Genomic DNA, 72,089 nt, shown 5'->3' on the forward strand with positions numbered 1-72,089 from the left:
AATATCTCTAAGCTGTTAGTATTTTAATCATTCTTTCTTAATTTTGTTTATCTGATTCCTGATATTTTTCCCTCCAATGAACATCTATTAATTCTATTATAAGAAAGCAAAATAGTGTAAAGGTTATTTGTTTGCAGATGGATTATATTACCTACTCTTCTATTCCTAGGCATCCCTCTAAGTCTCTCCCTCTCCACAATGAAGGCACTATAATACTGGTCACAACAACCCTGCAGCCAAATAGAAAGAATGTTCTCTGAGTCCACATTCCTGCCTCAGCAAAGAATGCGGAGAACCCAGAACATTCTCCTTTTCATACCAGCCAAAGCCCTGAAAGCCCAGCCAGCCAACCAGTTCCTCAGCAAAGAGCTCTCCACAGGAAACGTTTATTTAAAACTGTGTCCTCCAAATAGCGTGCCTTGTGCCCCGGTGCCACTCGACCGGAGTCTGGGGTGTTACAGCCTGATTACATTGTGTTCATGTCAAAAACATTTTTCTTTCTCCAGAATGCCAAAGGGAAGAGCACAGGTTTCCTAGAAATAGCTTTAAATTGTCTCCCTGTACCCAAGAACGCAAGCAACGTGAGCACAGATGTCGTCCAAAGGGAGGGGGAGAAGGGCAAGTCCATAGCACTGATGAGCTCCATTTGTTCCACAAAGACAGCCAACACGGGTTTCTGGGGAGGATTATTTGAAAAAATAAATCTACCCACACAGTCCCTCTCAGCCCTCCAGCTAAAGCAGTAGAACTCACCAAAAACATCTCAGCTTGCTTTATAACAGAGTAGCCAAGCTGGGCAAGGACACCACAACATGGAACCAACGATCAAATCTCCCTCTGACACAGCAGAACCCCTGAATGTAGGCTCCATCCAAGGCTTAGCATTTCATCTGCTCGATAAATATTTATTGAATGAGTGGATGCGTAATTATCAGCATTGTCGACCAGTACCGTATCGTCTCTCACTACCATCAACAGACTGGGAAGAGGGGATGAGGGAGAAGGAGGGAAGCCTGTGGAGAAAAGCTTGCTAAGTGCAGATTGTGGGCGCCTGCCTCCTGTCAGAGGCAGCTGTCATCCACAGGTTGGGTGAGTGTGGACAGCTGCAGTGTGCTCGGTGGGAAAATAAAGGTGGTCAGCTGATCTCTTAAGGTTCCTTGCGGCGTGAAGCCTTGTCCTCTTTTTCACAAGCACGTCCGCTGATCACTCAGCATAATTCAAGCACTGTACTAACCACTTTGCCCTTGTCATATCAGGCGATACCCAAGACAGCCCTTCGAGCTGCTAGGATTATCTCTACTTTACGTAAAGAAAGACCCAGGTCCCCAGGGCCACACAGTGGAAGAGGAGCTGAGGACTGAAGTCAGAAATGCAAGCTCTCCCACTTAAAACCAGGCAGCCTCTGCCGCTGGAGCGCATCTTGCCATGCTCGCTGTCCTCGCAGGCCACCGCTTCTTCGGAAGAGTTCACTATTCATGCAGCTGAATTCTTAGGCAATTGCTTTAAAAATGCCTTTGGCAGAAGGTAGCTCTGCCAGCGGGCCTCACTGGGAAGCCATCAGTTTCCTCCGAGTTCCAGAGAGGGCTTGAGGCCCAAAACTACTGTCAAATGTCAAAACATCTGAGAAAAGAGGTCAGAACAAAGTTAAGGGAGTTAAGCAACCCGTCCCAGGAGTGTCATCACTTGGGCCACCTTCAAAACACACTCAGAGAAGGCAAGAGAAAGAAAAGGAAAGATAAGTGTATTTTTTTTCAGACAACTCAGGAGAACTGTTAAGATTACGACCATATTTCTGATTCATCAGGTAGCTCTGCGATTTGTATCCCTATGTCATGAGTATACAGATGAAAGATTTTTCTTGCCTGTGACAAGAAGGTACATCTAGAAAGTCAGGGATACTTCAGACTTCACTATGGTCTGCAAGCACACAAAAGCTGGGCACGATCAATGACTCTGAAGATTTGGGACTGAAAACAAAAATATTTTAGATAATTATATCATTTCCCTCTTCCTTTTTCTCCCTTCAAACCTTCCCGGTTATCCCCCTTGCTCTCTTTCAAATGCGTGACCTCTCTTTTTTTTTCATTGTTGTGATATATATCCCTAAATACATAAATACAACCTGCTCAGTCTGTATAACGTTGCTAGGATGCATATGTTTTCAGAACCGGCAGTAGACACATTTTTCAAAGGAAACAGAAATATCAAATAAAGTTTCTTTAAAGCCATACCTGAATTGTTTTCAGGGTGCTAAAAATGAAATCAAATGCCGAACAATAACAAATGCACAGTCCCCCAGAGTTCCAGGTAATGAACACATGCACTGGAAGGAAAAGAGAAGGGAAACACGGCTCACATTTAGGAAGCAAAGATATTGAAGAGTTAGGCCTCAAGAGTCAGATAGCAGCCTGAAAGTGAAGAGCCTGTCTCCTACAGATGGCCTTAAACCCAAAATAGCAAGGAAAGGGGGGGGGGGAAGAGGGGGGAGTCCAAGAGAGAGTGGGTGAATATAGATTTTCTCAAGAGAAACCTGTAAGGGCAAATTTAATTCTATGGTTGTGTGTGCAAAGGTATATGATGTGTACATATGAGAAAGACAGAGGGAGAGACAGAGTGAGATAGAGAGACTTTTCCTTGGTGACAGATGAATAGCAATCAGTAACTCTAGGTGACTGCTGTTCTTGCCAGTGAGAGGAAGTCCTATTACCTCTGCTAACAAATGAGCTCAGCGAGCCTTCTTGTTAGTATTGGGCAAATGATCCTCTGGATATGCCTAATCCAAATCACACAAAGAAGTGAGGCCATAGGAAGGCAGTTTGCTTGAGGCAAAAATGACATTTTTCATGCTGAAATTACCTATTCCTCCTCGGCTACCATCCCCCACCTTCCACACCGAATCTTTGCAGCAGTGGGCATTATGAGAAAATAGGCAGGTAGTCAGGAGCGGGAGAAAGATCGATGCATCTACATTCCTCTGCGGTTCTGCCACCAGCTCCCTCCTGCTCCCCACTCCCTCTCTGAATGAGGCTCCCAGGAAATCCTGCCAACCTGCTCTGTCCAGAGCAGAACTGAAACATCTTCTTTTAAGACAGCCCCAGTCTAAATGAGGTCAACAAGAGCACTGGGTCTGCCTGGTGAAACAGAAGGCTCACTGAGTCCCTGCACCATGATGGGTCCAGGAGAGAGCCACAATAAGTGTAGACTTCCAGAGACTGGTGGTAAGGCCCTTTCCAGTTATTTCCTAGGCTGCTTCTAAAACAGCCACTTCCTACCTCCCCAACTCTGAAAAATCATATCCACCTAGACTACCAAAATGTAAATGGCCTGTAGTGGAAATATTAAAATTTAAAGCTCAACCGTGCGTATGGGTGGAAGATGGGGTTCGGGGAGGGGGGGTCTTGGATGTTTTCCTCGATCCAAAAATTACACCTTGGGATTTTTTTTTTAATCTATGAAGATGTTTAGCGCAAGAACAGAACCAGAGATGGAAAGAGAAGACAGTAAGGCAATGAGAGGAAAATAAAGGAAAAAGGAAGAGCAAAAGGAGAAAGGAAGGAGAGAAGCAGGCAGACACCTGTGAGGGTGATGTAGTTTCACAACTTGCCAGGCAACTCCCTCACGTTGAGCACAGTAACACTGCCACCTAGAGGCTGAGACTAGCTTGCCTTGAACTGAGCACCACCGTGTGAGACTTGAGTATAGTCCTTTAGGAGGCTTGGAAAAGGGGAGTAGGGTATCGCCAAGACTTTCATCGTCAAACCATTTCAAAGTGGATAGTATTTATTAAGTGCCTTCTGTGCACCAAGAACTGCAGAATATAAACATGGCTATGATTATACTTCCTCAAAGATCTCAGCCTAGAGAGAAGAGACAAACGCACACATAAGGCATGAAGAACGGAAATTACTTCCAGCGTAGAACGCATCATGAATATGATGAAGTGAAGGAGAGATTCATTCTGACCAGAGAAATTGGGAGAAGAGCATGATGTAGCCGGAACTCAAGAAAAAAAAAGAAATTGGAATCTGGGCATCAGGAGGAAATCTAGAGTGAAGAATACCAAATGGTGCATGCTGTCTAGAAAGGGCACCGTGAATGCTCACCATGACTGGGTTACAATCCAGATATTACCAATAGAAAAAGGAACAATGAAGATCAGAAGAAACAATTGGGCCAGGTTGTACTGGACCCTGAATGGGAGGCTAAAGAATTTTCAAGTGACTAAGAGCATGGTTTTGTACGTTTCATTCTGGGATGCCCAGGGTCTGGAGAAAAGGTTAGCAATTAGCAGATGCTCGGTTAACATGACAGGAAGTCTATTGTCTTACTTAGGGTTTCATTGCTATAAAAAGACACCACGACCACAGCAACTCTCGATAAAGAAAAACATTTAATTGGGCCTGGCTTACAATTTTAGAGGTTTAGTCCATTATCATCGTGGCAGGAAACATAGCAGGCAAACATGGTGCTGGAGGAGCTGAAAGTTCTACATCTTCATCGGCAAATAGCAAGAGACTGTGTTCTACACTGGACAGAGCTTGAGCATAGGGGACCTCAAAGCTGCTCCCACAGAGGCACACTTCTTCCAAGGTCACACCTCCTGATAGTGCCATTCCCCATGGGCCAAGCATTCATACACACGAGTCCATACCTATTCAAACCACCACACCCATGAAAGTTTTGGAGAAATAGTAACTTGGTAAGTTTTTTTTTTTAATAATATAAAAAAACAATCTGTAGAAACAAAAAAAAATAAAATGTTAGAAAGACATCGTTAAAAATTTACTGCCAAAGTCTAATTGAACAAGAGTCTAGCCCAAGGTACAGTAGGGAAAAAAAAAAATGGAAAGGCTTAGACGGCCATGCACAATGTTGACTAAGTTTAATCAGGGGTTGGGGTGCATGCACAAGTAAAACCAGAGATTGATATCAGGTGTCTTTCCCAATCATTCACCCACTCAGCTAGAGAAGCTGGCCCACAAACCATGGGGATTCTCAGCCCAGCTGTTACTGATGCTCTTCTTCAGTCTTTAGGTGAGTGCTCAAACTCAGGGATATATGCTTTTGCAGCAAGCACTTTCCTGACTGAACCAGCCCCAGCGGAGCCAAATCTAAAGACATTCAGCAGCAGGTGCATGGTTTGAGCTTGAGTGGTGGCATTGACTGAGATAAAAGAATGTGGAAAGAGAAGCAGTTTGGAATACAGGTTACTATGTTTTATTTGAGAAATGAAGCCTCTAGTTCTCAAGAATATAACCAAGTAGAGAACCTGGTAAATGGTTAGCCATGCTGTGTGGCTCAGGGCTCAGGGACCCTGACACACACAAACTCTGTGCACAAGGACATATGCATACTCGCATGAGCTCAAGGTTACTGATGTTTTCTCTCATCCTGGTGTTACAGTTAAGGTGATCCTGCAACATTCTTGAAATGAAACTTGTGTTCTATATTTCCACAACTGGGAAATGGGGATTTGCTGTAAGATTTAACTGAGCTAACCTATGGGATGTACCTAGCCCACACTCTGGCACAAAATAAATTCGTATGTGATAAATGTTAGAGTACCACCTAACTGTATGTTATGAGGTAGTGGAAAGAGTATGAGAGCCAAGTTCAAAACAAAGCTTATAATCTACATGACACTGACCAGGAGAACTGGCCTCTCTCAGTCTCATTGGACCAATAAGAATGGCACTACCTGCAACCTCTACCTCAGGGGATGAGAGAACATGCACTCGTTGGCCGAACGTCCGCTCCTAGGTAGACCAGATGGTTTGTTCAATGGAAGACTGTGGTGGGAAACCCTTTAAGTGACAATAGACTGTGGTTCTAAGTAAGCATGTATCTTCATGATGCCCCTTACCCCAAAGAAAGAGGATCTTCCCTGGTCCCACCGAAGAAATTCTTCTGTCGTCACTTTTCCACATTTCAGACATGCTTTCATCACAGCACATTTCCTTTATTCCGTCTTCAATTGTGATTTTAAAAGAAATCTTTGAAACTCCCCAGCTGGTAGAACCACTAGGGAATCAAAGGCCATTTGTTCTCTCCTCTACATATTCTCCCACATGGTCCACCAATCAAACTCACACTGTTAATCTGCATGGAAAGGAAATGGGTCATTATTTCAAGGAAACAAGGATAACCACAGTAAAGGAACAAGGAACAAATAAGGTTATTCAAACTTCTGACCCACGAAGAGTTCTTTTGTTTATTCTTGGCCCTGTCAAATCCCTGTAGACCACACCTATAATGAAAAGCCAAAAATGGACAGCTGCTGGTTTCTGCCCTGTGGCTATCACCCCCGCACTGCAACTGTATTTAGGTGGTAGAATGATCATAGGCTCATTGCACCGGAACTGAGGGAAACGGAATAGGATGAGACTTTTTTCAGCTCGGCTTACAGCACACCACAGGGACCAGCAAGCAGTTAGCTTCAGCCTAATCCCTTTCAAAGCCAGGTATCTACCATTGTGTGGGGGACTCAATAGACAGAGTAAGTCCTCAGAAGCCTCTTCTGGGCTTCACCTCCCTGGCATCCCTCCCTGCTCTCAGAGCTGCCCTCTGGTGTGACAAAGACTCCTTGTCCCCTCAGCCCTGTCTTCTCTCAAGCCACTACCCCTCTATTCCTCAAGATGCCCTCATATATATATATATACACATATATATTCTCCTGCCTGTACTCACTTCTAGAGAATAAAAAAACTATATCTACAAGACACATGTGAAATCTCATTGTTATCTGTAAACCCAGATGGCTCCTGTGGATTAACTCTCGCAGCCCCAGCTTCTCTACAGCTGGCACCGTATGTTCTTCGTGCTCCTGATCCCAGAGACACGGATGCACTCCAAAGGGTTTTCTGTTCACATATCCAGTAAGTTGCCACTTGCATTCATGCCCCGCCCTCACACCACCTCCTTTCTGCATCCTCTGATCTTCGAGGGACTGATTTCATATACCTGTGCTGGAGTCCTTGTTACATTCAGAACCATTTAATGGTTTCCATGTGGCCTGATTTAAAACACATGTACAAACTTAAACATCCTCCTCAATTTTCTCTCAGGTCTCTGTATCTGGTCTTTCTCATCCTGCCCACCACCACCCCCACCCCCACGAGGGTTGGCTGTCGGTCAGGGTTCTGTCAGAAAGCAGATAGCTCAGACACTAAGGGTCTAACAGCACAGAATCCACTCCTGGGACCATTAAGAGGGTGTGTGTGGAATCGGGGGGACTGCATCAAAGCTGTAGAAAGTGGCACCACAGAGATAAGAAACCAATTAGAAGCCCTGTCTGTCCTAGACCAGAAGGGCAAGGGGGAAAAAAAACAATGTTTAACCAGGTTCCCACCCCCTGGATCGAGAGGAAGAGGAGCCTCAGAGAAATATGACTAGACGGCTGTAGACTCTGCCAGGGCCTCGACCTGCTAGGAGTGGGAGTGTGATAGCAAGAGGACAGGGACTAAGTCATCCCACCAAACTTGCCCCAAAGAGATCTCAGGACCAGAAAGCCTATGCAATGCATCCATAGATGTCATACTCCTGGGCACAGAGAAGGGACAAGAAGAGATACAGTAGAAAGGTGGAGCTACATACTCCATCCTGGCACCCAGTCTTTAGTAAGTGCGACAGCCAACATTTCCTATCACCATTACCTGATCCTGTGTCCATCTTCACGCCCTCCCACTAGCGAGATTTGCCCACAGTATTTGAGAGACACTGAGAGCTGCACCTCCAGGATGTCTTGTGACTACTGATTTATCTGGTGGAATGACAAAGAACAAAGGTGCAAACACAAGGTTCATCCTGCAGAACGGTGTTCAAAAGAAACCCCGTAGGCCCAAAACATGCTCCGTTCATTCAGAAGGAGAAAAAGGGCTGGAAATAAAACGGTGGCCTGTGTGGGACTGAAATCTATCAAACACAGCATCCCTTCTGGTGCCTTAGAGGTCTGGATGACATCTGCCCCACATAGCACCTCCCTCAACACCTCCCAGGCCTCAGCCGGAGGCTAAGGTAAAGAACAGTGAAGAAACTGGGGCTTTAGAGCCGGGCTCTGTCAAGCAGAGCCTCTGCCCAGCTGCCAAGCCCTGTGAATTGATCAATGGAATAGTAAGACCAGCTCTGCACTGAACAATTCTTCTCAGCATAAAGGCTTTCCTCCCCACGCAGTTCTTTCCTTTTGTCAAGAAAAAGAAAAGAAGAATCAGCCCAGAGTGAATTCCTTGGAGCGGGAGGTTGGGAGGCAGCAGATGCAGGCATGTATATGGTGTATTTGTCTGAAGCCCATGCCCACTGCTCCAGGGCGGGAGGTTTTGGCGTCCAGGACCACCCTGGCCTGGGGCTTAGTTTCTTTCACAGAGAAGCCGTATCTCCATGAAGGTATGTGAGGTGACATGGGGGCATTGGGTATGCTAGTTGGGCTATACAGAGCCAGTAGCACCCCAGTTGCTGAGCAGGAGAATGTGCTCAGGGAGAAAAGTCAGGAAGGCTCAGGAATTATCTTCTCATCATATATTCATAACACATTTCTCATTAAGCTTTCAAAATAGTTAAGAGCATGGGTTCCAATCCTAGCTGCCCCATTAACTATTTTGGAAGAGCTTAAGCAATTTAGGTCATCTCTATGCTTCCCTGCTAGAAGACCTAACTAAGGAACTTAACCCAGGTCATACAATGTGCATAGTACCTGGCCCGGAGCAATAGCTCTCAGGAAAAATCAGCTGTTGAGATACATGTACAATGGTGATAGCCTCCACAGTGATAGACAAGACACGGATAGGCCATGCTCTTGGAAAACATAATTATGATAATAGTTGCTAACATTTGTTGGTCATTTACTAAACATTAGGCACTTTCATGGTGATGGTGTGTATTATTGTCGTTTCATCCTCTCAACAGTTGCATGTTCAGTAGCAGACATTGGGGTGAAAGTTGTTTTCGTAATTCGCCCAAGGTTATTCAGCTGTTGAGGGCCAGAGCTTAGAATCGAAGATCAGCAATAACAAACAAGCCAGAAGATACATTCATAATCACACTTGGTGAGAAAACAGTAGGAAGGAAATGAAAAATCTGCAGTAGCAGAGCATAGGGGAGGGCTCTGCTGGGAAGAGTGGTCAGGGCCTCCGAGCCAAGGTATAAAGCAAGAGACACCATCAATCATGCAACAAGCCAGGGCAAGAACTCCAGGCAGAGGAAATAGCGTAAGAGTTGGTACTGATGTGAGGGAGACACTGGAGCATTTAAGAAATTGTAATGGGCCCAAAATGGCTGGAATGGTGTAAGTGTGGGGGCAGAAGGGAGTGTTGGGAGTCTGAAGTCTGGGCAGAGTCAAACAGGAGCAGAAACTCCAATCTATATACAGCAGGAAGCTACTACAGGGCCTTAGTGAAAAGGGTCACCTGGCTGGTAGGTCCCATGGAGTGAGACTTTAGTGAAAGCAAGAGCCCTTAGGAAATGACTATAATAATGTAGAGTGACTTGTGCCAGAGAAGCATCACAACTGTCAAGGACAAGGAACGTACTTTGTGACCATTATGTGACCATTCATCTCCCAGACAAGATGAAACAAATGTAATTCTTTTTCGTTTTTCTATCATCACCATCATCATCACTGACATTGCTACCACTATCAGATCACAGGCCATGGTCAGAGACGTCCCAGGATTGTCATGACTCCACCCAGAATTCCAGATGAGGAGCCTGCCATCAAAGTGACAGCACCATACCTCAGCTACAATACTTACACGAACAACCAAAGCTATAGAAATACGAATAACCCTACACGAATAACCCTAGCTATAGAAATCTAGAAAAAGAGGCTTATAAGTAGCCCAAGCAGCATGCAGAAGGATGAAGACTTAAAGCAATCATGGGAATTGAATGTTAGATACAACTGACTATTTATCACACTTGTTTTGCCTATATTGCCCATAAGGGACAATTGGCATACACTGCCCTCTTCTTTCAAGGACTGAATCTTTGATACATCACTACATAATATTGAGCTACTTATTCATTCATGATACACACACAAAAATATTATTGAGTGAATCTACTATACCATGTTATTGAGCATTGGGGAAATACGAAGACAAATGAAATACCACCTCAAGGCTCCTGATTTCACAGTGAAGAGGACACTTATCATACAATACAACTGAAGCCAGCATAAAGGGGAGGAGAAGAAGCTGAGGAAGGCTCAAGATGGGCCTTTAACCCAGGGCCTGGGGCAGACTCTCAGGGAAGGAAAGAGGGGAAATAGGAAGGGGTGGAGCTTGTACCAGAACAGAGAACCCTTATGGAGCATTAGGAAGAATAAGGCATTCTGTGTGATTCAAGTTCCACATCAAGGAGGAAGTGAAGGGACGAGATACAGGCCCAGTCAGGAAAAGCCTCTAGGCTACACTTGGAAATTAAAACATTTCCCAGATTCCCTAGGGGACCATATTTTAAGACATGCATAATGGTCTTTTTTTTTTTCCATTTGCAGTCATTCTGTATGCAGAGAAATGTAGAGGAAATGGCAACTGAAGACAGCCTGGGCAAGATCCCTGTGGTGACTCAGAAAAGAAACAAAGAGAATGAGAGTCAAAGCAGATGCAGAGAAGAAGAGGAGGAGAGCTAACATCAGAGAAGACCCAGAGGATGCTGTGATCATTCATAGATTTTGTGGGAAGACAGAAAGAGAAGTGTTAAGTTTTCTACCCGTGGATGAGAAATTAGGTCATGTGAAAAGTGGTTCTGTGGGTAAGTTTATACTACACAATAAACAGTGAGAAGACACTAAATGCTTTTGACCAGGGGAGTCATGTGAACATGGGCTATGGTTTAAGGAAATACGCCCATAATGCATAGCACAATGATTGAAGAAGAGTCAGTGGTGGGACAAGGAACATTAGGATGTTCCTGTGCTAGGATGCTAGGTAGGAAGAATTACACATATGGCTACAGAAAACAAGGGAGTCCGAGACAAATGTAAGCCGGGATATTGGCTACTTCTCTGTTGCTATGATAAATGCCCCGAGCAAAGTAACTTAATTAAGGAAGGAGGGGCTTATTTTGCTCATAGCCCCAGATTCTAATCTATCGCAGTAGGGAGGTCACCGGGGCAGAATCTTGAGAGAGCTGGTCCATTGCTTAAAGCAATAAAAGCTTGTACTCAGCTCAGTGTCTCCATTTAATGTAAATTTTAAATTTCTCCTTTTTTTTTTTTTTTTTTTTTTTTTAACGCCTGGGTTTTAGGGGGGGGGGGGGTGTCGCCCGATTTTAATATGGTTCTTCCATCCCTCTCAGGCATGCCCAGAGGCTAAATAACCTCTCACCTATGGAGGCTTCTCTCCTAGCTGATGCCAGACCCTGTCAAGTTGACAAGTGACACTAAACCATCGCATAAGGTCTTGAAGAGCCTGACCAAGAGCAAAAGCAACACGTTAGCCTTGGTGAGCATGGAGTTTCCTCTGGAATGGGGCACTGCAAGATGGAAACACCAAGCATCACTACTAGAGGAAGAAGAACATGCATCCCAGGCTCGTAGCAACATTGCAGCCCTGGAGAGCCAGCCAGCAGTGAGTGGCATGCATGCATGTGATATGCCAAAGGCCAATCGCTAAGGACACAAAAATGCGCAGAAATTACTGATATGTTAAAAAAAAAAAGCAAACTGCAAAACAACACAGGTATTGTAATCCTGTTTGTTAGAAACGTGTCTGTGGTCTGCAAAATACCACACCTGAATGTTTACGGTTGCCGTCTCTGAAAAAAAAGAGAGAGAGAGAGAGAGACAGAGAGAGAGAATTGTAGGTGATTTTTATTTTCTTCTAGATGGTTTTTCTATTTTCTACCATGAACAAGCATGACTTTTGTAATCAGAAACCCAGCAGAGTTTAAAATATATTTGTTAAGCTTATATACCATGGCTGTCTTGCAGAATTGAAGAGAGACCTGTTTGCTAACTTTTTTTTTTCCAGTCCATTTATGATCTCTGAGATGCTGAGTGACTTAGATGTTACTGCAGGGGAAAGCCGAGGGAGATCTTAAACTGCACAGTAACCCATGTCACCAAGGAGACTCCTCACCACTCACCAGAGGGTCCTGTCTGACCCCTTCCCCAGTAGAGAGAGCACTAGCTTTAGGCGACCCCTTCTCAGACGCTCCATCTCTGAGCCCAGAGAGACCCAGCAGGCTCTGAGCCCTGGGTCGCCCCAGCCCTCAGCACATCTCCTTTCCTTCCTCCCAGAGGACAGCACTGTTTCTCTTTTCCTCTTCCCTAAGGCTCAACTATAAAAGCTCCATCTATCTAATCAGCTTGCCCTTCTCCTCTCCCTGCTTTCAAATGTTCTCGTTCCCAGATTGTTAAAATGCTATCCAGTCCCCAATCTTAGTGGGAGTGGGAGAGATAATAAAATAAACACACTTGAACGCCTTTGAAGTGGAAGGAGTGGGGCAAGAGAGAGGGGGGCTGCCAATCAGACACCGCGGGTCATATCATCCACACTAAGGCCCGCTGTGTTCACAGAAGCTTCTTAAATATTCCTTGTGACTACAAAGCTACAGACTCCAGTCTCAAGCAGCTGTTTGCAGAGGGTTTCCAAACACGTTTAAGGCTCAGGCCTTTTCAGCAAGATGAATTCTGCCTGTTCGGGGCGGAGGAGAGCCATGTGGAAGCAAACAGGATGAAAGGGGGGCTCCCCGCTTGAGGACGCCCCACGGTGAGGGGTTTCCCTAGTCACTCCTGGGCTCCAGAAATGGACAGGCCTGGGATTTCCCCACATCCTTGTGAATGACAAAGAGTTAACAAAAAGGTCCAGTGGCCTCATTCGGCACTCAGCCTCATTGCATGGCTAACAAGGGAGTATTCTCTTATAGCTGCTCCTTAAAAAATTAAAAATAAAAATAAAAATAAAAATAGACACTTCTTTCCTGCATCTCATCCAAAGAAAAAAATCCCACATTTTCTGAGTTGAAGGAGTAAGATATTATGGAAAGGTTAAGCAAGGTGCCTGAGACACCCACCTGTTCATTTTTACGATTACATTTACTAATCCATACTTTGATACATATTACCTCAGGCTCTGTCCAGGCGCTACTGTGTGCTGTCGGAGCAGAGCCCTGTGCTCAGATGTTTATGAGCGAGTTAAGACAGAGCCAGGACTCAAGCAGAGGGCATCCATGGCTGCAAGGCTGGTCTAGCCTATCTCCTCCTTGGACACATGTTTTCCCAGTGTGCTCTTCATTAGGAAAACTTTGTTTTAAAATTAGCAAAACCTGTCAAGCATGTCGCTGAACTTTTTTTTTTTTTTAGCTACAAAAGAACGATTATTGTTAAGTCGAAGCACACAGCATGAAAAAGCATAGCCCTAAATTTTCAGAGAACATTGCCCTGAGCTTCCAAAACTAAACAAGCTGCTTTCGTTTATATCATAGAAATCTTAAGATATTAGTCAGTAGGCTTTGGGCTTCTTGGAGAGTCTGTACGTATAATACATCACACGATATAGCTGAAACTTGTAACAAAAGGTCCGATGAGGGGAAAGGATGTAATATGAATCTTACGCTAGCTTTTTAAAATTTATTTATTTATTATTAATTACAGTTTATCTGCTTTGCATCCTAGCTGTAGCCCCCTCTTTCGGCCCCTCCCAACCCTACCTTCCCTCCCTCTTCTCCTCCCATGTCCCTCCCCCAGGCAACTGATAGGAGAGGACCTCCTCCCCTTCCATCTGACCCTAGCCTATCAGGTCTCATCAAGACTGGCTGCATTGTCTTCCTCTATGGCCTAGCAAGGCTGCTCCCTACTCAGGGGGAGTCTATCAAAGAGCCAGCCACTGAGTTCATGTCAGAGACAGCTCCTGTTCCCCTTACTAGGGTACCCACTTGGATACTGAGCTGCCATGGGCTACATCTGAGCAGGGTTTCTAGGTTATCCTCATGCATGATCCTTGGATGGAGTATCTGTCTCAGAAAAGACCCCTGGGCCCAGATTCTTTGGTTCTGTTGCTCTCCTTGTCGAGCTCCTGTACCCTCCAAGTCTTTCATCTTCGCCTTCTTTCATAAGATTCCCTGCACTCTGCCCAAAAGTTTGGCTATGAGTCTCAGCATCTGCTTTGATACACTGCTGGGTAGAGTCTTTCAGAGTCCCTCTGTGGTAGGCTCCTGTCCTGTTCCCTGTTTTCTCTCTCTTCTGATGTCCATCCCATTTGCCTTTCTGAATGAGGACTGATCATCTTACCCAGGGTCCTCTTTCAGGCTTAGCTTCTTTAGGTGTACAGATTTTAGTATGTTTATCCTATATTAAATGTCTAATATCCACTTATAAGTAAGTGTATATCATGTGTGTCTTTCTGCTTCTGGGATACCTCACTCAGGATGATCTTTTCTAGTTTTTACCATTTGCCTGCAAATTTCATGATTTCCTTATTTTTAATTGCTGAGTAGTATTCCATTGTGTAAATGTACCACAATTTCTGTATCCATTCCTCAGTTGAGGGACATCTGCGGTTCTGGCTATTATAAATAAAGCTGCTATGAACATGGTTGAACAGATGTCCTTGTTGTATACTTGAGCATATTTTGGATATATGCCTAAGAGTGCCTATATTTTTGGAAATACACCTAAGCTAACTATGACTTTGTCTTTAAAAATTAAAAAAAAGTGATATCAATCAGTAGCCTATGCACAAGTTACTTAGGTTTTTTTTGCCATTTTGGTTCTATAAACATACAGAAAAACTTCCCAAGACAAGTATTTATAGAATCAGAAAATTAATGGACAAAGGGATCATAGATGCCATTTAGAACAGGCCAATGCTTTTACAGATTAAAAAAAAAAAAAAAACTGATGTGATTCGGTAGAGTTGCCATCCCCAATTTCCATGTGGCTTTCCAGTATCACATGCACCATCAAAACTCAGCCTATACTCAGTCCCTGGAGAAAGCCTTGGAGTGACAACCAATAAAAGGAGGTTCCCTGGGTCTGTGATAAACTGAGCAGGGGGCTTAAGTTTAGCAGGTCAAAGGAACACAGTGATTTGAGAACTATATTCTACTAACGCCATCAAGATCAAAAGCTGAAAGGAGGTCCTCTTGACAAGGTTAGCAGCAGCCTAGCTGCAAGACCACCTCTGCCAATAGCAGCCCAGCCTTGGCTGAATGTGGTGAAGATAATGAGCAGAAACCCCAAGGAGTCCGGGCAGAGAGGCAAGCTTGTGCTCTCCAAGGAGCATGGAGTGAAGCAGCTAGAGAGCGTGAAAATGCAGTGCGAATGAAAGGAAGCCACTCACATGTTTTGATTTCCAGCTTTGTGTTTTTCTAGTTCAAGTCAGCTCAGAGCCACCTTTTTTTTTTTTTTACAAGCCCAGGGCTCCTCTCACATACATGCAGCATGGTGGCCTTAGCAAACAAAGCCTGACCTTGAACAGTGTCCTCCTGTCTCTAAAGTGAAGTGAAGAGCCTTTGGCCCAGGATCTGTCTTTGGGAACAAGCGGGCAGAGTCACCAGCCAAGAGGCTGTGTAGAGGCTGGCTGGAAAGGCGGGGCTCTTTGTGACCAACAAGCCCTGGAAGCTGGCAATTGACAAATTTATCCATGGTCACACCAGAAGAGGCAACCTGGCTTATTTAAATCTGTGGATATGATCAAAGATCCCATTGTAGCTAAAAGTAAACTTCGCTACCTTTTTTTCTTTAAAGCTGCTAATAAGGGAAGAAAAAAAAATGTGTGGTTCAATTTTTCTTTTCCCTTACACTTCCTTTCTGGTCAAAGTGCTAATAAGCATGAAAAGGCACAAAGTCCATAGGGAGAACAGAGATGGAAATGGCTTGGAGGGTATGAACTATATAGTCAACCTAAAAATACAGGACAGCTGATTCTAACACCAGTAGGTGACAGTCAGACATAGATAGTTCAAAGGGTTTCCTTCTAGATGGCCATAAAGATTACAAGGCAAGGGACAGAAACAGGGAATGACAAGAAGACCTGGCCTGAGAATCTGGGGACACTAGCTGTGGTTCTGACTCCTTGACAACTCAGCCTTTTCATTTCGTCAACTATAAAACAGTGGATTTCACATAACAATTTAAAACTCTAAAATTCACGCTGTAAGTCTACCACAGTCGATAACATTGTACTCTCTCTATATACAATGGTGACACTGCCACCCCTCTTTTCCAAGGTCACTGTAAAGATTGAATGGAAGCAGGGTACATAAGCTCAGGACGAGACAGCACAGCATTTAATATGCATTTGCTCGCTTATTTCTGTTAACCAGCCTGCCAGACAGAAGTTACCGGCATCCCCAGTTCACAGAGAAGAGTACTGAGGCTAGGAGGAATTAGTGGATGTCTCTAAAGTCACACATGATAATCACTGGAACCGAGACCCAACCAAATCATTTTAAGTTCAAAGCCCATGTCATTAAGCTCTGTATAGCACAGCCACTCTGATAATGCATCGATGTGCTGCCACATAATAGGTTATCAATAAACACCGCCACGCCTTCATGTTCACCCAGGATGATGAAGTATCTTAATATGCCTATTGAATGAATAAATAAATGAACATATGAGCAACGCATCACAAGAGGCTGTTCCACCATGAACCCATCCAATTCCATAACGCAGCCGATCTAATCACTGACAGGACTTCAGCACAATCACTTTTTCGAAGAGTCAGAAGCTTAAGGGAAGGGAGATGTGTCCCCAGAAATGGACTCATTGGGAGACTCGGAATGAAGCATAGAAGCCCAATATTGCACTGAGCATCTCAAGCACACTCAGGGATTAAGATTCTATCTTTAAATGAATTTTAAAATGAACAAACAGACCAGGAAAGAAAGTGCCTAATTTACTAACATGTCCTTGCTCACCTAATTTAATAAATAGACTTGGAATCCTGATGCTATGCTCCCCCCAAGTTTCCGCTGCTTCCCTGACAGTCTTCTGACTTTACACATGGTCCTACAAGAGAGTCTCCACAACAGCAGCGATGCGGACATTCGGTGCTAAGTGACTGAGCAAAACGTGTGCCTTCAGAGCGTGCAGAAGTAGTGTCTGAACAGAAGGTCCTTCCGAAACCGTGTCTATAAACTCTACACCCCACTCCTTAGGTAGCACAGGTTCCCTGGAGGGGCAGGCTAAGGGGTCAAAATAAAGAACAAATCAAGCTATCTTGGAAGTAAGCATTTTTGCAAATGGTTGCCTCCATTTTTTGGCAAGGTCAGTGGTCAGTGTCCATGGGTGGTCCTGCCTCAGCTCTCAGAACTCCCACAACCATACACACCAGCCAATTCCTCCAAGAAAAGTGAGTTCTCACTACTTCATCAGCAGAGCCTGCAAATGGTTTTAAGCACAGATGAGAGTGAGAGAGAGGAGAAAATAACATCAGAAGTATATAAATCACTGAAACACGAAGGGAACCTTCTCCAGACACACAGACAAACACGGGAGCCAGGGGAGGCAAGGGAAAGGGGAACAGTGTGAGCTGTCCTCCAGGGCTCATGGGGAACTGGTGCCCATAGAACGAGTTGTTCCAAATTGCTAATCAATGCTAGATACCAACACCAGCCACTGCTAATAACGAAGAAAGAATTACCTCACTTCCTCTGTAATTATTTCTGACACAGGTCTCCATGAGGAGTGTCAAGACTCAGGTTAGCAGCTCAGTGTGATAATAACCCAAGATTACCAGAAATTCGCAATGTCGGAGAGAAAGAGGGCTTGGAGAAAGGGAAATGGCAATTAGAAATACTTGTCATGGTAATTGCATTGTGAATAGCAGCCATCCACTTCTCAGCCCGTGTGAGTTTTCTTCTGCCTGACTTTAAAAAAAAAAAAATTCTTCTGGGCAGGTAGTGCAATAGGAGAATACATCACATTTAAAAAAAAAAAAAAAACAAGTGGAAAAAGTATTACTTCTCTCTAAATAATGGTTGCTAGATGATATTTTTTTTAAATCCTCTCGAAATTCATAAGACTGAGAGCTGTGCCACTTGACCAGCTAGTGAAGCTGCCTAAAGCCAAACAGCAACCATGTGATTTCACTCTAGCATGGACTTCGACCCACATCGACATATTGTCTTCTATTAAGCCTAAAACAGTTCTCAACTTGATTCTTTCACCATTCACTTTGTCCAAAACAGCTATGTTCACACACGGTGAGAACTGATTAGTGGAAGCCTCTCGGATCATATCCTGTGAGATGATGGAGCCCAGTACGGGACTCCGGTGTGGCCATCTCCTCTTCTGTGCTCTTTGCAAAGCTCTAAGGAGACACAGACACTCAGCTCTAATACTGAAAGATGCTGTTTCACTTTATTTTGAAGCTCAAGTAAGCAACCCCAAATGGCATGATCGTCCAGCATCTGGGCCTAAAATCCACTAATGGCCCCTGTTACCTCTAACTGACTGTTGTCTCCTTCAAATTAATGTCCTCAGCTAACTACAAGGTTCTCAGTGATCTTGCTTCTCTCCAGGGCTGACAAATCAGCCCTGCTCTCTGTTAATGACAGTTCTGCAGATAAACCTCAATCATAAAGCATCCTATTATTAATTTTATTTTTATTATTTTATTTATTGCCAAGGTTGTTCTTTCCAAGAATCCTGTTTATCTAATCAACGCTTACTATGTACGTGTTCTGGACTTAATTCTAGACTGAAAATCCTTCCCTATCCACCTCCTTCACCTGATGAGGAGATGCTCTTTCTGTAGAATCACATTGCATCTATAGCTTTTCTGTCCAAAATGATTCCATGTCACCTACCTGTCCATTCCTCCATAGACTGGGAGTGGCTTAAGGGCCAGAGTTTACCTTTCATGTCATTTTGTCTAAGCCAGCTATCACAAGGAACTTGTCAGGCTCAAGGTTGAATAGAATCCACACATGGAGGAAGAAAAGATGGAAGAATATAAAATTAGATGATAAAGAGAATGGACTTTGTACATTAAAAAGTAATTAAACCTCCATAATAGGCAATCGTTTTGCCGTCTCTAGCTATCAGGGGCTAAACTGCATGAGGTGCAATATCAGTTACAGCTAGGTATGTATATTTTTGTAATATTTGAAGAATTGTTTTTAATTTTAGGGAGTTATGGGGGTTAAAAAGAGGATTCGGTGAGAACCAAAGGTACTCTAGAGAGGCAGTGAATTCTGATGGCCCTGTGTTGGGCCTCCTCTCCATAAAATTGGCGACAAACCAGCAAAGGGCATGCTTGGACCTTTCTTTGAATACACTCGACAGTTCTCCCTTTACAGCTTGGTTGGGGCTAGAATAAAGATAAGCATGTTTTGGTTGCTTGCTTGCTTGCTTGCTTGCTTGGTGGTGGTGGTGGTGGTGGTTGGTTGGTTCGTTGGTTGGTGGTTGGTTGGTTTGGTTTAATTTAGTTTGGCATGCTGAGACAGGGTTTCTCATTGTAATTGCCCTGGCTGTCCTGGAACTCGTTCTGTAGACCAGGCGGGCTTCGAACTCATGGAGATCTGCCTGACTCTGCCTCCTTAGTGCTATGATTAAAGGCATGCAGCACCATTACCCAGCCATGAAGCCAACATTTTTTTTGTTTTTTATTTTAATTATTAGTCACATTTTATTAACTCTGTATTCCAGCTGTATCTTGCTCCCTCATTCCCTCCCAATCCCACCTTCACTCCCTCATCTCCTCCCTGCCCCTTTCCAAGTCCACTGATTGGGGAGGACCTCCTTCCCTTTCATCTGACCTTGTTTTATCAGGTCTCTTCAGGCTGCAAAGTCCTCCTCTCACCTAGCAGGACTCCTCCTCCCTTAGGGGGTGGGGAGGTCAAAGAGCCTGCCATTGTTTTAAGACCTGATTTCAGTTTCTGAGGAAGCTACTCCTTCAGCATTGCAAAAAAATTTGGCTGTGCTCCTGTTACCTCACAGACCCAAGCCTCATCCTGAGTTCAATGCCTGGTTCTTCTGACTAGCATAAGCCTAGCAAGGCTAAGTATTCCTCTGGGCAAAGGTGACTGTAAAGATGGGTTAGTGAGGCTTTTCCTGACCCCATTCAAACTTATTTGGAACACATTTGCAAAAGGAAGCATCATCTTCTGCATAACACTGATAAACAGCCCCAGAGCAAGGCAATTTGAGACTTGACATGAGTTTAATTATTTGAGGCTGAGTAGGCCCGTCCAGCCTGTGTGGGACCTGTGACATTCACACCTCATATCTGCCAGATACTTAATTACACGGGAGATGATTTGCAAGCATATCCCAAAGTGGCTAACTGGAAGAGTGTTGAGGAGCTAGCCATAGAGTAAGCCTTAGGAAATAGGGGGATCTTAGGCCTAAGATTCTCCAGCTGACCTTTGTGTATTTAAAGCAGAAGCACAAAAATAAGGAAAGAGACTTTTTCATGGGGTTATTTTTGGTACTCCAGGCATAACAATTCTGCACGAGGACACAGGACACACTGCAGCCTAGCACACTGTATCAGCGTGGTGATGTCGGGAGAGTTTGCCAGTCTAAGAATCAGAAGGTAGCATCCATTACATTTGTGTCAGCGGCCTAGGTCCAGTCCGTGCATACTCTGGTTGGTGCTTCAGTCTCTGGAAGCCCCCATGGGCCTAGTTTAGTTGAGTCTATTGGTCGTCTTGTGGAGTTCTTGTCCCCTCCAGGTCCTTACATACTTCCCCTCACTCTTCCACAAGACTCCCTGCATTCTGCCTAATGTTGGCCTGTGGGTCTCTGTATCCATTTTGATCCACTGCTGGGTGGAGTCTCTCTGAGGACAGTTATGCTAGGCTCCTGTCCACAAGGATAGCAGAGTAGCATTAATGGTGTCAAAGGCTGGCTCTCTCCTATGCGATGGGTCTCAGGTTGGGCCAGTCACAGGTTGGTCATTCCCTCAATCACTCCTCCATCTTTATCTTTGCACATCTTGCAGACAGGATAAATTTGGGGTCTAAGGTTTTGTGGGTCATGTGGGTCCCTAGCAAATGGAGCAAGAGCTGTCTCTGACATGGACTTGGTTGCCTGCTTTTGGATCACTTTCCCCTGTTGGGCTGCCTTATCTGGCCTCAGGAAGAGGATGTGGTTAGTCCTGATTCAATTTGTTACGCCTGGGTTGGGGGGTCTCCCTTTTTCTGAGGAGAAGGGGAGGAAGGAGAAAAAGGTAAGAAGGTAATTCTGGGAGGAGAGGAAGGAGGGGCTGCAATAGGAATGTAAAGTGAGTGAATAAATTGAAGAAGAAGAGGAGGGGGAGGAAGGAGAGGGTAGCATCTACTTAGGAAAATAGGAGCCACATAGCCTCCCTCAAGGGGCCTGTAGGACATCATTAGGATGCTGTTACTGGAGCATACATTTGAAAGGACCATTCCTGTCATTGGTTAGACAGCCCCTGTAAATACCCAGCAATATCAGTGTGATAGGGTGGTACAAGCAAGACTTAAGAGATAATTTTATTGGGGGTTGGCGGTGGGGGACCGGTGAGCCTGAGAGAAATGGGACATGAGTGCAATCAGGGTGCATTGTGTGAAATTCCCAAATAATAAAAATATTATTTTGAGGGAGAAAAAGAGAGACACAAGCTGCAGTTCTATTATCTATCGCAGCTGTGTTGGGTGGAGGGGCCTTTAAAAGGTAGTGGGATTTTTTTAAGAGGGAATAATCCATGCCTTCCTCCAGGAAAGTAATCCTAATTCTCACAGGTGGTTACAGGTCCCTTCTCCTGCCTCCTCCTTTTTCCAGGTATCCACTTGCCTCCTTGTTCTGCACTCAGTGGAAGCATGGAACCCACACCATGTTTTTAGAACTTTTAACCATGGGATTTGGAGACTTCGCTTTGTATTAATTATCCAGCCCCAGGTATTTTGTTACAGTCAAGAATGCCCTTCCTGTGCAAAAATTATCAAAAGCCCATAAACCTGTTTCTGGCACAAAGCAGGTACTCAAAAATCATTAAGTCTGAAGTTGCAGAAACACAATGGGTGATACCAGGTCTGCTATTCAGCCCATCCACACTAGAACGATTATACCAAGCACTGCCACCAGTGTCCCCACTGCACATGGTCTGTGCTTTTTTGTGGTAGTCTTTTGAATACTGCCCCTAGATGAGACAGTAGGAAATCTAAGATTACTCTGCCTACCCCTCTGGGGACTGTCAAAGCTTTTTCTGAAACGGTTCAACGCCTGCAGGTTCAGAAAGCTCCCCCGAAAGAAAAGCCTGAAAGCACACTTGCAGATCCCTCAGTGCTTGCCTCTCCCCGCCTACATTCACCTCCCCATCCACAGCACACTGCATCCACAGCCTAGTGCTCCAAGATTTTGTGTCAGGGGAGGAGCCCATATCTGTAGCTCGGGAATAACGCCGCTCATCTTTTGCAGCGTTTTGTAAGTTTTGCCCTTAACGTGGGTGCCAGCACGTCTGACAGTTGTTTTGTGAAGAGCAAGGAAGGGTGTTTTACAGCTCGGCTGCTGGGAAGCACAGATGTTACAGGCTGTGTCGTGGCGAGATGGTAAAGGCTGTGCGGAAGGTGCCGAGCCTTAATTATCTTCCTGCAGCTGTTCATTAGCCTTGCCTTGCCTTCTCCGAGACTGACAACCACACGGTTGCACGCACAACAAACCAGGAGAGTTGAAGGAAGAAGAGAGGAGCTATCTGAAGGTGAAAATGAAGAGCGCTGTGCAGAACAGCTGGAGATGCCCTCTGTGGGCTGCCTAGAGAGCAAGCTGATCGTGGGCGCTCTAGAGAGAGCCCTGGGGCTCAGCCTCCAGTAGGCACAGCAAGAGGTCGGGTGGGATTCTCCAAGAGGACTCCAGACAAGGCTCCTATGTGCATGCAGGAAAGGCTGCTTACGGGTGTCAGGAACAGAAGAAAGCCTTCTCCTTTTTAGACGTTCAGCTGACTTTGAAACGCGTGGATTCCACAGTGCTGTAAACTCAAGTGTTGAGTCACTTCAGCTTGAGTGGATGGGTACTTGCCATCACCGTCCCAGGCATTTCAGGCCGCAGTACATTTAGTCTGCTGAGCTCTCACTCATTTTATTTTGCTCCACACAGGGAAACTAGAAGTCATAGCCTCAGATACTGACGGAGCAAAGTGCAAACCAGCCCCTGTGAACTTTGGTCCACGTACTTAGTTCAAGCACAGTGAGCTAGGGGAGCTAAGTACTCTGGTCTCCATGCATGGGACTCCCTTTGGTCTAGGTCCAAGCTTTCATATATCCCTAAGTCGCAGCAGAAAGACAAACGTCTTTCATTATTCCAACCTGGGCATACAATCCTGTTCATTGTGTGTCATTCATGAACAACACGCAGAAGAACTGTGCGTACGGTAGTCCCCACTAGAGCGAGCATGTGAAAGGGTCCCTGCCAGGCTTGCAGGCCATTTCAGCAAGTGGGGAGGGCTCATCCATGATAAAAGAGCAAATGCCACCCTTCAATAGCAGCTCATGAGGGGGGTGGATAGGATAGGACAGACACATTCTTATCCTGCTTCCCGGTGTCAGAGACTGTCTTATCCTTACTCACGAGTGCTTCAGACTCACTGATGGACCATGACCGGGGACTAGCTCACCCCGATGGCTCTCCCCCACCGAGCCCATCGTACTATCCCCCCATCCCAAGTGTGGTCGCAGCACAGTTTATCACATGACTATTTGCTTGCCAGATCCTGCCCTTGGTTCATCACTCACAGGCAGCCCTTTGCAGCTGTTTCCATAACGACCTTCTTTGTGGTCTTAGTGTAAGTCCTCCCTGCGCTCCAGGAATGACACAAGACACAAACAGCTCTTATCCTCTCCCTCCCACCACCCTAAATCCGGCCCAAGCCAGTTGAGGAAATGGATGTTCATTTTAGGCAATAGTTAGGCAAACACGTTCACACTTTTCTGCATCATGAAGTTAGACCTTCACAGAAACAATCCTTTCATATGTATAACCTGAACCTGAGGTTGAACCTTTGGGGGTGTTTCTCCCAGTGCTATTCCCAATTGTGTACATTCTCTATCTCTATTTAAGAGTTAATGACCTAAGATACATAGAAGCAATATCAGTTAAAGGCCACTTTCAAATAATAATAATAATAGTAACATGAAGGTCGAGGTATTAAAAAGCCATCTCCATCCAGGGCCTGTCATTTGGTTCTGTCTCCTGTCCCAAACTTCTCATCAGAGATTATCTGTGCTCTGTCAACCAGAGAGTCTGTTCTCCCCTCCCCTCCCACTTCCGCAGTGATAACACAGCGCTATTCATTTTTAAGTGGTTTTCTTCATTCTCAGTAGTTCCACTTTGGGCATTTTGCTATTTTTATATTATTTATATGGGTGTGATTCTTTTGTGATGATTATCTGTGATTAATCCTTGCAGCTACGGGGGGAAAAAAATCAGTGTAACGGCTTGTACCACATCTAACAAGAGTTGATGTCTGTGTAGCTTTTCTGTGTTAAGCAGCTTTGCAAGTTCACTTTAATTGACAAGAGGAAAAGAGGATAGGCAATTAAAAAGGTGTTTATTATTTATTTTTTAATTTATAATTTATGGGAATTATGTATCTAGTAGACAGATAATAAGGCACGCTTTCCGCGTGATTTAATGAAACCAGGTGGCCCATTAGCAGGGTCCTAGAGCCCTACAGAGACTGCCTTTGTGTCCTTCCTCCATGGGGAGACTCTATGCTGTCATCAGCCAGAAGTCACCCTCAGCCAAATCAGAGGCAGGAGAAAGGAGGTTGAGATGCCAATCCCGGGAAAAGAGAGACAGCGTGGATCTCCAACAACCATTATCCAGAACAGGAGCTACAGCTGAACCATCCCTGTCCACGCTCACACAGTAGGATAGCAACAAGCCAAGTAAGCAGGGAGTGGTCATCTCCCTGAGACCCCGGCATTCTTAGCTTGCCTTTGTGTATAAATGGTTAAAGGGGAGATTTTTTTTCAGAACCGTATTTCTATCTCTGAAACACCAGGCAGCTCATATGTACACATTTCTCTCCACTAAGACCTAATTTTCTACCATTTTCCTTGATTTGTGGCTCTCTTTTCCCCATTTCCTTGATTTAATGCCCAATTATTTTTTGTCCCATTGCCAGTAAAACAAAATATTTCATAACTGCTTCTGTGAGGTTTTTGGATACTACTTTAAATACATAACTTACACTCCTTCTATCGCAGAATTGAGAGGAATCTAGTGAACACCTGCACATAGATTCTTCATTTTTCTCAACAAGCTGACCCCCCACTCCACAGTTTAGAGCACCAGGCCAAACATGAACAAATTTCCAGCATCTTCCTTCAGGCTCTACCCAGCATCCTCATCACCATCACCTCGAGAGCATAAAGAGTGAGACCTCATTTCACCCTATCCCTACCTCCCCCAACAGACAGTGAGAACCAAGTGACAGTGATGGTACATCAGCTGACTGCTTCCATAGCCGCCTGGCCCCCCATCTGCCACCGGTGACCACGCAGACCCCTCTGGCTCACTGTGCTGGTGTGTCTGTCCCTAGTAGCCCAGCACAAAAAAAGTGGACATTTTAGATCAGCTCTCTTCTAATTTTTCTTAACAGTTATGAAACTCTGGTTTCGTTCTGTGTCCTAGAAACAGAAATTAAACCCCAAACCAATGGGTCTGACTTTAGAATGTGAAGACAGAGACTCTAAGACATCAAGAGGCATGCCTTTTGACTGTTAAAACCCTTTTGCCAATCTAAGCCTCTTTTGGCCTAATTTTTGCACGCAGCATATACAAGGACAGTAGCACAGAAAAGAACCTTACAGAATCTGTCTCCATTTTGTTTGACAATCTCACTTTTTCTGCTCATCCTGTTTTATGGTTTATCACTCTGTCCTTAAAATAAAAGTGAAATTGATTTTATTTTGAGAAGTATGTATGAACTTCAAAAAAGTGTACAGAAATTCTGGAAACACCCCGAGGTATTCAGAGGTCACCAAACCTCTTCTGGAAATATAGTCATGGGAAGCCACCTATTAAACCCAGACCAGCAACTACAAGTGGAATACTGATTCTTCGTGCACAGGTCCCCCCCAAGTCAGCTTCCAATTCTGTTACACTGGATATTGAAACCGATGTTTGAATTTTGCCATCTAGAAGAGACAGCTGACCTCAGACTAAGTCTCCAAACAAATAAGCAGAGCTGAGATTCAGATCTATGGAGGATATAGGAGATCTACAGAAACAATGAGACATAAACCAAGCCCAATTACTAGAGAAAAGGCAAGTAAAGAAAACCACAGTACTAGTTATAGAAAGTTCAAATGAAGATTAGTTAGGGTTGGGTAAGAAGCAAGCTTCAAGGCCACCAAAATAAGAAATCAGTCTAAGATACCAGTGTGTGGTTAAAATAGGGCTACGCTGTACTGGGTCCCAGCTCAGATCAGGCCTGGCTAAAAGACTGAAAGAGGGTGGTGTCACCGGCATATGGCATCCTGGCACTTGGAAGAAGCATCTGGGACTCTATGGGGAAAACTGGTAGAACCTTTTGTTCTGTGTGTCTATGGGAGCCAGAGGCTTGGCTGTAAAATCTGTAAATAGAATCAGGAAACCACAATGCAGCTTGATGTTCATGGACATCACTCCTCCCATACAAACATCACAGCCGGGGAACAGAGGTCAGAGCCCACCCTGAATGGTGGTCTTGTCCTCCCTGCCCTAGCCACAAAGACAACTGAGCTGAAGGTTGCCTCTTCCTGAAATCAGAAGAGCCCACAGAGACCAGGAAGAAAAGCAGGCCATCCCAGAGTTCAGCTACAGCGTTGGCCCTCAAATCCTTCCTCGTTTCTGCAAACGAGCACGCTGAAGATTATCACCAAACACAGCCCAGGGAGGAGACAAAGACAGAGAGCAAGGATCACATAAGAAGATGTGTTCATTTTGAACAACATGTTCCCACCCCTTGCAAGCTTAAAACTAAGGAGAGGGCTTGGGAAAGGTATTCCCCTGTGAAATGCTTACTGAGCAGACATGACAACCTGAGTTCAATCCCCAGAACCCACAGAAAAACCAGGTGCAGTGGTGTCTTCCTGCAATCCCAGCTGTGGGAAGGCGGGGGCCAGAGGGTCCATAGAATGTAGGCAGACAGTCCAAATATCAGTGAGATCAGTGAGTGTTCTCTCTCTCTCTCTCTCTCTCTCTCTCTCACACACACACACACACACACACACACACACACACACACAGGAAATCTACGGAGAATTAAAAACTGATTCCAGAAAAACATCACACTCCTCTGCAACAGGCAGGCAGAGTTGCTCACAGTTTATTCTACAAGCTGGAGTGGGACCTGTTACCTTTCCTCCTATATTTAATAGAGGAATTTTTAAAGTTAATTAGGTAAAGGGATAGGACCAAAGAGGATCTCCTCTCTTGTGACTCCTTACTTTTTACTATATCAGGCTTAGCTATAAAGCAAGGAAGTTGGTTTCATATAAAGGCAAGAGAAATGAACATAGTTGATGGAGTTTTAGAGTGCTAATAAATAATACCTTTTTCTGCTTCACATGGAGATTAAAACAAAAGCAGAGAGATACCTGGAAGTCATATAGACAAAAATGAAAATATCACCAATATTACTGATCATGAGGTTTTAAATCTGTGGACAAGGAAGCTTGCTAATACTTAATCACCCAGTTTGTCAGACTCATCCACACAAACCTTCCCAAGGTTCAGGCCAAGAGATTTGCAAGCCAGAAAAATCTTAGAGTAGAGCCTGGGGAGCTGAGACTCTCACTACTGCTGCCCGGTCCTTTCCAGGATTTAATTATTCTTGGCCTCTGATATGAAGGAGAGGATAAAAGATGGGCAGCAGTGTTATTTTAAAGGGCAGGGCTCCAAACAGCTATCTACGGCCAAGGGAAGTGTCACCTGACCCAACCTAATAACATCTCCTTCAGGTGGACACCTTGGGACATAGCCTATTTTAGCAGTGTGTCCATTAGTCAGAATGCTTGGGAGCTCTTGGGGAATCCTGTCTAGAACCTGCAGTTAGTTCTTTAGATAGCTTTGGTCATAGCATAGCTTTATCTCTAAGTGTTAGATAACCAAGAATTCTTAGACTATAGCAAGTAGATACCATTTAAGGTCAAGATGAGTATGACAATTGAAAGATGAATAATGTTCTTGTGTGAGCTAAAAGCTGACGCTGACATTTGACTGGTGTTTATCTCACAGCAACATCCTGGGAATAAAGATTTTGTCACTGGGATGAGACCTTCCAATACCAAAAATGGGGGCCAGTGAGATGACAATACCTTTTAAATTTTCTTTCTTTCTTTCTTTCTTTCTTTCTTTCTTTCTTTCTTTCTTTCTTTCTTTCTTTCTTCTCTTCTTCTTCTTCTTCTTCTTCTTCTTCTTCTTCTTCTTCTTCTTCTTCTTCTCCTTCTTCTTTTTGGATGACTTCTTAAAGCCACATCCAAGTATAAGAAAGTTAACTCACAGATATAGTTAAAATGTTAAAATATTGGTCCTTCTGTTATATTTGTTTGTGAGCAGGAATATATGGAGTCTTTGTATAGAATCCTACTTTGCATCACCCAAACATATAACCAGCATGGGCAAATTTCATGATTTCCTTGTTTTTAATTGCTGAGTAGTATTCCATTGTGTAAATGTACCACAATTTCTGTATCCATTCTTCCGCTGGGGGACATCTGGGTTGTTTCCAGATTCTGCCTAGTATGAATAAAGCTGCTATGAACATAGTTGAGCAAATGTCCTTATTGTATAGCTGAGCATATTTTGGATATATGCCTAGAAGTGGTATAGTTAGATCTTGAGTTAGTACTATATCTAATTGTCTGAGAAAGCGCGATTGATTTCCAAAGTGGTTGTACAAGTTTACATTCCCACCAGCAGTGGAGGAGGGTTCCCCTTTCTCCACATCCTCTCCAGCATGTATTGTCACTTGAGTTTTTGATCATAGCCATTCTGATGGGTGTAAGGTGAAATCTCAGGGTCATTTTGATTTGCATTTTCCTGATGACTAAAGATGTTGAGCATTTCTTTAAGTGTTTCTCTGCCATTCAATATTCCTCTACAGAGAATTCTCTATTTAGCGCCATACTCCATTTTTTTAAATGATATATTTCATTTGTTGCTTTTTAACCTTTTTAATTCTTTATATATTCTGGATATTAGACCTCTGTCAGATATTGGGTTGTTAGTCTATATCTTTTTATTGTAGAGTTGAGTCCATTGATGTCGATAGATAATAGTTACCAATGAATGTTAGTTCCTTTTATTGTGGAGTTGGTGGTGATAGTGTGTTTGTGTGCTTGTTTACTTTTGATTTTTTGTTGTGAGGTTATCTATATCCTGTGTTTTCTTGGCTACAGTTGATTTCATTAGATTGGAGTTTTCTTTCTAGTATCTTCTGTAGGGCTGGACTGCTGTGTAGACACCTTTTAAGTTTAGTTTTGTCATGGAATATTTTTTTTCTCCATCTATGTTGACTGAAACTTTTGCTGGTTATAGTAGTCTGGGTTGGCATCTGTGTTCTCTTAGAGTCTGCATGACACCTTTCCAGGCCCTTCTGGCTTTCATGTTTCTGTTGAGAAGTCTGGTGTGATTCTGATAGGTCTACCTTTGTACGTTACTTGGTCTTTTTTCCCTTACTGATTTTAATATTTTTTCTTTGTTCTGTAGGTTTAGTGTTTTGACTATTATGTGATGGGAGAAGTTTCTTTTCTGGTCTAGTCTATTTGGTGTTATGTAAGCCTCTTGTATGCTTAAGGACATCTCTTTCTTTTAGTTGGGAATATTTTCTTCTATGATTTTCTTGAAAATATTTTCTGGACCTTGGAGAAATATTTTCTGGAATTTTCTTTGTCACCTATTCCTATTATTCTTAGATTTTATCTTTTCATAGTGTCCTTGGTTTCTTGGATGCTTTGTGTTTGGAACTTTCCCAATTTTATTTTTTCTTTGAGAGATGTATCAATTTTTGCAATTGTATCTTCAGCATCTGAGATTTTCTCTTCTATCTCTTGTATTCTGTAGGTGATGCTTACCTTTGTGGTTCCTGGATTTTTCTCTAAGTTCTCCAGCTCCAGGGTTTTCTCTGTTTATGTTTTCTTTATTGATTCTATTTCTGTTTTCATGTCTTGCACCATTTCCTTCATCCGTTTGAATGTGGATTCCTGTCTTTTTATGATGGCCTCTATTTTTTTTATTCATTTTCTCTTTATTTGCCTCTATTTGTGTGGCTATATTTGCCTGTTTTTCTTTGAGAGCTTTGTTCATTTCCTCTTTATGTGCTTCTTTTTGTGTGGCTATTTCTTTGAGAGTTTCATTCATTTCCTCTTTATGTGCCTTTAATAACTTGACAAGCATAGCTTTAAAATCATTTTCCTGTGTTTCCAATGAACTAAATATCCATTGATTTGCGGGGTTGCTTGTGAAGGCATGAAGTCTTGGTTTTTGTTGCCTGTATTCTTATGCCTGCCTCTAGCCATCTGATATCAGTAGCCTTTGCTGTTTGTTCCTGGAGCCTGTACTGCAGACTGGGTCCTTCTGTCTCTGGAGTCTAGAGTATTCTTCAGGAAGATGTGAGAGGTCCACCAGTTCGAGAGTGGGTGTTGGTGTTTCAGGTGCAAGTGCGCAAACACAGGAGTGTGTGTGGAGGTGTGCCTGCCCGGAAGGGTGGAGTGTGAGGGAGAAGCACAAGCACAAGTTGTGGTGTGGCATGGTTTGCGCAGGCGCAGTGGCCCACAGGTCTGTCTTGGTATTGTGCTCCAAGTGCTCAAATCTGCCTGAGCTGCAACATCTTGGCTCCAGGAATCGTTTCTAGGAATTGTTCACCTGGACTCCACTGGGAGACCCACAGAACAGGGCCTTCAATGTTGAGAATGCTGTCCCAGAGATCCCTATGTTGCCCACAGTGGAGGTGTGGGTGAGAGGGACCTGAGGTCTGGCTGCTAGCATAGAGGGACACCCCCCCCCATTCTGGAGCTCTGTAAGCACTCTCTCACAGAAACGCTCACTCCCAGGTGTGTATGCAAAACACAGAGGGCCCAGGAACTCATTCGCAGACAAAAGTGATAAGCTCAGAGAGCCTACAGTTTTCTATTAATATCAGATTTGGGTCCCCTGTTTGGCCTTTAAGAGTAAGGAGGCACCCCATACGTGGGGTTAGGCGCTCCCTGCCACTGTTCTCCCTGCAGCAATGCGAAGGTACAGCAGATAGTTTGCCACTCTCAGGCTCTGGAGACATCCACAGGGGGTGGGGGTTCTGGATTCAATCTGTCCCAGCTCATGGGTTGTCCCCTCTAGCCTGGGAAGCCTCAAAGTCTATGCTCTGGCTTCAGCCACCCATCCACTCGCCAGTTTTGGTGTTTCAGATCTTCTGCCCTTCAGAAATGGTGTGCTCTGGTTGCTGCCATCTTAGAGAGTCTACTTATTTTTTTATTACAATTAATTCACTTTGTATCCCAGCTGTAGCCTCCTCCCTTGTCCCCTCCCAATCCACGAGACAGCCATTTTTAACCATGTCTTAGTTTCAAAAGCAAGATTCATTATATTTTCAGCATTTTCCAGTGATGCTGAACTCTGTGAAACCATCTGCCAGAGGTTGCAGATTGGTGATAGAATTTGAAGGGTGGGCAAGAAGAGAGGACAAGGCATTGAAATGTGATGAGAAGCTAGAAACTCAAGAGCCAAAAGCGGGCTCTGAAGCCACAGCTTTAAGACCCAGGTGGTGGAGCTGTGGAGGCAGCTCAGTGGGTCAGGGAACTAACTTGCTACACAAGCATGAGGGCCTGAGTTCAAACCTCCAAAACCCCCGTAAACAGCAGGGTGTGGGGGCTGGAGTCACGGTTCAGGGTGTTAAGAGCACTTGTTGCTTAGGCAGAGAGCCTGGTTGAAACTCACATGACAGTTCCCAAGACTAACATGATGACTATAGACCCTCTAACTCCAGTTCCAAAGGATCTGGCGTACCCTTCTGGCCTCTGCAGGCACTGAATACATACAGCACAGACATGCAGGCAAAACACATAAAATAAAAATAAGAAAATCTTTTCTTTAAGACTGTGCCATAGGTGCCTTTAACCGTGGTGTTGGACGAGAAGGGGGTAAAGACAAAAGGGTACCTCAGTCTCTAGGACTCGTTGGCCACCAACCAAACTCTATGTTCAGTGAGAGACCCTGTCTTAAAGGAATAAGGTGGAGAATGAAAGTAGAGCATTCACCTCTAGCCTCAGCATGCAGAACTGTACTGCACACATAAACAAGCACACATACACACAGAGAGACGCACACAATCACACATACAAATACACACATACGCACAGAGACATACCCTACACACACACACACAAACACACACAGAGGCATACCCTATACACACACATACACAAACACATGCACACACAGAGACACATACACAAACACACTCACTACAGGACATATACCAGACCTAGTCACATAAAAATTGATTAATTAAAAATAATATCCTAGTTTTAGAACGATCTTGTCTCTTCCAGTAGAGACTAGGCGCCCTGCATCAGGAATCCAGGGCTGGAGAATAAGGCAGTGGGAAGCAAGAATAAATGACACTCCTGTGCTATAGACCTGAAAACATCTTAAGAGAGAGGATAGCAGGTATGATGACTCATGCCTGTAATGCTAGCACTCTAGAAGCTGAGGCAGGAGGATTGCTTAAAGTTCCAGGTCAGACTGGGCTACAATAGCGAATTCCGGGTCAGTCTTAGCTATGGTGTAAGGGTCTGTCTCAAAAACCAAGGGGGCGGTTCTTACTCTTATCGAAGAAGAGTGACATTTAGGACATAGCCCCTGACATAATGGAGCTTAGTGGTTCCCATCTGTGTCATGCAGGCGGGGAACACAGGGGTCCCCAGAGCCATATTAGCAAAATACACTGCTCTTCTATGACCTCCTGGAGGAGTCCCATTAGAACTTCAGACTGTTCACCCCTCTGTTCAGAAGATATTTTGACTGCTGTCCGGAAGACAGGAACAGCTGGGCTGTTAAAGTCAACAGGCTCCCACTTCCACACAGACCAGACTGTGTCATAATTGCAAATGTGAAATATGCTTTCCACTACTCAGCTTTTGGGGCTGAGGAAGCTTACTTTTTTTTTCTCCCCGAATTGAAGAAAAAGACCAGTGCCAGGCTAAAGTAGATGTCCCAGTTTTGTGTGCTCCCCGCCAGCGCACCCCAAAATTCCATGGACTCAACAGTTCTGTTTGGGAAAGAGGGACATAAACAAGGCGGGAGGATGCAGGGAGGCTGGAACACTGAAATGGACCCTGTCAATTCCTGTGTCAGCATCACACAGGAAACAGCCTCGCCTATCCCCTTCACCTGGCAGAGAGAGGCTTCAGGAGCTTCAGAGTGCTGCTTGGATGCCACGGGTTCTGTGAGACCTTCCCGGGGATCTCACAAAGGCCTCTCTTCTCTAAGGCTAAGGACCCAGAACGCCAGCACTTGCACAGAAACATTTCCGAAAGCCAGACAGCTTTTCTGTGGACTACGCTCTTTCCAGAAGCTTCCTTCCCCCTTTTCCTTCAGCCCTCATCTCCTTTCATTTCTCCTCAGTCTCCCACTGCTCCACACACTGTTAAAGAACCTGCCATTCCTTTCTCTAACTCTGCTAGGGCATCATATGACTGGCTCACACGCTACCATCTTGCCATGTTGACCTTGGAAGGTGGGCCTACTCCGCTGCCACCGCACACTCCCACACTCCTAACCCCCATCCCTCTTCCTGATTCAGTTTCTGCTGCTTATATGTCTGGGATCTGAGAGTCCAGCGCATGAGAGAGACTTTAGGTTCTCTTGCCCCCGATAGCTAAACAAATCAGGTACATCTCAAACAGCCAGGATTACCCTTCCACCCGAATCCATCACCAGAGGTACTAAAGAGAGAAAGATTTCTCCTGTTGCTGTAACTATGAACTGATTACCAAAAGCCTTTGTTCCTTGCAGCCTTCTGGAAGGGTAAAAAGATACCATATCCAATGGTCCTGCCCAATGTCTCCCTGCTTATTTGGGGGTAGAATGAAGGATTAGTAAGAGAATGACTTCACTACACACATAATAAATAGAGATAGACAGATAGATGATAGATAGATAGATAGATAGATAGATAGATAGATAGATAGATATAATAAATAAACAAATAAGTATTTTCCTCCCCAACAAGAATGCCAGCTGCTTTTTCTATCCATCAGGCGCTAACTCAAGGATCAGCCCACATCCTCTGGTCTCCAAGGTTCTCTGCAGAGTACAAGTCAAAACCAGCAAAGATTCCTCGCCTCTCTTTTCTACAGTCATTTAGCAAATTCCCAGACCCTTAAGCAAAGAAGCAGGTTCCTTAGTCATTTAACATCTGTGGCAATGCTACTGACAGCTCTGTCCTAACCCTTGCCAAGGCACTGGACCTCCAGCCAAGACTCAGACTGTGACCAGAAAGACATTGTATGGGGCCAGTCATGGAGCCTCCTCGATAATTATTTGGCTGAGATAAAGACAGGCAGCATTAATAATTTCTGTTCATCTTTACTGACAAAACTCTTGCCCTGAAGCCAACACACCTGGCCAGGGCTCCATACCAAGGCCGGCTCGGCCTCTGGATGAACAGGTGGGTGTTTTCAAGCATGGGATAGCATCGTGATCTGTCTTGTTTTGTTTCTGTGAATTTTTATGCAGAATCCCAGTAGAGAAAAACAGTGAATGTGATGGAAGTGGCCAACGAGTCTTAGAGTCAGCTCACCCTGATCTCCACCTCAGTCCTTCTGCCAATGTGTTGCTCCCCATCTCCCATCTCCTATCCCCTCATCTCCCTCATTCTCCCACTCCTGGGCCCTGATGAGAAGTCCTGAAAACAACTGTCCCAGAGCAAGAGAGAGCAAGCAGGCAAGTTGAAGAGTGAATCTGTTCCATGTGAGGTTACCTGACGAGAGCTACTTTCTCTTTCAGAGTGTAAATAATGGGCTGAGGGATCAGAATGAAGGCTGACAAGGAACCTGTCAGCATTTCTAACACTCACGGTCTTTAAATATTCAAACACCATGATGTTAAAGGATCTTTGACTTTTCTCTTCATTTTTTTCTCCAAATGTCAACAAATACTTTATTTGCTGAATGAAGTGTGTGGCTCTGCCTTCCATTGTAAAAGAAAAGAAAACCAATATGAGAGAGAAGATAAAAATAAAAAATAAAAAAGGAAGAAAGCTAAGGATGCAATAAGGCTGCCCTGAAGGAAAGACCAGAAAAGTTAGGAAAGAAGGCAGAAGCTGGGGGAGGGCCTTGCAGAGCTGCAGTCCCTGGGTTAAATCACATTTCCACCCTGTGCTTCATTTTACAGAGAAGTAAATTAAAGCCAAAGGAGTAAAGAGCTTTAGGTAGGACCACAAAGACAAATTTAGAAAATAAATAAAACTAGTTCAATTTCTCATGCTTGGATCAAATCTCTTTTTGCCATGATCTCCTTAAAGAAAAAGAGGGGAAAAAAAATATGGTTCTCCTATGCCCCATAGGAGAAGAGGGAGGGAGAATGGGATTGGGAGGGGATAGGAGAGGGGGATACAGCTGGGATACAAATAAACTATGAATAAACTGTAATTAATAAAAATAACATATTTTAAAAATATGTTCTCAGAGTTTGACACAAATACAATCTGTAAGCTGAGAACCTCTGCTATCATGGTTAATCTACACCGTCAACCTGACTGGCTTCAGAATCACCATATAAACGCACTTTGGATTGTGGCTGTGAGGTTGTTCCCAAAAAGGTTTAGCTGAAGAGCAAAGACCCACATTGAGTGTGGCTAGCTCCCTCCCACAAGCTAAAGTCCTCTGCTGAAAAAGGGGAGAGGAAATGGGAGACACAGAAGCTGGAACTTAGCACCAGCCTGCACTGCTCTGCCTCCTGAAGGCACGTGCCCTACAGCCAGCCTCCTCAAGTGCTTGCAGCCATACCGTGCTGGACTGTGTCCCTCTGTGAGTCAAAATAAAGCCTTTCTCCATTAAGTTACCTCTGTCGGGTACTTTGTCACAGCAGTAAGAAAAGTAACCAATATACTGTAACTATAAGTGTCTATATATAACTATAAACTGTAACTATAATTCTATAAATAACTATGTGTCTATATATAACTATAATTATAACTATAACTATATATAACTATGTGTCTATATATAACTATAACTATATATAACTATGTTTCTATATATAACTATATGTGTCTTTCACAGCCCTGCATGTTGAGAAAGAAAAACAAATAAGAGATGGTCTCTAGTCTCAAGAAGTTCTCAGACAGAAAACTAGTCCCTACACACCACCACCATGCTGCCATGTATGTTATTGCCATGAGGCGTTTGCAGGACCAGATATATAATTTATGGATCCCATTGAGAAAAAAAAATAAAGATGCATGTCTTTTTGTTCTACAACAACAAAACATGAAACCAAATGTAGAGTTCTTCTGAGCCCATGGCAACTGTTGAGGTCATATGTCCATGAACTCTGACACCCTGGGCACTGGATACCACTTTGTAGAGAAGATACTTCTATAATAGACGTCCAGAAAGTGAAGTCATCAGTACCTACAAGAGGGATTATATCCAGGGAAAGATTTGTCTAAAGATACAGAGATGGAAGTACACGGCATATTCAGTATAGTCAAGAAAATGAAACAAGTTCAGTGTAGACAGGGAATGAGCTATGAGGAGGAGAAAAATAAGAAAGAAAGCTCTCAAAGGAGACACCCTTCATCAAGGTTCTTTTAAACTCTATGAGAAGCAGTTATAGTGTAGCTATTGGTGAGCTGTTGACATGACCCAGAGATACGATCCAACAGGTAATTTTGAAAAGAAATCTAGCAGTGTGGATGGGAAGAGAATGGGCCTTGGAAGTGGTTGGGATGTCAGTGTGGTGATCCAGCTGGACCAAAAAGAAATATCCAGAGGGTGTCAAATATTTAGGAAAGAGTTCCTGGTTAGTGATAGAAACTTGAGGTTCACCCACAAACCATGATGGATGAAGTGTCAATGTGCTTCCCTCAAGTGAGAAGGAGAGTGGGCTTCAAGAGTAAAGATGCAGGTGGAGGAGAGAAGCTTCGAAAGCTGGTGCTTAAGAAAGAGACCACTGAGGGGCCAAGAGAGCAGTAAGAAGGACAAGAGTCAAGATAAGGGCTATGGCGTCTAAGGTAACCAAAGGAAGTAACGGAGGTTGTACTGTCCAAAACTCAGACATGGTCAGTGATGGTTTTTCAAGCAATGGCAGCACAGAACACAAAGATAATAGAAGGCTATGTCCCTACCCACCCTGTGGCTGATCCCCAGGGCTTACTTACAGGAGCATGAGTGACTCAAAGGCAGCCCTTTTCTTACTTAGTAAAACCCACTTCTCCTATGGTGAGACAAATTACACACATGACGCACTCTATACCCGGAAATGCTAGCCAACAAGCTGCACCAGCTCTGGCTTATTTTCGGATGCTGTGCTTTTAATTGGACCTTTTTCTGTAATGGCTAGTAGATGCCCATGTCCTAAATGTTGGTTAAATATTTATATCTGCCCTTGGTTCTGGAGAAAATGAGGCTGAATATGCGAGTAGACACCCACCTACTAAACGGCAAACCCAGGATTCATAGCCAGCTGCAGCTCCACAACCCAATGTCCCAGTGCCAGCATTCTGTGCACCGTGAGTCTTCCGCAGCACCCTCACGCTTTTCTATGCCGATATCTACTAGTCTACTCACAGGCACTGGATGTCCATGATGGAAATGCAAAGTCGACCCCTTTGGACTGTCACAATGAATCATGAGGAAGTAACACCGGGAAAAGCAAATCCTTGACCCCAGTTTTGTGCATCTCAGAGATCTCAGATACACCTTCTGCTATGGTGGAGGATGCAAGGCTGTTATTTTTGTTTGTTTGTTTGTTTCGATTTGGTTTGGTTTGATGGTTTGTTTTATTCTCCGAACTGGGCTCCTGGTTCCTAGGAAGCGACATAAATAAGCATGCTCTCCAATTCCAGGCTTTACTTATAATATTGAACAGCTGGTGGCCCTCATGAACGTGGGACAACAGACCAGCCTAAACACTGCGCACATGAAGGAAAAGTCTGAACTGATAGATGTACAAATAACCAATGATCTGTTCTTCTGGAAAATAGTACCCAGCAAGCAATAAACAACCAAAGACATGCCAGCAGCCTTGCCCTGCAGCAGCCATAAGGCCGGGGATGGAAACGGTGGAAACTGGCTGAGCACAGTGCCTGCCTTTTGCCTCACCAAGGCTCTGAACTCAACATGTGGCCTGTGCTGGCAGCTGCAATAGCAGCTGTCAAAATGTATGGGGTGTGGATGGCACAGTCATGACCCAGAACTGCTGTGCCATGGCAGGTTGGGGATTGGCAGCATGGGGGTTGGGGGGAGGATGACTATTAGCATGTACAAGTTGTACATTCTATGGGGATCAATGAATCCACCTCATGGCAAGCTCTCCAGTTGATTCTGTTCAGCACCAAAAGTGAAGAGCTTCTTCACCCAAACTTTTAAAACACTCAAAATTGGGCAAATCTGTCTTTTTGACTAAGGGAAATCAGGAACCTTATGCCATTCAAGAGAAGTAAGTGAGAATAGAAGGCGAGAAAACTATCAATTTCAGAACCAAAAGTGAAATTCTATCCCAGCTCAGCCCCTTAACGGATCTTGGCTGAGTCATTTACCATTTCCAAGAGTCAGCTTCGTAATTTGCAGAGTAGGAGTCATCAGACCTGACACAGCGCTCAATGTAGAAAACCTTAACTAAAAAGTAACTTTGTGATAGTGCCTTTTGTCAGCTAGCAACTGGCCGGAACGAACACTCATGAACCACTGAGTGCCTTTCTCTTACACAGATGAGAGGCAACTAAACCAGGGGTAGCGTTGTTGGCTGTGTGTGTTCTTGATGACAACAAGACTGTCTCAAGCCAATCATGGGCACAGTTGGAGAGCAACAGATACAGACATCAGAGCCGAATCTTCAGGGACAGAGTGTCACCAAGGAAGACAGCCTTGCTCCCGCCTAGCAATGTCCTCCTAAGAAGCTTCCCTTTGAGAGACAGCAAGTGCTAGAATGACATGTCATGTAAAACGAATCAAGACTTCTAAGTGTGTGCCTCCTGTCATCACAGAGCAGAGGGGGTCTCTGAAAGATGAGCCAAAGGATGCCCAAGTCTCCTCACAAAAGGATGGAGGAAGAGAAAAGGCCGAGCGCCAAGGGCAGAGTGGATACAAGGCCCAGGGATGAGCAGAGATGGCATGTGTGATGTGTGACTTACAACAGAGTTTCACACTCCCACAGTGTGTGTGTGTGTGTGTGTGTGTGAGAGAGAGAGAGAGAGGGAGAGAGGAAGGGAGGGAGGGAGAAACAGAGAGAGAGGCTGTGACTAACACGCAGATTCTGATCTATAAGCTCCTGGGAGAGGCCAACACTGCACATTAATGGCACGTTAAGACAATATAATAATGTTTACCATGAGGCTGGAAGCCTGGCTCTAGGCCTAGTGAAGATATAACAGCGGGGGGCTTGGGGAAGGTTACTTACCCTGTCTAACCTTGTTTTCTGATCTGGACTATAAGAAAGCTGTGCCCCTTTCAGCAAAATCTTAAGATTTGTGCATGGACTAAGGACTGGTACTTAGCAGAATGACAGGCACCTCAAGGGGGCACTTTCAGTAAACACCATGCATAACAGAGAAACACAAAGGCAAGAAGAGCTGCAGGCTCTTTAGCAGGACTCCAAAAGAGGCCAATGGTGACTTGATTCTGCTTGTCAAGGTATGCTGCTCCCTCCCAGTAGCTTCTTTGGTTCCTCTGAAGTTTTTTTGAGTGTCCCCAGGGTGTCTTTGGCCCTCTGTCATGTTCTCTCCTCTCCCACCCCTCCCATTCACAGCACCAATTCTCATTTCCAAGGAGATGAGACCTATAGCTCTACCCATCCCTCCTCCCCAGTCCTGATGCTGAACACTTGTCTTCTTGTTGTTACTTGAAACCCCACTGTCAGCTTTCTTAGACTAGTCACAAAACCAATGCCCATCCTCCTTCCTTACCTGTGCTCCCACCTTTCCAGTTTACACCCCCTACTCCAGGAAGCTAACAGGACAGGCAGGTAGGCAGGCTCAGACGTCTTTCAAGTGCCCTGGCATTGGGCACTTGTCCCTGCTATAGCACTCACCGTGCAATGCTGTAGTTGCATGCTTACCCGTTTCCACTTGTCCCTTTGTTATGGAAGGGAAGTGTCCTTTTTGAGCATTGGGTCCACTGTCTTCATCATCTTTGACCAAAGCTCTTGAAATGTGATGGAATAGATTCTAGTCTACTAGTTTTTTATTATCATTTCAGGAGCCATGTGTGTTATGGAATAAGGACCCAACAGGACAATAGCTTTTGCTGGACTGGAGCTCAATCTCTCCAAGAGGAGAGCCCAGGAAGCTTTCAAGCCGGGCATGAAAGTTGGGTGTGGAGTCTAAGTAGAGGCTCTTGAGCCTCTAATCAGACTCCAGACTTTGGGGGTCTTATCAGTTCTGGTTAGTTCATGAGAGAAAGAAACATAAACCCTATAAATGATCCCTGAGAAAAGGGGGAAAGGACAAGAGAAAGGCAGAGAAGAGGAGGGGAATAAGTAAGGAGGAGGAGAAGAAGGTGTAGGCATACTTTCCTTCTAAATTCTTGCTGTCTTTCTCAGCCTTTCATGTTATGTATTAGCTCAGCCTCTCTCAATGAAGAATCCGAGGCTGGGGAGACAGTTCATATGTAAAGCTGTTGTCATGGAAGCATGTGGATGTGAATTGGATTGCCTAGAACCCAGGTAAAAAGCCAGACATGGTGCTATGTTCTTGTAATCATAGCTCTAAGAAGGCAGAGACAGGCGAACCCCTGGGCCTCACTGGGCCAGTCAGCATAAGCCAAATCAGTAACTTCCAGACCACTCAAAAATCCTTTTTATTAGAAAATAGAAATTGATAAATACTTTCAAATTACTAAATGCTATCCCTTGGCAAAGGAATATGTTTTAGGTTATGTCACAAACACTGGAATTATCCAGTAAAATGAAAGATAAACTGTAAAAATATTATATCTAAATTAATTAAAATGGAATATACCGCCATCTTGATCCCTGATAACTCTGTAACCTGCTTGCACTCCTGCCCACCACTGTCAGTCCAAGCTTTGACATTCAAGTTTAATTTCTAAAATTCACAGGAAAAAGAGTAATCTAGAACACCTTGGCTTTTCTTAGGCAGGCACCAGGCACTTGAGAAAATAAGAGTCTTTCTGAGCTCTAGGGAATGGGTGGCACACTTAAACGGAAGGGAGAGGGTTCTGCTGCTACTGCGGGGGGAGGGGGGCACAAAAGGCACATTGCAGAGGGGAAGGGTGAGAGGACCCAACTTACTCCATTCTCAGCACTGTCTGCACAGTTGCCTTGCAGGATGCCAAGTGGGGAAAAAAGGGACCGTCTCTCTCCAGAGAAGCCCTAATTCCACTGAAGGAGGTGAGCTGTCCAGCTGCATACTTTAAACAGTGTCTCTACTGAGTCAGGACACATCGTAGTTTAATGTGGAGTATCTCTGGCTGCTGGTCCTGTTTTTGGGAGATGGGACCTCACTATCTAATCTGTGCTTCCTGACTGGGAAGGCAATCTGACTCCTGCCCCAAGCCTTCCCCAGTGGACCACATTCCTCCTGAAACCGGAAGAGAAAATAAACCCTTTCTCCCTTGAGCTGCTTCCCGCTCAGTATTTGGTCACAGAAATGAGAATGGTGAATAACAGATGGCACAGGTGCTTAAAAGAACTTAAACCAGGCCAGGTGTGGTGGCACACACCTTTAATCCGAGCATTCTGGAGGCAGAGGCAGGCGGATCTCTGTGAGTTCGAGGCCAGCCTGGTCTACAAAGCAATTCTGGGACAACCAGGGCTGCACAGAGAAACCCTTTCTTGAAAAACCAAAAAGAGAGAGGGGAAAAAAAAGAATTGAAGGCAGTGTTTAAAGTGGCCAGGCACTTGGCAGGGTCACATGAGGTGACCCAAGAGATCAGGTCATAAACCACAGGAGCCACTGAGACATGGCAACCAATGCACTAACAACTGAGAATTGTGACCCAGGAAGCCACTACTGTTCACCAGGGCCCAGCCAGGACCAAAACCAGTGAAGAACTAAGTGGAGCTCCCCTCCCTGGCCTTGCTACTACGGTCCCATAGAGAAGCTTCTTTATTTACAGAGTGACTTAGATCGGGTATAAAAAGGCAGGAGAGTACGTGAGAAAGGAGGTCCTGAGAAAAAGTATGAATTTTAAGATGACTGAACTTTAATTGACTAATACCGAAGTAACTAGAAATTAAGCCAGAATTTTACTAAACTACCTTTGAATGGGACTAGTGATGAGTATTAATAAAATTTAAAAAAAAAATGTTTAAGTCCTATCACATGTCCATACACCTGAACTGGAACTGTAAAGACAAAACACATGATGGGAAAGCCAGTGGTAACACCATTACAGAGCAGAGCTGGGCTCTCCACAGAGGAAACCCCCTAAAATCATAACCGTGGTTGTCTCGTCTGGCGTGGTATTACCAGGTAAGCTACTGATGCCAGCTTTGCATCATACTTTCCCTGCTAGTTCCTGGAATTCAGAGAGGCAGTAGTAAGACAACCAGCTTTGGCCACCCGGGGCCAGGCTGGAGTTACTGTCCACAGTAGAGAGCTGTGGAACTAGCCATAGGGTTAGGGAACCTGCTAGGCCCGAGAGTCTGTTGGATCCTGCCAAGACCCACTGAATGAGAATCTCTGACGGTGTATTTTAAGAAATTTCCAGGCAGTTTGGATACACATGCGGGCCTGAGGAGCACAGAGAAGTTTGAAGTTATGCACAGTGTGTAAGCTCGCAGCTGGAAAGAATTACCCAGAGTTGATTTGCTGCTGACGGTGTAGTCTCCAGCAAGTCCCCATTCTCCAGAGTGAGTGAGAGCTCTGACACGAGACCACCCAAGATAGAAAAGGGCAACAGGAAAGCATCAGAAGGCATTATCATGACCTCTGCCTTTGTAACAGAGCCCATTCCAGAGAAAATACCCGATCCTTGTTTTCTCTGAAAATGTTGAAAATCTTCTACCAGTCTAGGGAGAATGAGAAAATGATGATTCAGAATTCTGCTTGCATTTCCTTGAGAAAGCAAGCCATAGCAACTCTGACAGCTAAAACCACTACAACACTGTGTGTCACAAGATTCCTCACTGCAGTGCCTAACAGCTCTTCCCTCTGCTTCCTGCGGTGCACAGTCAGCCCCATGTTTGGGTGAAGGGAAAGCATTCTGCTGATACAGCGCGGCTCTTAGGTACCTGGGAGCTCAGCAAAGGCTGCTGGATAGAAGCTACAGGGTCAGGTTTCACGTCCAAACATAAAAAGACCCTTGCAGCTTTCAGAAATGCTCAACCATGACGTCACTTTCCCACGGTGGTGAAGAGTGAAGCCCCTGATGCCAGATTTTGGCCATGAACCACTGGCGTTGGCTGGTCTATTTTAGAATCCCCCTCCCACTCAACTCTTCTGCTGACAGTCCCTTCAAAACACCCCAGTTTCCCTCCGAGAATTCAATCAATACTTGTTCTTCATTAGCCATGCCAGCACTGTGCTAGCCACTTGGAATGAAGGAATCACTTGGAAGGAAGATGCTCTGATGGGAAGTGTATGAACAGGCCAAGCCTCGATGGCAAGAGATAGTTTAGCATGCGACCTGAAAGGAGTACTACGCTGGGACAACATGATTCTTGTGGGCCTCCTGGTCTTAGCCAACCTAAATGAGTAGCCTCAGGGTGAACACAGTCTGCAGTTCCCTCCAGACCAGACTGGCCTTTGATTACCAGGGTGTGAGCAGATATCTCTGAGAGAAGCTAGCCTGTTCACTGCCTTGATCTCCAGATAAAATATTGATTAGGGAATTTGAAATTTTGAAATGATTTAGGAGCCCCAAGATGGGACATAATGTGCTGTGCCCAGCTGCATTTTGAGTCATCTATCTCCTGTCAGCAAGCTGAAAGAAACTGACAGAATCAATACAAACGTGTCTGAAGACATTTAAACTCATTTCCTCCCCCCCCCAAGGCTATGGGTGCAATGGGTGAGCCCTAGAAGTTGACTATTGAGACCAAGGCTGTGCTCTGCAGCTGCCTGGCACTGGATGAAACAGACTGCTGAGACAATGGCTGCCCTCCTGCATCATTAGCTGGTTCAGGTCTCTCTGCTAATATGTCTCGAACTTTCATTCTCTTCCTTCCCTTCCAAAGGGTCTAATCAGATCTAGCCTCTGATCTAAATGGGAAATAACAATAATACCTGCGACAGATGTAACAAGTGATGTGCGTCAGAAGTCTTGAAGGAATCACCATTACTTAACTTCCCAGAGCCTCAGATTCCTTACATTTCTGTGACAGAAGGTAATTAAGCCCTCTTCATTTAAGTCAATGGAATACTGATCCAGATACAGGATGGTTGCAATTAATGACGCTGAATTGAACACTTTAAAAAGGTTATATTTCATGGTTTTGGGTGGTTGGAATGAGAATGCCCCCTATAGGTTCATATATTTTAATACATCGTGGCCAGAAAGTGGAACTGTTTGACAAGGATTAGAAGGATTGGGAGGTATGGCCTTATAGAAGGAAGTGTGTCACTGGGGGTAAGCTTTGGGATATCTAAAGCTCATGTCATTCCCAGCCTTTCTCACTCCACCTGATGCCTGAGAATCAGGATATAAAGCTCTCATCTACTGCTCCAGCACCAAGCCTGTCAACTTCCTAACATGGTAATAACAGACTAACCCTCCAAAACTCTAAGCAAGAGACAGCATGACCATGGAAACTCTCATAAAGAAAACCCTTTAATTGGGGCTGGCTTACAGTTAAGAAGCTTATTAATTCATTATCATCATCATGGCAGGAAGCATGACAGCATTCGGGCAAACATGGTGCTGGAGAGGTAGCTGAGAGCTCCACATCTGAATCTGCAGGCAACAGGAAGATAAAGAGCCATTGGCTTTGGCTTGAGTTTCTGAACCCTCAAAGCCCACCCCCAGTGTCACACTTCTTCAATAAGGCCACACCTACTCCAACAAGGCCACATATCCTAACCATTTCAAATAATGCCACTCCCTATGAGCCTGTGGGGGCCATTTTCATTCGTACCACCAGGTTTCCATCTAAATGGTTTTTTTTTATAAGAGTTGTCTTGATCACGGTGTCCCTTCACAACAATAGAACAGAAACCAAGAATATATAAATTATATATATCATATATTATATTCATAATTTATTCTTTAAATTTGTATTTTATATAAAGAATATATAATATACTAAATATATACACACACATATATATATATATAATGAAAATAAATAACACAGTTAAATCAGATAAGGCGCAATGCACAGAACTGAAAAGTCCTCCGTGAATGGCACTGAGGAAAATGAGGATGCAAAGCTTGAGTAACGAGTAGCATGTCTCAGGTAATCAAGCTGCTGCATGACAGAATCAAGCATCTGAACCCAGGTCTGCCAGATGCTGACATCAAAGCATTGTCTTCTGAGCAACACTGTGTCACAGAAGAAAGGGGGGTGTACCTGTTTGCCATGTCTTCTTGCTGCTGCTTGCCCAGTTCTCACCAGCATCCCAGGTGCAAGGCTCACATTATTCAGTGAGGTTAATAAACATGTCATTCCCAGGGGATGGCTTCACTCCTTCCCAACTGGGATACAGGTCTATGTGCCTGAAGCATTTATTAACCATGCTGAGAGGCTTGAATGGGAATTTAATTTTTCTAACTAAACAGTGATACAAAACAGCAGGCAAAAAGAATTACTTGTTTAATCTTACCATTGCATACCTGCCTGGCTGAAAGCAAGATGGCTAACCCCAAGGACATAGTGACATCTGTAAGGCCTGTTTACTATGTCAAGAAGTCCATACGTAGGTCCTTTTAACTCAGACATTTTATGATGGGTATCTCTTCCTAAATACATTTTTTAAAAAATTCTTTTTTTTTTTTGCCCAAGAATATGTCAACTCCCTCATGATACAAGAAGTGGGAATTCTCTCTATTATCTTGATCCGAATCTCAGATCCTCAAATCTCAGGGTGGACTTCACTTAATCATAAACTATATTTTATTCAACCCTTTCCTATAGCCTAACATCCTTTTCTCTATTGTATATTAATTCAGACAAAAAGTTGTGTTGAGCGTCTCCTACTTGACTCTGTGATCCATCTGGAGAAATAATTCAGGAAATATTTGATCTTATCTAGCAGAAAAGACCAGAAATAAAGCAAAAAAAAAAAAAAAAAAACAAACAAAACAGCAATACAGAGGTCAAAGCAGTGTGGTGCCAATAGAAGGAGAAGAAAAATGTCAAAGGAGTCTAAGTGTGACTTTTAAAATACAACTTTATTCTCCACAGAGGACCCCAGTGACTGAATATTGAAAAGCATTACAGGTATAAACACAGCTGAGCTGAGGAATGGAAAAACTGATTGGAGAACTGAATGTAGTTTGACAAAGCTATAGCGCAGGGTGCAGACAGCAATAAAGAGGTGATGCTGGTGGCCAATATGGCTGATGAAATTGCCAAGCAGCAACGAGATCTGGAGAGCTAAGTAGGTCTTGATGCTTAATTTCACTAAGAGGATGTATCTCAGGGTGGACTTCACTTAATATATTCACTGCCACTTATTGAGATACTTTTAGGCAGTGTGTGTGTGTGTGTGTGTGTGTGTGTGTGTGTGTGTGTGTGTATGTGTGTGTGTGTGTCTGTATGTCTGTGTTATGCTCAAGTCCATCCCTACAAAGAAGATATTATGAAGCAATTAAATTTTTAACTCAAAAAGGTAAAGAATGAAGGATAATGTTTACAGAATGGTAAGAGGATTTAATTGATGCTTTAGAAAGATGCCTCAAGTGGAGAATATGTTATCGGGGTATAAATATAGAGACAGAGAGCCCAACTAGGGAACTAGTGGAGTAATTCAGGTGCAAGGCATTGATGATCTCAAATAAAGTAACAGAAGAAAGAGCTTGGGGGAAGGGGTCATGAGTGTAGCCTGCAGTGCCTAGCCATTTCCGCAAATGTTTTTGTCTAGAATTCTTTGGCAAAGCATCATCTACACTTGTTCTCTTAGCTCAGAAACACAACCGAGGGAGGCTCCACAGAGAAGACTGTTGGAGAGGAGGAGGAAAACGTGTATGAGTGACCTCTTAGTCACTGTTAGTCTCTCCTACGAGATGTCGGGGGTGAGAAAATCATTCCAGTGTAGATGTTTGCTTCTGTTGGGTAGAGCTTTGTTCTTTCATTTTCCTTAATCTATGACAGGAAAACAAAACAATTCTGATGCTAAGATATGACCCAGACTGCCTTAGCAGATCATAGGCATATTTTTACATTTGTAAAATGAAGGAGGATCATCTTTCCTCCTCAGATATCACAAAGTAAAATGGAGTGTGTAAGGAAAGCTTTCTTACTCAATTTTGCAAATAGTGTGAGAGATCATGCTAATTCTCAACTTTTCACACTCTTCTGCTGCAAGAGAAAGAGGCACCAGGGCAGGGTCTTTACAGAAGCCCCACGAGAAGAGCCGAGACTCTACTCCATGGATCCTGTCGGCCTGAGTGGGACTTGCTCTGTCCGACTGAACGTGAACCAAAGCGACACCTGCCACATTCTAAGTGTGCAACAGCCATTGTATGTTTCAACCACACCCCATGAGAGCAGTGACCACAGATATTTTCCGTTTCTTCCACCCTAACTTATTTGAGGGGTTACTGAAACATTACCTGTCACTGAACTGGGAGCCTGGATGATTCTGCCAGATTGGCTGCCATCCAGCTTCAGGAATTCACTGTCTCCACCTCCCCAGGAGCACATATGTATGCTGTTCCTATCTGATGTTCCATGTGAGTCCTAGAGATACAAACTCAGGTCCTCATGCTCGTATGACAAGCACTTTACTAGCGGAGCCATCTCCCCAGTTTATTATAGTCTAGGTTTATTCTCAGAGTAAGACCAGTAACATTGTAACCTATGGCCATTCTGAAACGGAACCAAGACACATTTTTTTTTTTACAAACTTTTGGGATTTGGGGATCACTTGTGATTGCAACATATTTTTTATAGAACTAACACCAAAACCATTAGGAAGCTAGCCACACAAAATTCCAAGACATAGGCATATGGAACTTTAACGTTTAAGACTTTGCCAACCAAAATGGAAGTTGCAGAAAAATGACTAGAGGAACAGAACATTCATTTTTCCAAAGTCATGGACCATTTAGAGTAATGAAACAGTTTCCTAGCTTGCACACATTGTGATATCTCTCTCAGCTTTCTAGTGTTTAGACTCTTTGAATATAATCTTTCTGTTAGGAAAGAGACACTGGTAGGTCTTCCAAGTTCCCTTGATTGAAATTACTCAATTGGAGTCTAATACTGAATAACTCTAAGAAATCTGATTGAGCTAGCGAATTTTTTTCATTTGCAAACTTGACCATTTCTATTTGTAAAACACCAAGGCAATCGACCATCTGCCATTGAAGTTTCTGCAGAAACCTTAAAGCAGATGATGCTTATTGCCTGAGGAAAGTTATCCTTCTTCTAACGGCTTATCCAAGAGAGACAAAGAGAAAACCTTTAGCACTATCCAGAAGACGTTGCTAAACAGTCTTTTATGTTTTACTGGCACTTCCTATTTAGAATGAGGAAATTAAAGATGGACTATGACGTAGGACTTGCCATACAGTAGGTGCCCAATAAAATAACTGTTCACTAAACAAAGGAACTGAAAACTGAATGAACGAAACCTCACCAACACTGCAGGTAACAGGACTATTCCTAATTAGACCCTGAATTCCACATCAAATGTACTTTATGATAGGTGAAGTGAGTTTTTGGGGGAGGGAGGTTGTGTGTTTGGTGTGTGTGTGTGTGTGTGTGTGTGTGTACGCACCTGTGGAGCTTTCAGAGCTGTTCATCAGGCACTGTATAACATGTTTATTGAGACATGGTCTCTCATTGGTCTGGAGCACCCAAGTAGATGTGGCTGAATAGCCAGTGAGCCCTAAGGATCCACCTACCAACACCCTCGCAGAAATGGGATTAAAGTTGTGTGCCACCATGCCTGGCCTTTTTTTTTTTTTTTTTTTTTGTAAAACCTAAGTTCTGAGGAAAGGACCTTCATTGACTAAGCTAATGTTCTAGTGCATAATTGCATTTTCATCATTCATTCACCAGTTTTTAATACTCAAATTTTATTAAATTGTTGCCACATAGTAAACACAAAACTGGGAGTCGAGGCTTCCTTAGGCAGATAATAGTCTAATGGGATTCTCTCTCTACCCTACCACACTGTATTTCCTGCTCCTACATCCATTGATATCCAGCAGTTAAGTGATAATGGCCTTTTTATTTTCTTAAGAACTTACTTAAAAACATTGTGTGAAGCTGTGAAACGGAAACCTAGACCACACTGTACATCCCAGAATGTTAAAGATGCCAGAACAACAGGACATTTGCCAAGGAGACCTTCACGCAGGGAAGAGAAGCAGCCTAAGAGCAAGAGGTGTATAACAGTGAAGACGAAAGGGAAGAAGCCCTTTGACGTCAGGCATTGTGCTACAGGACTCAGAATTCTCCCTGCTCTGTGTTGATCTTTCTTTAGTCTAATATATCCTCCTTATGATCTGATCCTTCCCTTTGGGAATAATATATATACCGCACCATTGTACATTAGAAGTACATAGTTTGCTTTTTTGGTTTTACTAGGGAATACGATTAGACTGCCTTGAGTCTCTGACGGGACTTTGAACTTGGAACTTTAAAAGTGGTGAGATTGTGAAAAAATGGGGACCTTAGAAGTTTAACTAAATGCATTTTGTGTGATGACATGGCCATGAGCCCATGGGAGTCAGGGAGGAGAACATGGTGGTTTGAATGAGAACGGCCCCCACAGGCTCATATGTTTGAATACTTGGTCCCAGCTCCTGAAACTTCTAGGAGGTGTGGCCTCATTGGAGGAGGTGTGTCACTGAGGGGGGACTTAGGTGTTGGAGATGCCAGAGTTGTGGGATACCTACCCAAAAGAGCTGCTAACTGGGTGTGGAGTCATCACAGGAAGTGACGTATATTGCCATCAACAAAGCTGAAAGTAGTTGGAGATGTGAGGAGCATTTTGGCATCAGACATGGAGAGATACAGAATTTGGAGTTTGACCAGCTGGTTTTGGGTCTTTCTTTGGCCCAATATTTCCTCACTATCTTCCTTTTCTTCTTTTTGGAACACTCATGTATGGTCTATGCCATTGGAATATATGTTGAAAGTATGTGGTCTCCCTTTTTATTTTGATTGTACAGGGTATTCCATTTGTCTCCAAAAAGAATCTGAACTTTGAATGTTTAAACATTGTTCAGACTTTGATGGACTATATGGACTTTTGGACTGAATGCAATTTTACACTGTGAGATGGAGAACAGCCTATGGAAGCCAGGAAGTGGAATATGGTGGTTTGAATAAAAATGACCTTCACAGGGTCACAGGAAATAACATTATTTGAAAAGATCGGGATGTATGGCCTTGTTGGAGTATGTGTGGCCTCGTTAGAGGAAGTATGTCACTAGTGGTGGGTTTTGAGGCCAGGCCCAATGGCTCTCTCTCTTCCTGCTGTCTGCTGATACAGATGTGGAACTCTCAGCTGCTTCTCCAGCACCATGCCTGCTTCCACCATGATGATAACGGACTACACCTTTGAATCTGAAAGCCAGCCCCAATTAAATGTTTTCCTATATAAGAGCTGCTGTGGCCATGGTGTCTCTTCACAGCAACAGAAGGCTAAGATGCCAGGCTAACATTAAAATAACCTTCCATAATGTAACCAAGCCATTAATTACATTAACAATTACTTTTGGCTTGGAAACGTGAGTTCCACATGCCCTCCTCCTCACTCAAATGCCACAGCCTTCCCTCTCACCTGGATTCAGAGTGAACATTAGGTTTAAACGTACCAAAGTAGTGTTCGTTTAGATAGATGCTACATCGAGCCAAATATACTCATTTAAACATCAATAAACCCGACCTCCAACTGAGCTCATTTGTGCAGAGGTAGGCAGGATGGATTTGAGGAACATCAGGGAAAACCGTTAGCTTTCAGGATGTTATTAAAGAGGAGGAAGCAACAGCTTCCACCAACCGTCCCTAAATGTGATCACTTTCAATTTTCTCAGTTCAGCAGATAAGTGATTCACAGATCTGAGGCTCAGAACAAATTGTAACAGGAATTCCAATGCTGTAATGCTCCAGCAGGAGCTGAAAGCATATATTCCCATACCAGCCTGAAGAGTTAGTCTAGAGATGTCAGGGTCAGGAAATGCACTGGCACCCAAAACCAGAAAGATCTGCTTCTGTCACCAACTCATCAAAATGTAATAGTTCTCCAGCAATCTAGGGCCACTAGGCTATTGATTTTTCTTCATTTTTTTTTTACTTGATCTAAGGGCTTTAGAAGGTCCACTGTATATAACACCACAAGAGAACAGAATGCAAAGTCCATTCCCCAATCAAGACGTTGGTTAAACTTTATATACTCAGGTAATCATTGGTTGCTTCGGAGCTAGAGGTTTGGCCTTTAGTTAGATCATTAGTGTCCAGAAAGCCAGTATTTATGATCTCCACAGGAATATTTATGTTTCATGATATTCCAAAACATGGGTAAATATTTTCATTGACACACTTTGTCAGACAGAGTTTCTTTTTAACCTAACCAGTGAGGGACACCAGAACTATGAGCATGTTATCTGCTTGTCCTTGTCACAGACATTCACCATTTTAAGATATAGTGGCAAGGGTGACGGGAGTAGCCTATTGTTCACCTGGGTTTCTTATGTATGGAAGCTAGGAGCTGGGTTAGGTCCTGTGCATTGCTGCATTAATATATCCCATAAAAGGTAGATGTTATTACTACTATTAAGCAATAAGAATCCAGTATGTTAAATGATTCGCCCAAGGTCACACACCTAGCAAAAACTGAATCAAGAGTTGGCTGATCTTAAAGGCCATATGCTCTTCCCACACTGCTGGACGGCCTCCCTCCCGAAATGACCCAAAACACATTATAGGTGAGAAAGGGGGGAATTAAAACAATTATTTGTGAGGTCTGGACTCTAGAGCATTCACCTTTACAAGAAATAAATCATGTTTCCACATTGATTCGTGCCAGAGTTAACTTCTCATTTATTCATTACACAAAATAATCTAATTATCTCAAGCCACTAGAGAACGCAGAATCACTGCTTTGGTGCACTCAACTGCTCACTAGTAACCTTTAAAAGTTAGCCAAAATGTTTATGTTGTTTGTGGAAAGCCTATAAGCTCAGTAATCTAGGAGAATTTACCCACCGCCTGATGTACAACGAGGAGTCTCTTCCTATTCCAATCCAGAAATTTCACAGCATGTATTTCTAAACAGCCTGTATTTGCAGTTTCTACCAAGTTTTCTCCAAAGAGTTGTTATGTCACTTCTGTTTACCTCATCCAGAAAATGGGAAGAGATGGGGAGGAAGGAAGAAAGAAACAAAAAGAAGCACTAGAGGGCTGCGTGTGCATAATTCACTATTTTTCTCTGTGTTGATATGTTTAACCATCTCTAATAGACTCCACAAATGCTTTCCACAACCAGTTTCAATGGTCTATTTGCTGCCTAGTATAGCATATAATCTTTTCCAAAAGTGGTATTGATCTTGTTAAGTCTCTTCATCATCTAGATTTTAGGCATCCCTCAGCAGCTTCGTTCCTGCAGACAAGCCACATGATCTTTTATACACATGCCTGCTTGTTAGAATGGACCGGGAGGTAGGGCGATAATCATATAATGTGGCAAGCACTTTACATACATTTTCTCTCATGAACCTCACGAAAGCCTTATGGGCAAAGGATCATTAGTCCCACTTTAGGCCAAACATAACACATTATCCCTATGCAAAGTAGAGAAACTGAGGCCAAAGGAGGTTAAGTACTTAATGCATACTCATTGGTTTTGCTCACAGATATTCAATACTGGCTCCTCCCTCCATCCATTCTCCCCTGGTTGCCCATCATCTTCAGATACGTGGGGATGCGATTGTCAGTTTGTCTGGCTGGGTGTTTGTTTGTTTGTTTGTTTGTTTGTTTGTTTTGTTTCTACAGAGGTTTTACTATGTAGCCCTGGCTAGCCTGGAACTTGCCATGTAGAACAAGCTAGCCACCATCTCACAGAGGTCCACCTGCCTCTGTCTCTCTAGTCCTAGGATTAAAGGTATCTCCCACACCCAGCTTTTTATTTCTTTCTTTAAAATAAAGAAACTGTGTGGTTGGTTATACATTTCCTTACTTGTCACCAAGGACAGTACCTAACTGTGCTGAGAATGCTGCAATGAGAAATGAGGTGTCAGGTAAAGGACCACGTTGTCACTTTACCTAAAGCTGAAAGTTAAGATCCTAAGCATATGTCTAACTTTGTCCTAACCAAGTGCCATATGTTCTCTCTCTCTCTCTCTCTCTCTCTCTCTCTCTCTCTCTCTCTTTCTCCAGCTTCCTACTCCTATCTGATGTCATGCCTTCGCTACCATGATGGCCTCTCTCTCTTTACTCTCTAAGATGCCTTTTGCCTGGGTATTTTGTCACAGCAACGGAAAAGCAACTACTGCAGTTACCTTTCCTCCTCCTGTTCTTTCTATGCTTCTTTAACTACTTCTCAGGGGTGACCTTGTATTAGAGTTACTCATATACATCTCTCTTCCCAACTAAGCTATGAGCTTCCCAATGAAGTAGGGAAGCTCTGTCTATGCTGCCACTCCTCTGCCTCCTCCAGCTCACCGGAGTCAGTGCACTATCAAATGGAATGTGGGTCCCCACAGCATGTTTAATGAATAGGATTGACCTGCATCCCAAACAGCCATTCTCAATATGAAGCCATTGAAGATAGAGAGCAAAGAAAAGTGTCAACTCAACACTACACCTCTATCCAAAGGCATAATGAAAAAAGAAACTGAAAGTGAACAACTACCACTCAGAACATGTCTCTAAATAAAACCAAGCATTTGGACGCTGTCAGAGTGGAGTTGCCAATCCTATGGGCCATTGTCTACTGTGGGAAGCCAACGCCCTGTGAAGTTGAGGAGCTCTTCCTAGGGGAATGAGCTTGTGTCTACAGTGCTCAGCAAAGAGGTTTAGGGAGCTGTCAACAAAATGCCCTACAGAGCCCCACCAAAATGGCACAGAGAGGGATGCTTTTGGGGGGGATAGAAAAATACAAAACTCCAGGGCATGTGTTGATTGACAGGAGCATGGAGGGATATCTGGGTAAAAGCCAGAGATCCTATGAGCCTGATGGCTATGTGAAAGGGCTAATGAAAAAAGTGAACAAGTAGGACAAGGCTGAAGAATCATGAGGTAAAGGGTTAAAGGCAAACTTGGCCCTGGTCCTTTGCCCAAGAAGAGCTTTCTCCACAAGGTAACACAGCTGTCACTCCTGAGAAAGCAGGATACCCCAAAGGCAACCTGCTTCCTTGCCCAGAGCTCTGTCAGGGAAGATGCTCAAGGCCTCAGGAAGAGCAAAGACCTGCCTGCTATCTTTTTATGATCCCAGAAACATAGTGTGTCCATGGCAGAGGGGGAGGGGGAGCCAACAGAGGAACAGACACCACCCTCACGCCCCCCTCCGACATTCATGCGACCTGATTGTGTCAGCGCCACTTGTCCCCCCATCTGTCACAATGTCAGCTCCTGCTGGGGCCCTGGGATCCACAGAGGTTGCTCCATGTGTCGCCCCATTTATCTTTGCAGGCGGCAGCACTGATGGGTTTGACAGTTCTATTTGTTATCCTGCAAAGCAGGGTCTCCACTCCTCAAAGCAAAGGGAAGAAAAGTCAGGCATAGAACGAAACTGAGACAGAAATAGGCACTGGGAGAAATTTAGAGGAGGTCAGCAATGTTGGCATCATCTGATGGAGAAGAGAGGAGAGGCAGGCAATTGGAGAAGCAAGCTCTATCCTGTGCTTTCTGGGTGATGTCTGAGGTAGTGTGTGTGCAGGGGTGTGCATGAAGTATATGTGTGTGTATTCATAATCAACGCTATCATATATAAGCAACATGATTCTCAGATGGCCTGTTAGGCCTTTGGAGGGCTAGATTTCGTGTTGTCTGGCCACCATAGTAATACTTCCCTCCCATTTTCTCCGTGACATGCCTTCAAGGAAGGGCTTCAGGGAGATGTGGTTTGTCTGCCTGCTGACACCCCAGGATGTGCCTTCATATTATGCCTTTTATTACAGCTAGTACTCAGATGCAGACTGCTACTCTATGAAATAGATGTTGATCTGGAGCAACCTTTCCCTACCCCATGCTCTTTGTGCAGCACCAGCCATCTAACTGGTCAGCAAACTGCCCCCAGAAAGTGGCCATGTAGCCATTCAAGTGACACTCTGAACCAAAGGCTGACATCAAGACATCATGTGGAGACTAAACTCAAGACAGAGAGCCCCTGCGAACAGGGCTATGCTCTCTTGGGGAAGATAATCAATCATATAGTCGCTCTCAGTGACTGTCACCCCCATGTGTGCCTGGAGCTTTATGTTTGGGGTGTCATTTAATCTCTGTAACACTCCTATAAAGTACAATCCCCACCACTATTTTATTGATGAATAAACTGGAGCACAAAGCGGGACTTATTCAGTGCCTCATAGCATGGAGTGGACCTGGGCTTTGAACCATATCTGACCCTAATCCTTAAGCCATTAGTCAAAAAGTCCATTGCTTTCCAGAATAATGACTAAACAAGTACAACCACATCCCTCAACTAAAGTGACAAACTATTCCAATTTGCCTTGGACTATCCTGGTTTTAATACTGACAGTCAAGTGTCCCAGATGGTTCGTCCATCTCCAATATAGTTTGAAACACACACAAACGTTTAACCACCCTCATGAATACACAAACATATCTAGGTTTTGTTTGTGCTATTCAAAAAAGAACCCAGGCCCAGACAGACCTTGATGTTTTCACACAAGAAGACCTCTTTCTCTAAGCTACCTTTCTCTGCAGCACCTGCTGTTCAGCCTGACGGTGCTGCTGAGGGACACAGAAAGACTGAGACCTGGGAGCCACTGGCCAGTCTGGTAAGCTCTCTCACAACAAAACCCATTTTGTTATTCATAAAATTATCACTACCTGTCCAATAAAATGTTGCTTGGTGTTAAAAGGTGGCCAGCTGTACTGAACAGCTAATCAGACATATTCTTTGCATGGCTCCTTTACGGATTCTAAATTAATACATAATAATACTCCGAGCTGGGAGCTTCTACAGAGTCGTGCAGAATGGATGGTGCATAAGAAAGGCAGAGTGACCGATGCCAGGCTTGGCCAATGTTTGATTAACAGGTGAAATACCAAAGGGTTATGGGAAAGGCTCACAGGGCATAAACGGAATGATAGGGAGGGCAGCTACCTCCACAGCCAGTACTCTAGTATGTTTGTCATAAAGCTTTTATCATCATCATCACCATCAAAACTAAAACCACCTGTAAGTGTCTTGCCCAGCAATCCTACTCTCTTTATTGTTTTTGCACTGAGCCTCTCTAGGAGTCAGAAGCCTGAGTGGCAGCATCTACCTCTAGGAGCAGCTTGGACAGGCTAGCTGGGCAGGTTGCAGTTTGTCCAGAGACCTGAGTGATGATATTTATCAAGGTGACAAGAATCAGCAGGCCCTTCATAGAAGCACCAAGTGCAGCCAGCAGTGACATGGGGCATGCAGGACAAGGCAGAGACAGGGGAGAACATGGGGAAACTCCAAAAGTGAATTTTATGACAGAGCTTGGGACAACGGGACATGTTATTTTGCTCTGGTTGTAGTTAGTCCAATGCCATTGGCTGGATACAAGTAATCATGAGTATAATAATTGTTGTTCTTGCTGTCTGATTGCATCCAAACCTTAAGGTGAGGTTTCACATATAGAAGCCCTGAGCTCCCGCATACAGGTGTGTAAATATCTCAGGACAATCAAGCTGGCTTTATTCAGTGTCACTACCCGGCAGCAGGATCTGGACCTAGGGATTTCTGCTGCCAGAGTTCAGGCATTCTTTTCAAAGCCACGTGGCACCTGGACAAACAGAGCATTTCCCTACTGAGTGAGTTTGAGCTAGTGTAGCCTGCAGTGAAGAAATACTAACTATTGTCTTTCAGAGTATGTATTTTAGCATTTCAAAGGGACAAGCAACAGACCTCTGATGATGAGCAAGGCACTATGGCTTCCGTGGGCTTGTCTTCCTTCAAGCTGGATGGCAGCCTAAAAGTCTCCAGTGGGAGGTGGCCAGGAACTAGCAGGCTTCCCCCAAATTTCTTTATCTCTGGAGCTTTTGGTGGATAAAAGTTGCTAAAGCTGAGAAGTTGCTGAGCCTCTGTGAGTCATCATTATCTGGAAACCTAAGGAGCCAGGTACCTGAGGGGGCCTTTCTTCACCAGGCTATGCTCAACTGTCTGATGCTATCCGTGCTCAGAAGACAGGACTGAGGAGAAAATAAAAGGAGATTACAAAATAGACACAAATAGAAGAAAGATTGAGAGAGTGAGGCCTTTGCTCTCTGGCTTGGATGGAGGCTCAGCTGACCCAACCCCTGCTACCTGTCAAGATGTATTCCACAGCCCCCACGACTCTGAAGCAACCACCTGGCTGGAAAATGGAGCTGAGCAAGCCTCTCGCTTAGAATTTTCCTTAGAAGTAGATCTTTCCCTAGAATGAAGGAAAACAATGTCACTTACCTCCTGAGCATATACCATATATCCATGCTGATGTGTGCGGTTCTGTATCTTTCAAATGACTTTGATATCCTCAAAGAGATCTATATATATTTTTCTTTTACTTATTGAACATACCATGTGACTACATGCTCACGTGTGTAACTGTGTGTAAGTATGTCTGTGTGGCTGCAATACATGTGTGTACACATACATTTGGAGTCCAGAGAACACCGCTGGGTGTCATGTCTCAGGCTCGTCCATCTTTTTTTCTTTTTCAGGCAATGTCTCTCACCGGCCTGGCACTGGGTAGGCTGGCTGGACCATGAGCCCCAGTGGTCCTCATGTCTCTGCCTTCTCAGAAGTGGGATTACAAGTGTGTACCACTATGCCTGGCTTCTTTTTCTTATTGAAAATAGATTTTTTTTCCCATATGATATATTATGATTATCTGGTTTTATCAAATGTGGGTTCTGGGGATCAAACTTAGGTTTTTATCCTTGCATGTAGGGTAAATATTTTGCCACCTGCGCTATCTCCTCAGCCCTCCTAATCTTTTCCATCTTGTCTTTTCTTTTTTTTTTTTTTTTACACTCACTAAAATCTTCTGTAATTATTTTTCATTAGCTCTTGGGGGAACTAATAAAGAGAAAATGTGGTATAATCTTGCAGCCATGAGGGACTGGTCACTGAAATAACATTATTCCCATATTATCACTGGGGACACTGAAGTTGTCAGTAAATATTCATAAGATATCGTTTTAAAACATATATTCTTCCAAGCGTGCTTTGCATTAAGTGCTCGCTCTCTGCCAGGCCAGCGACCGGAAAAGCCCACCAAGCAAGGGACTGATAAAGTGTGATGTTCCCATCCTGTCCCTCCTTTAACAATCCCTAGCCCTATGGACTCTGGCTGTGAGTGGAGGACTGCTAAATAAGCATCTACTTGATCGATTTCAGACCTGAAACGTGGCCTATATTAGTGGTGGTGCTTGAGCATCACCAGCTACTGAACGGGAAAGAAATTTGATGTGACAGGGGAAAAAATACCTATTCATATGAGCAGAAAACTATCATCTATTTTAAAAAATAGTGCTCCTAAAATAACAGTGGAAATTGCACCCTAGCCAACCATCCCCAGCAAGGGGCACAGAAGACAAGAGCCAATGCCCACACAAAGCTTCTGGCCACTGAAACAACCAGAACATGAAGGTAGTTCTCACCGCTGGTCTGGAAGCCAGCATCACCAATCTCAGCCGACATCCTGCTTGAGGTACCTCTGCCCAGACACAGCAGGCTTGCTCAGGGCATACAGCTCATGCCTGTTGGGCTTGTAGGAAAGTTGGGCTCATGTTCTCTATCTACCACATGAAGTCACACACTTTCTAAACCTCGATTTCTTCAACGGTAAAATGAAATTCATATCTTTCCCTCAGACTTCAGAGAACAGTTTCAGAATTTGAATTCGAATTTGAATTTTTAAATTATAAAACTCCGTAAAGCCAAAGGAAATGAAAGCCTTCTTTCATTGCAGCTGGAGAACTACATAACAGCTTTTAAGTTTAGGGACAGACACAAGGTGGGGTACATTGGCAGACAGCCCATGGCCTCCCCGTCCCTGGATGAGAGGGATGAGAACCCTAGAGGGAGTCACCTTCCTGGGTTACTATCACACCTGCTGAGCTGCCTGTAGGCTGTGAGGTGTGTTCCAGGTTCCCTGCTTTTTGAGCTATCACTCATGCTGGGCTGGGTTTCAGTGATTTACTGTCTTGAGCCATTTCTACTCCTGTAAGCAAGCCTTTGCCCATGTTACTCTAAGCAATATGAATAAAGCTTATTGGTTCACCAAGCTGGACGTGTGTGGGTGTCTTAGTAAAGATTTCACTTCTCTGAAGAGACAACATGACACTGGCAACTTTATTTAAAAAAAAGAAAACCATTTAACTGGAGCTGGTCTACAGTTTCAGAGGTTTAGTTCATCATCATCATGCTGGGAAATAGCGTTCTGGCAGATGTGGTGCTGGAGGAGCTGAGAGCTCATCTTGATCTGCAGGCAGCAGAAAGTAGACAGTGTGCCACACTGGGTGTAGCTTGAGCATAGGAGACCTCAAAGCCCACCCTGACAGTGACACACTTCCTCCCACAAGGCCACACCTACTCCAACAAAGCTATACTTCCTAATAGTGCCATTCCCTATGGGCCAAGCATTAAAACACTTGAGTCTACAGGGGACACACCTATTTAAACCACCACAGCGGGGTACTGCATTGAACACATGGTGAGATCTCTGGAGGGACACATGGTGGCCTTGTAAATACACAAGCTATGATCAGTGTCCCTCTGTTGTGCTGCCTAAGCAAGCCTCCCCACTATGCTCATAGTATCTAACACAGCAAGTGGAAAGAGCTGATCTTCTAACTTATAAACACTATAAACATCTCTGGAGAGAGGCCCAGGCCTTTCTGGTTCCTCATTAGTGACTATATCCCAACAGGTACTTGATAACCGTTTGCTGACCTGAATAGCTCTCAACTGCTTGAGTCTTGATTGATCTAATGAGTTAGTCTGAAAAAGCCCAAGAAACCTTTTTTTTTCTTATTTTGCCTTAGCCCAGAAGACACACCCTGTTTTCCCAGACCAACAAGTTGGTGATGGATGAAAGAATTCCTAAAAAGCAAATATACTCTAAGGCCAATCTAAACATATAGTCTGTAAAGTGAAAATGGCTTCTCAGGCTAGCCAATATAATCACCTTCTGAGGTTAATGTCTTTGATCCCAGACCTAGAACTGAGTAAGCAGGCTTGAGTGTGTGCTTTGTGTTCTATACTTCATCTCCAGGGGTCAGCAAGCCTATGTTATGAATCAAGTATTTGGGCTTTCTCATAGCCATTTTCTTGATGTTAAGAAGCCTTTTCGCACAAACATTGTATACAGCTGAACTTATCCAAAACTAAGCATTCCTTCTTTTTTATAATTTTATTTTTTTTATAATTTTAATTTCAAGCATAAGTTCATACACTGTATTTACATCATTTCCATTCTCTCACCTCCTCCCATGCCCCAGCCACCACTCCCTTTCTACTTACAACATCTTCTATAGTTATTTTTACACACACACACACACACACACACACACACACACACACTACTGAGTTCAAACTGGTGTTGCAGATATGTACATGTGCTTATGTGGTGGTGCATGCCTTCAATCCCAGTGGTTGGGAGGCAGACACAGGCAGATCTTGGTGAGTTTGAGGTCAGCCTGGTCTACAGAGTGAGTTCCAGGACAGCCAAGGCTGCACAGAAAAACCCTGTCTAAAAAGGAATTAGAAAATATGTCAGGAAGTACAACTGATTCACCCTCCTTCAGTAGCCAATAACTGCCTGTAACAGCACTTTATCTAGGTGAGGGAACTTGTAAAAATTTCCGCCACCCACATTAGCATGTCAACAAGTGTGGTCATTGTGCATGTCTTGTGAAGACAAGAAATCATTATTGCCTTGTGTGAAGTAACTCAATTTAAAATGCACATTTATGTTATATATGTATTTATGTATTATAATATATATATTTGTGTATTATAATACATAATATATTTATGTATAATACATAACATAATGTATAACATAAATGTATAACATAATGTTAACATAAATGTATAACATAATACATTTATGTATTATAATATATATATTTATTTAAGTAAGATTATAAAGTATGTTTTCTATAATGACTATGTTTTCTATAATAATTTATAGAAAACATAAAACATACTTATTAAGGTTTGGAGGTATTTGAAGTGTTATTCCCTTTCTTGTTGACTTCAACGTTCCATAGCCTTTAGGGGGTGTCATAATGCAGTTGGTTCCAAAAATTAGTATGAGGCTCAATCCTCCCTTTATATGAGCTTTTCTCAATGTGATTTCCAGCTCCCTTCATCGAAAAGGAAGATCTGTTTCCCCTCTTCTAGAATGTAGATGGACTCCAACTTGCTTGCACAACATAATTCAGTGGAAATGACAGCAATATGCCAAGTTGAGGCAGGTTCTAAACAAACCTTTTATTGCTTCTCTTGCTCTCTCCTCCTCTTGCTCTTTCTCTCTATATATATTTTCTTCTCTCCCTTTTTCCTTTTTCCCTTCTTCTCTACTTCCCTCCTTCTACCTGCCTTGCAAACAAGCTCAGTCGAGCCTGCCAAACAATATAAGCCACATGGCCTTCTGTTTTATGAATCTATTATCATGTGACAAACCACATTAAACTCAGTGGCTCAAAACAACAATTATCATTCTGTGTCTACAAACCAGCAATTTAAACAGGCCTAGTAAATACAGCTCATTTCTGCTCTGCCTAGCATGGGCTGGGAAATCTCAAAAGCTATACTGACTCAGCCACTGGGACTAACTTGGCATCTTGAAGCTGGGGTCCTCTGAGGCTTACTCAGTTGTTGAGTTGCTCCTGTATCTGGTGTTTGAATTTGTTGTCAGTTGAGACCTAAGATTGGGATATTGGCTTGACTTCTAACTGTGGCCTCTCCATGAGGTTACTTAGCTTACACAGAGCATCAGAGGTGAGTTGTAAGAGCGCTATCATAAAAAGAAGAAAATAAAAGCTAGGTGTTCTCAAGGTTAAAAGTAGGAGTTAATCCAGCATTGCTTCCATAATATTCTATTGGTCAAGGCAGTCACAGAGACTTGCTCAGATTCAAGAGAAAAAACAAACAAACATGTAGATGAGGAGTTGGAGAGATGGCTCATTAGTTAAGAGTAGTTAGTGCTCTTCCAGGGGACCAAGTTCAGCTCCTACTATCCACATCAGGCAGCTCACAACCACCTATAAATACAAGCTCAAGGGATCTGATCATCAATTCTGGCCTCCATAAGCATCAGCAGGTATCTGTGCATACAAATACACATATAGATACATGCATACATACATACATACATACATACATACATACATACATACATATTTTAAAGATAAAATAAATATATTTTAAAGAGACATAGATTTTAAAAGTTCAATGACACATTATAAAAAGAACACATGGAGAGAGAGAGAGAGAATATCATATGCCCCATCTCTCTAGTAATAGTCAGCCAACTCCCAGACCCATAAGTAAGGCCTATCAGATAGACAAATGCACATAGCAGCCAACTGGCAAGATGACTATAATTGTATAAGCAAGCTGTTGCCAGCTGTGGAGTTGTGAGCAGTAAAAAAGTGGTTATCATGGTAAGTTATTAGTTTTATGTGTGATTTGTTTCACACAAATAATCTTGGCTTCACTAACCACTAATGAGAAAGCTGCTTGAACCTCAGGAAAAGAATATGTATGTCACAGGGTTACAGATTCTTAACATTCAGTGACATAATGGGTTTTGTGTGCCTAGTAAAGTGTTAGCACCTGTCAGTGAATGCCCAGTACCTCCACTTCCTCACACAGTCAAAAGTGTAATGAAAATCATGTTCTCATCGCTCCCTGTGCTGCATAAACCAAGGTCACAGAATCTGAACTGGATGTCAATCTCGGTTTTGCCTTGTAGAAGGTGACTTTCAAAAATAACTCTCCTTACTAATCAATTAAACTAGGGAAAATTTTCAAAATCACTCAACTATTCTAGCAGAAAGGATAAAGGGCAGGATAAGAGGTGAACTGTATGATCCTCCTAATGAAAATTTCAAGGAGACTTGGTTTATAAACACTGCAAAAATCCATTCTAAACAAAAACATCAGCTTTTCACTGTGCCTTGGATATTAGCCAGCAATGAAGGAGAGATTGACCTGATTCAGGGTTGGTTGCACAATATGAAAAGTGATTTTTTTTTCTCCTTTCCATAGACCCAGAGCTAATGGCTTTGTTTCTGCCTCTGATGAACAGAGGAGAACACTGGGTTTGTCCTCTTTAAAATCTGTAAGTGCACAAATGGAATCCTGCTTATAGTTAACTTCCCGTGCACTTTGAAGCTGCCATTGACATAATTCAAACAAAGTAAGGAGTCCAGAATAAACACATCACACTCTGAGAAGGTGCTTTTCACTGTTCTAATCACCCCTCCTACCTAGACAGGACCAATGTGGGACCATATTTGCAGAGTCTTGCTCAGCCCAGGGCTTCGGGAAATGAGTTCATTTTGACTCGCACAGTAGAGACATGTGGCAAACAGAGCAAGTGTTGACTTTCTGCTTCTACAAGTGGGAAAATCTCATGATTTAATCAAGTCCCTGCATGGTCGCCATGATTTTAAGGAGTGCCCAATCTGAAGAATAAGTGAGAAATCTACGATATTGATTCTTCACGGGAATTTAAATGTATTAAGACTATGACTAAGCTCAGAAAATATGTATTTTGAACATATTTCAAAGGTAAACTTGGAAGCAAGTTTACCTTTTGAGTCTAGATTGATGGGTGAACAGATTGATGAACAAATAGAACCATTATAGATAGATGATAGATAGATGGATAAACAGACAGATAGATGGACATATAGATGATAGTTAGATCGATAGATAGATAGATAGATAGATAGATAGATAGATAGATAGATAGATAGATATGGTAGAAGACAGATGATAGATAGGTGATAGATGAAAGATAGATAGATACATACATTCATACATAGATTATAGATAGATAGATAGATAGATAGATAGATAGATAGATAGATAGATAGATAGATAAAGAGAGATGCTGATATTCTTTAGAATGGGTTTTGTAGTACAGTTTTACATGCACAGAGGACATAAAAGTGGAAATGGAACTAAGAAGGGAAAAGAAAAGTATAAAGCTGGAGGGGCAGGGAAGTTAAAAAAGGCACTGGAAAAAAGACAAAGTAATGCATGTTTTCTCTTATATGTAAATTCTACACTTAACTATATGACCAGAAAGCAGCAGAAGAGTTGTTTGGGAGGAGGAAGAGGCAAAACAAGAAGGGAGGTAAAAGGGAGGATAATAAGAGAAGTGAGTAAAAGGAAAATATAATAATACGTATATATATGAAAATCTCATTTAAAAAAACTGTTGTTTCATATACCTTTTTAAAAGTTAGTATAAAAATTGCCTATGATAATATCATCTCCATTTAAAAACCCTTTCTACTCTATAAAATCAAAGGATGAGTTTCTAAATCTCAAATATTAAAATTAAAATACTTTCCTTTCTTTTTGGACTCAGACCAGAAACGGGGTTTGGAAGAAGAACAAATATGTCATTTCGTTGATATGATAGATATCATAAAAAGCAAATGAAGCCATAAGGAACCATCGTGATTATCTGGTACAACTTCACCTGACATGGAAAATAATGGAGCAAATTGTGAAGTAAGAGTCACTGACAATCTAGCCTAGACCATAGTAGTACTAAATCACACAGAAGCTCAGTTCTGTTGGCTTCCTAAACCTTAGAGGGACACACTGGAGTGCTTCCTCTTGGCGTTGATCCACACTCATAACCCATCTGTTTCCAGAGTTGATTACACAAAAGACACACTGACTAGTGTTATTGTGGGCTATTACGTTAGGGCATTGTATTGCACATACAAATTATTGTTATACAAGGAGTTTCTGCAAAAAGCCACTACATTATACAGGGCTAAAGCCCAAAACTTTTTGGGACTGGGTTTTCATAATAGATATTCAATGAGTCCATGAGTGAGGACATAACAAGTGTTATTTTGTTGATCCAAACTTAAATGGAAAAACTAAAATATATCAAGCTCAATCAGCTTAGGCAGAGAAATGGGTGTTTTACGAGCCTGGAGATATATCAGGAAAGGCTCTGTTGTCATGGAAATATCAAACAATCAGGAGCCTATTATTCCCGCCCTTAGCATCTGACCTGAGGAAACCAGAGTGAGTTCCGACTGCACTGTAGACCTGGTGCCACTCTGCCGGCAGAGGTTTTGCTGCTGCCGGAAGAGGTTAATGCAGATTCAAACTTAGAGTAAGCTTTAGCCTTAATCTCACAGCCACATTCACCAACCTTGTACAAGCATCCTACAAAACCCTGTCTGAGATGAAGAAATCTTTAATTATGTTATCAATAAATCACGTGGCTGACTAACTAGAGTTCCTCCAGGCCATTCCCCATCCTCAGTGCAGGAGTTTGACAACCTAGCCATTCTTGCAGTTGAGTTGAGGGTATGTGACTAAGGTCTAGCCAAAGGAATACGAGCAGAAAAAAATGGACTTCTAGAATGATGAGAGAAAGCTTCTCTCCTAATCATCCTCACGCCATATTATTGCTCAACAGCTAGGGGAAACTGAAGAAACCAACAGGGCATCAACAATAAAGAAGCAAGTCTATGATGGGTTATCTACGCAACACTATTAAAGATCATGATCAGAAAGCAACACAATCTTGTGGCATTTCCTTCTCCAAGCTGGAGACAAAATTAAAAAAAAAAAATCAGTAAACTTAAAAATTAACTAACAACAACAAAATAGAGCAAAAGAAAAATCACTTCTTCTGTGGAATTTAGCACGTTAGTGTGCATTTTTGTCTTTTTTTAAATGTATGATAACTATTTAAATAGCCCTATAACCTCTAAGGAAATAGAAGCAGTCATTAAAAGTCTCCCACAAAAAAAAAAAAAAAAAAAAAAAAAAAGCACAGGACAAGATGGTTTTAACACAGAATACTACCAGACATTCAAAACATTCCACAAAATAGAAACAGAAGGAACATTGCCAAACTCATTCTATAAGTAACCCTTATACCTAAACCATACAAAGACTCAACAAAGAAGACCAAGTTTCCTTATGAACATTGATGTAAAAATACTCAATAAAATACTCACAAACTGAATCCAAGAACACATCAAAAATATAATCCACTATGATCAAACAAGCTTCATCCAGAGAAGCAGGGATGGTTCAACATACAAAAATTCATCAGGGGGATATGGAGCCTGAAGAGGCCACCTTTTGTAGCCAGGCAGGTCTTCTGATGGAGGAAGAGGGACACCTATCTACTTACAAAAATCTACTTCAACCTAAAATTTGTCCTACCTACAAGACGGGTAGAGATAAAGATGGAGCAGAGATTGAGGGAATGGCAAACTAATGCCTTACCCAACTTGAGACCCACCTCATGGGAGAGAGTCAACCCCTGACAGTATTACTGACACTCTGCTATGCTTGCAGAGCGGAGCCTAGCATGACTGTCTTCTGAGAGGCTTCATCCAGCGGCTGATGGAAACAGATGCAGAGACCCACAGCCAAACAATAGTCAGAGCTTGGGGAGTCTTGTGGAACAATTGGGGGAAGGGTTGATGGAGTCAGAGGGATCAAGGACAGCACAAGTTGAGTAAACTAACCTGAGCCCATGGTGGCTCACAGAGACTGAACCGCCAGCCAAAGAGCATGCATGGGCAGGACCTAGGACCCCTACACATATGTAGCAGGTGTGCAGCTTGTTCTTCATGTAAGCCCCCTAACAATTAGAGTGAGGCCTGTCCCTCAGGCTGTTGCCTGCCTCTTGGTCCCTCTCACATAGCTGGGCTGCCTTGTCTGGCCTCAGTCCTGCTTCGACTTGATGTGCCAGGGTAAGGAGGAACCCATGGGGGAATCTCCCCTTATCTGAGGATGAAGGGATGGGAGAATGAGGGGGACTGAGGGTGGGATTGGGAGGAGAGAAAAGAGGAGTGCTGTGATCAAGCTGTGAAGTGAATAAAAATAAAATAATAAAAGCCTTTTTTAAAAAAAGAAAAAATCAGGAAACTTAAACAAACCAACAACAACAAAAGAGAGCAAAAGAAAAGTCACTTCTTTTGTGGAATTTATCACTTTAGTATGCATTTTTGTCTTTTTCATGTCGGAGACAGAGTCCATTGCCTTTCTTGTGACTGATCAAAAGCGCATCAATGCACAGTCTGGAGGCCTTTCTTCCTGTGGATAGTTTAAATTGCCTAGTTTCTTCTCATAGCCTCTTAATTGGAAATATTTCCCTTTGACTCATGCTCCTAAGGAAATAAATTTAGATTGAATAATAATAACACCTGGAGGTCACTGAGTGCATACCACATGTCAAAGGCATTGCTAACATTTTTACAACCACTCTGTGAGATAGATGCCAACTCACAGGTGAAGAAAGAACGGCATCAGAAGCTCAGCATGCCTCCCAAGTCGTTATTTACTTAGCCAGAACCCAGGCCCAGTCATTCGGACTCTAGAATCCACTGTCCTAACCACATTATACTCCTGTGACTTTTCTTCCTCTCAGTGTGGCTTTGGATGCTCATTTTCACTGGCTTGTCTGTGAATATCTCATAGGAACCATTTCCTAGAGACAATTCCAAATGGGTAATGAATGGTTACTTTAATTATGTGCCAATCACCTCCCTAAATGGGCCTCTGAATTGGCCCGTATTTTATTACTCTAATCTCTACATATTTATAAATGTAACTCAAGTTCTTTTGAGTTATGAATTCTTCAGAATCCTAAACTATTTTTTTCCACAGGCTTAGAGCTTCTAGTCCTCCTTAATGACTTAAAGAGAAATTTTCTTTCTACTTCAAATTTCAAGCCTGCTTACCTTTTAATACATATTCAAATCTAGGTATTATAAGAGCAATAGGATTATTTGACATCCTAATTTCCGCAGACCTTATTTTAAATGCCTTAGTCAAAAAGGATGGTGCCAGCAGCAGCATTCACTCTACTGCTTAGCTTAAAGAACATCCAGATAGCTCATCTGATGTGAGACCCAGGGCTTGACTCAAAGGAATATATTAAGGCCCACACTAAGGCACCTTCTGAGAATATTATACTGTGTCACCTCTCCCCACTGGCTCCAAATGTACATGCACATATGTGCGCGCGCACACACACACACACACACACACACACACACACACACACACACACACAAAATATTACCTGTTCTCATCTCCATTTTCTTCTGGCACCCACTGAGAGGGGTCAGAACTGGCTAGAGCAGCATGTAATTTATTTTATACACACAGACTTCAAAAAGGAAAGAGCGTGATGGTTCACATTATATGTCAAGTTTAAGTACATAGGAATTTGGGGGGAAAAGTCAGGCTAGATGTTATTGTGAAAGGATTTCGTACATGTGATAACATTGACAATCAGTTAAATTTAAGGGAAAAAAAATTGGCCTCGATATGGAATATGGCTTATCCTTTTAGCTGAAGATCTTAAGGGCAAAAAGCAGGGTTTCCCAAATAAGGAATTCTAGCTCAAGACCAGCATAGAAAGCCTGCCCGAATTTTCATACTGCCAGCCTGACCTACTAATTTCAACTTTCAAGTTACATGAACCAACCCCTTAAAATAAATTCATCCTTGTTTTGTTTTCATTTACTTGTTTTTCCTGTTTATTTGGTCTTTTGTTTGTTTGCTTTTGTGATTTGGTTTGGTTTGGTTTGGTTTGGTTTGGTTTGGTTTGGTTTGGTTTGGTTTGGTTTGGTTTGGTTTGGTTTGGTTTTTGAGACAGGGTCTCACTGTAAAGCTCTGGCTGGCCTGGAACTTGCTATGTAGATCAAGCTGGCCCTAGAACTCAGAGATCTGCCTGCCTGTGCCTCCCCTCTGGGAATTAATGAACTGTGCCACCACTCCTAGCTAACATCTTAGTTTTAATTATTAGGTGGTATATAAAATAATCGGTTCATTATGACACACATAAAATTGTTGTGCTAATTCTCCACTATTTGAACAGACCCCCGTTTGTCCCCCTCTGCTGCCCAAACAGTCCTTCTTCTGATTCTTCATCACATAAATATGGTTTCATGTATATAGTTAAATTTAGGTTTGCACATGAAATAAAATAGATATTTTGACTTTCCTCTCCATTATCCTCTCTTGTTCTCTTCTCCCTCTTCCCTTTAGGCCCGCTCTATTCACCACAAAATTCATCTGCATTTATTTCATATAAACAGACTGATTGGTTGAGTTCACATATGATAAATCAATGTCTTAATAGGTCTACCTAAAGTTATATTATATATTACACATTATAAAAACAAATATATGTATATATTATTTCTATTATATTAATTATATTATATATATTACATAAGTTTTCCTTTTCTGGAGAACTGACTCATACATAGAAGAATCATTAATAATGAGGTCCAGGCAACCAACACTGAGCCATCCTATGTAAACCAGGTTATGTGATTTCCCTAGTAAGACCCCAATAGCCAGCTAGAATGTGCATAGAGAGTGAGGAATGCTGGGTTGGTCGGGAGACAGCTGAATGAAGAGATGATCCACATTTTCTTTCCCTGCTTGTGGTCTCCAGCCTAGAATAAACTCGATTCACGATAGATAGATAGATAGATAGATAGATAGATAGATAGATAGATAGATAGATAGATAGATAAGGTTTGTTTGGTTCAGCTTGGCTTTTAACCTCTAACATGGGACCAGACACCTTAATTGCTTCCCTAATACAATGTTGTATGACCTGAAGTGAGTGGTGTCTGTATTACTCTGGCATAGACAGAAAAGTGAAAGGCTTGGAAAAGACACGAGAGACCAAATGAAGTTGTTAATGGATCTCCTCTCGGGGGGGGGGGGTTCTCCAGGAACTAGTGCCTGGCACCCACAGGCTCAGCCTCTGGAGGTGACAGCTGAGTGGGCCCTACCTGCTAGGCAGTTCTGTCAAGCTCCATCTGCTAGAATGATCTCAACAGCTCAACTGGCACACTGCACCTACTTCCTTGTCTCCTTACATCTCAGTTAGCATGTTAGCCCACCGAGGTATATGGAAACTGTGAAGGCTCTCCAGCATGTCCAACAAATACTTTCCGCAGTGAGATCTTATTTATTGGGCATCTACCCCGCTCTTGGCATTGTGGAGCAAAAACACAAACACAGAGCGCTGACTCTAGGAAATGCAGAATCGCATCTAAGCTTTGGGATAGCAATCGCCCTGTACTGCGTTCTAATCCTCTTACAGATCTATTCTGGGGCAGCCTATATTACAAATGCCGAAAGCTCCAAATTTGATTTTCTCTTTTTTCCAAACTTAGCCCTGTGAATTTTCTTCCTGGCTGTAGAACCCAAAGCAAGGATTAGTTCTGTGGTTTGAATGAAAGCCACAGACTAACTTCAGAGGAGGGGCACTGGGGCTTTAGAATGTATGCAAACCTCTTTTGTTGGGAGGAATACACACACACACACACACACACACACACACATACACTTCCACACACTCATGCACACACATGTACTAGTTTTAGGCTTTTCAGGTTCCATTCACGTGGTCCAGGACTTTTAAAATATTTTAAGAGTTGAAAGAAGACATGAAGACTCAAGTAGATTGCGCTCCCTCAACATAGCATAGCATTGAAAGTGTTCTTTTGAGAAGCCAAGACCTAGATGGTCAATTCTTATGATCCCTTTAACACACTTACTTCCACAAGAGGTAGCTCATAAGGCAGCCTTGAGTTTCTTTCAGGAAATGAGAATTAAAATGGAGCTGAGTGGTTAACGTTCATAAACCTAACATCCATGTCATGATGGAGAGAAGTAGAACATGGGACCAAAGCTTTACACCTGAAGTGTACATTCAGGTGTGGTTTACTAACCAAAGGTCTGAAAACAGACAGGAATGAAAACAGATCAAAACAAGACTGTGCTACTCAGCAGGGCAGAAGGGTCACTGTCCAGGGATGGCTCTTCACACTTCCTGACTCACTTTCATGAAACTGAGCAACTGACATATCAGACACCTGTCCCATGCCATTTCCACTAAGCTGTCCTTCAGCTCTTGTTTTTGACAAAGCCAGTTTGGTCACCAAACTCTGTACTAGCATTTTCAGAACTAAACCAAGGACCATCCAAGAGACTCCTTTCATAAATGAAATAGGAGTAAGATGCTATTGTTTATCCAAGACCAAATATTTTTCACTCTCTGTCTGGCAGAAAATTATGGTCCACATAAAAAAAAAAATCCATTTTTTTTAAATAAAAGCAAGTTTCTTGGTGGAATGGATCTTCGTTTCCTAGGAAGGTCCCCTACACCTGTCCCATATGAACCAAACCCTCCTTAACTAGCCACTGTGTCTCCAGCAGCCTCCCTCCACCACTCAAGAAAGATATCCAGTCTTCCTCTCCCTAGAATGCAGCTAACTCTCCTTTCCCCCAAAATAAGCATGGCTGCTGCTCCACAGACTGCCCTTGGCACACCACCAGCCCCCTCGCCCACTCCTGTTTTGCAGCACCAGAGTCTCTTGAACTCTATAAGAGATGATACAGCTGTAATTAAACCTGAATTCTAGTCTCTCCTTGTGACAACTCCACGGACAATTAATGATGATAAAAGAGCCTGCCAGCTGCTGCCTG

Source organism: Psammomys obesus, unplaced genomic scaffold, assembly GCF_907164565.1.
Source record: "Psammomys obesus unplaced genomic scaffold, mPsaObe1.curated_primary_1811, whole genome shotgun sequence".
Lineage (NCBI taxonomy): Eukaryota > Metazoa > Chordata > Mammalia > Rodentia > Muridae > Psammomys > Psammomys obesus.